The sequence below is a fragment of the Protomyctophum parallelum genome (genome assembly GCF_964188405.1).
Source record: "Protomyctophum parallelum genome assembly, chromosome: 15".
Taxonomy (NCBI): domain Eukaryota; kingdom Metazoa; phylum Chordata; class Actinopteri; order Myctophiformes; family Myctophidae; genus Protomyctophum; species Protomyctophum parallelum.
Genome location: NC_139710.1, coordinates 25,007,786 through 25,079,874, shown reverse-complemented (window position 1 = coordinate 25,079,874; position 72,089 = coordinate 25,007,786). Strand labels below are relative to the sequence as shown.

At 40.5% G+C, this 72,089-nt stretch overlaps 2 protein-coding genes across 2 annotated transcripts in view; both read left to right on the top strand.

Moving 5' to 3' along the window:
- LOC310872635 (non-POU domain-containing octamer-binding protein-like) overlaps positions 1–1,302 on the top strand; it is a 6,352-nt gene extending 5,050 nt beyond the window's left edge. The window contains exon 3 of the mRNA XM_083784675.1: positions 339–1,302. Within this exon, the coding sequence (XP_083640801.1) occupies positions 339–911 (573 nt within the window). The 3' untranslated portion in view covers positions 912–1,302. The remainder of the gene's footprint in view (positions 1–338) is intronic.
- Positions 1,303–22,885: 21,583 nt separating this feature from the next.
- npc1l1 (NPC1-like 1) lies at positions 22,886–45,944 on the top strand (the record flags this gene model as incomplete). The annotated part of the gene is made up of 21 exons (XM_083783390.1): positions 22,886–22,894; positions 23,746–23,913; positions 25,252–26,160; positions 27,512–27,805; positions 27,882–28,105; positions 28,916–29,016; positions 29,542–29,714; positions 32,271–32,399; positions 33,750–33,932; positions 34,513–34,627; positions 35,113–35,378; positions 35,925–36,014; positions 37,994–38,184; positions 41,560–41,690; positions 42,262–42,391; positions 42,921–42,976; positions 43,264–43,414; positions 43,795–44,026; positions 44,788–44,901; positions 45,356–45,518; positions 45,760–45,944. The coding sequence occupies 21 exons, from the start codon at positions 22,886–22,888 to the stop codon at positions 45,942–45,944; spliced, it is 4,014 nt and encodes a 1,337-aa protein (XP_083639516.1).
- Positions 45,945–72,089: the final 26,145 nt, after the last annotated feature.

Below are 72,089 nucleotides of genomic sequence, written 5' to 3'. Positions count from 1 at the left end.
AGTATAGGGTGTTAATTTACCAAAAGTTAGAATATGGAGAGATGAGCAATTAATATAAATCCTGTGCTGATTTGTCATTTTGATTATATATACACCTAAATAGATATCATTTAAGTAATGTAATAGTACAAAATGTTGGATGGGATTGGGAACATGAAGGAGGGTGGTTGCACACTGTGCGCGTTTTTCGGAAAACTGATGGAGAAACGCCGCAAAAGAATCAGAAAAACGCGCTCTGTGTGCAGGGACCTTTAGGGTTATATATATATATATATATATACATACATACATACATACGTATATATCATAACAATGTACAATTCTAATTATTATTACAGTATGAGATGGTGGACAGGAACATGAAGGAGGCGGCCGAGAAGCTGGAGCAGGAGATGGAGGCGGGCAGACACGAGCACCAGGTGATGCTGATGCGGCAGGACCTCCTGCGCCGGCAGGAGGAGCTGCGGCGCATGGAGGAGCTCCACAGCGCCGAGGTGAACAAGAGGAAGCAGGCGGAGCTCCGGCAGGAGGAGCTGCGGCGCCTGCGCGAGGAGGAAATGATGAAGAGGCAGGAGGAGATGATGAAGAGGCAACAGGAGCAAGGGGGCTTCCGGGGGAACTTCTCAGAGAACCGGGGGGATCCGGACATGAGGATGCACATGGGCGGCGGCGGGATGGCCCCTAATATGAACAGGAACTCTCTGGGCGGCGGAGGTGGCGGCGGCGGCGGTGGCGGTGGTGGCGGCAACGCCGGCTCCACCGGCACCGCCAACATCGCTGCTGAGAATGCCCCTCTGATGCCCGGCGGGCCAGGGAACAACAACATGCCTGCTGTTGGGGGTGGCCAGGGGGGCTTCAACAGGGGCCTCGCGGGCCAAGGTGATTATCCCAATAAGCAACGCAGATTTTAAATGGCCCCAGCCTGGTTTTTGTTTCGTTTTGTTTGTTTGTTTTTCTTATTTCCCCCCCCCCCCCCCCATTTCGGTTCATACTGTTCTGTTTTTAAAGTCCAAATGTTGAGTGTTACTTTTGAACTTGGATAAATGATGATGCATGAGAGGGTTTTTTTTGTTTTATTTTATTTTTTACTTAAGTTCGTTTTGTACTTCTCTGGAAGAGACTTAAGTAGCATAACGGTGTCAGTTTTGGCAATAGCGGTGATTCATTTCTCCTACTGATGTCCTTTTTCATTGAGATGTTTTTAGTAAAGCAAATGTTTTTCTCTTCTGTCATAAATTACATTATACTGTCACTTGTTCTTCAATAAATTCCTTATTCCCCAAGGAGACTTTTTTAAATATATTATTTGGTATCTATCAATCATTTGGTATCAATGTGTCTGGGTCGCTGTCTGTAGAGCTCTTGCCTTTGGACCACAAGTTCCTGGGTTCCGTCCCGACTCCCGGGCACCGGAAACTCGGCATATGAGTACTAGTAGCACAGCTTGTGCGGTAAGTACTGGGAGCTGATGGTAGGTTCCACCTGCTCAGCGTCCATCTCCTAGGTGTAGGTGTGGGAACTCCCACGTGTTGCCAGCTGATACCTGACAATAAGCCACTCCTGAGTCCCGACCTACTTTTGATGGTGTAAAATAAAAATAAGGAAAGTAAATTGCACTCCCCATTAGTTGAGTGGGTGGAATTTGTGTGTGTATGTATGTGTGTGTGTGTGTGTGTATGTATATATATATATATATATATATATATATATATATATATATATATATACACACAGGTGCTTCTCAAAAAAAGTTATATTGTGGAAAAGTTCATTTTATTCCATAATATAATTCAAAAAGTGAAACGTTCATATATTCCAGATTAATTGTGCGTAAACCATTTTTTTGTTACTTATTCTAGGCGGCAATCCCTTTTTGTAACCCTTCCCTTCTGGACGGGGTTCTGTACAGTACAGTATTGAAAGAAATTACCAAAATGCTATATAAATGTGAAGTTTTTCAGAAAACCTAGGTCAGGATTTAGAAGGGTTTTTTAGAATCGGCCTCAGTCCAAAATGGGTTAATCTAGATTCTGGAACCCCATGTTTGCTTTGATAGCAGCTTTAAACTCATTTGTATTGTTGAATCTAGTTTCTCACACCTTCCTCTTGACAATTAAAACATCCCCGTAATACCATGGTCAGCACCAATTACTAGTATTTTTGGCACTGCTGGAAAAGGAAATCAGTATATCCATAAAGCTTGTCAACATACAGAAGCACAGTGCTGTAAAATATCCTAATAGATGGTTGTGTTGACTGCAATTGATAAAAGACTGATGATTTGGGGCCATGTTATCTGTATGGTGTTGGTCCACTGACAGTGAAAACGCTGGAGTCAACACAGCCGTCTACCAGGATATATGTTAGTGCACTTTGTGATTCAGTAGGCCTGTTGTTCAGTGGTTCGTGTTCTTTATAACCTGACTCCGTCAGATGGGGGCGGTATTGATTTGATTCACAAGTTCACAATAAGCCTCAGTTGTCTTCCATCTGGTCCTTGAGCTTCACACACATTTTAACCACTTGATCCATTTATGTGTTGGCTATAAAAAAAATAGATCTACAAGCTTGTACAACTGCTATTTTTGCCTACTGCAGAATTGTTTTTGGCAGCAAATTTTGATTTTAGTTTTAGTCTTTTGAATAGTTCATTTAATTTCAGTCACATTTAGTCACCTGGAATGTTTTAGTGTTGGTCTAGTTTTAGTCGACTAAATATGAGATTTTAGTCGACTAAATCTACAGTGGATTTAGTCGACTAAAATACATTTTGGCGGGCCTTGATGCCATCGTAATGGCTGATTTTACATATGCTGAAAATAGCCGATCTACAATCTCAACGTGTGAAGCTGCGACGCGTTGTGAGCTTGTAGATCTGCTATTTTCAGCATGCAACCAAGTGTAAAATGACTTATACTGGATCGAATGTCCACTAATCCCGTATTACCATTTTAGTCTAGTTTTTATTTGTTGACGAAATTGTCTATATTTAGTCTTAGTTTTCATTCAGTTTAGTTTTCATTTAGTTTCCATGTAGTTTTCATCAGTGGAAAAAGGTAGTAGACGAAAATTTTTCATCTTAGTTTTTGTCAACAAAAACAACACTACTGCAGGGACGTTTTGGATATGTTTTTATTGTTTTATGAGACAGCGCTTCGCCAACAAACATTTTAGCTCTGAGCCACCTTGCGCAGCTGCGCTGTAATCAAGCTGATCAAGCAGGTGGACTGGCAGGTATTTTCCCTCAATGACGCGGCCTAAGCGTGGGCGTATTTTTTGAGTGGTGCAAACCACTCCTACAACCAGCTTGCAATGTCCTTGTACTTGTTTGTGTGTCTGTGTGTCTGTGTGTGTGTGTGAGCATGAGTATGTGACTTAATAATAGCAGTAGGGGGCGCCAGAAACAGTGAGAGGGGTAGTGACTCTAATGAGAGAGAGTGAGAGAGAGAGAGAGAGAGAGAGAGAGAGAGAGAGAGAGAGAGGGGGGGAATTGCACCACTCAGTTCACACGTGTGTGATTTTTATACTATAAACACAATATCCATTCCAAACTTTAAAGAGAAAGAAAAGTACAGCCGACAGTGTCTCAGTTTCACTGATATATTTTTGAAAACGTAAAACTTGTTTTGCTTTGATGTTATAATAAAGAAACATATACAAAATAGCATAGGCCTACACGTGTTCAATTATTTGTCAGTGCAAACTGCAAAGTAGCTCTGGTCCATAGCTCTAATGCGTTTCATTTAGAGCTATGTTACTCTCAACTTCCGCCGCTCGCATGAATGCAGACTAGCCTCTCCTCTTTAGCGTAAATAAGAAGGTTTTTGCTACTCACCAAAACAAAGGCGGTTGTGTCATTAGAAAGCCTATTTTCCTTAGGGCCGATTCATACTCCTATTTTAGAGCCGAATAAAAGTCGGTTTGGCACTGTAGAGCCTACAATTTGACGTCATTTGAGGTTCGGGGGGGCGGGTACCGTCCTAAAGTCGGCTCTTCGGTGCTACTGAAAATTTCTGACGAGCCGAAATCATTTCGGCACTACAGCGCCGAAACAGCGGTAAAATAGGAGTATGAATCGGCCCTTAGTGGAAGCACTCTGAGCACACGTATAAACGGTACTTTTTGGCCAGAAAGGGATTTTCTTTCACCGGAGGAAAAATATTCTTTATGAGGCAATTATCTGGGAAATATCGGTAGAAGGCGCAGTGGAGTAAGAAAGTATTTATTTGTGGCCCTTTTGGCCAAAAAGTACCGTTTATACGTGGGGTTGGGGGCTCAGAGTGCTTCCACTAAGGAAAGTAGGCTTTATAATGACACAACCCACCTTTGTTTTGGTGAGTAGCAAAAACTTTCTTTTTATTTAAGCTAAAGAGGAGAGGCTGGTCTGCATTCATGCGAGCGGCGGAAGTTGAGAGTAACATACTGTAGCTCTAAATGAAACGCATTAGAGCTATGGACCAGATCTAAGTGCAAAGTAATACTTTTAAAGACAAAAACCTTTGGCAATACAATGGTCTTAAACTTGAGAACTTAATTTTTGTGAGTTTTCAAATCCTCTAAAATGACCCCACATAATTGACATAAATCAGGATTGCATACACTCTGTCTCTGCTGCTCCACTGGCTCTCGTTGGGGTAGCGCTGAAATGGCCTATTATCTAGCGACATCCCACAGTATGTGGACTCCATGTCTGATATTATCACACATTTAGAGCAGTGCATACCGCTCCAATGTGTCCCTTCGTGTGTCCCTAATTGTGTCTCTGTGTCTATATATGTCTGTTTGTTTGGGGTATGAACACTACCATTGGGTGACCTCAAGTTGCACTGTTGAGCAGCCTACAGGCCCATTCACACTGACCACTATAATATATAATAAAACTGTACCGTACAGTAGATGAGTAGAGTACAGTACAGTACAGTAACTATCACAATAATTGTAGCACCGCTCAGTTCACACGGGTGTGATTTCAATGTCAAGGACCACCAGAGAGTGTACACATTACGGGTCCATTTGGTTTCCATTTGTACATTTGTACATTTCCACACTACATAACATTTCGAGAAGGGAAACCCCTTGTACCAAAACTTACAGAAATACATTATGAATGAAGCCCTATTCAGAAATTGTGGAAAAGCTAATATACAAGTAGGCTATATGTTTACTCCAGTACATCAACAACTCAAGCATCATTTTGACAGCAACTTTCACTTAATTGTTGAGTAATATTTGAGTATCTGTACTTTGGCTCAAAAACAAAACAAAAATGACATTGCTGATCTGATGTGGGGGGAAAGTAGGCTAGTCACCTCATAGTGAGGTTGCATAATTTGAGCCAGATCTTGAACAATATTTGTTCAGACGTAAGGGCCGATTCATACTCCTATTTTACCGCTGTTTCGGCGCTGTAGTGCCGAAATGATTTCGGCTCGTCAGAAATTTTCAGTAGCACCGAAGCACCGATCACATTGTAGGCTCTACAGAGCCGAACCGACTTTTATTCGGCTCTAAAATAGGAGTATGAATCGGCCCTTAGCCTGTTGGTGTGTTGGGCTTCACCAGATCAGGACAACACCGAAAATGACCAATTGGACGTGGAAAACACTGCGATTGTGTAAACCACCTGATTTGATGGCGGTATATGTGTCAACAGTCTGCTCTCCAGGAGGCCCTGGACACGAACAAAATAAAATAGAATGAAAGGTAACATTTGCCGTTTCTATTTGAGCCCAGATGTAATCATCAATATGCACGATGACGGGTCAGTTCCATGAAGGGATTCCTCACGTGACCTGCCAGGATAACCAGACAGACAACAAACACTGCGTGGGTAGCCGAGGCTAAACAGATACCTCTGTAAACAGACTGCGAGTGCTTCTGTAGAGTGTAGAGACTATAGTGTTGCTTTCGTCGACTGACAAAATAAAAACTAGACTAAATTGTTAGGGAGGGACTAGTAGTGGAGAAGACATCCAGTAGAACTAAGAGAATTGATTTTAAGCGTGGTTGTGTTTTTTTTATTTGATTATATTTATTTTTAAACCTTCAGGTAAAACAGTCAAATAAGATAATAATAAAAAAAAACCAATATATATATATATATATAACCACAATGCATGTATATTTATGTTTTGAATGAAATAAGAAAATTATAATGACAACAATGTGATCATTGGTCTTGCACCTGAAGTTCAAAAAGGAGTAGGAAGAAGTAAAAACTTATTTACTCCTACCCCCATCTTAAACATTCACCAATAAGTAATTGCAATAAACATATAATCCAAGTGTTACTGCATCCATACATACATACACACACATATACACACGTACATGTGTACATGTGTATGTAAGAACAATAATTAAGTAATCAAGTATAGCCCGAGACAATCAATGTGCCACATCCTCCACTCTGTAATAGTTAAGTAAGTAATTTTTATACATCCTCTTAAATTGTACAATGTTGGTGCTTTGTTTGAGTTCTACAGCCAGACCATTCCACAAATTGACCCCACAGATTGTTATACATTGACTTTTCATGGTAGTGTGGACAGGAAGTTTCTTCAAATTTAGCTCCCCTACAGTGTACAGGTGTCACTCGCCGAAAACAGCCAATTTAATGGTGTGTCTGTCGCACTGTGACAAGTGAGCTTGTAGATCGGCTATTTTCGGCACAGCCTGGAGACAGGGTTGGTATAAAACAGCCATTTATTTCAACACCATCACGGCCCACCAAAATACATTTTAGTCGACTAAATCGACTGTAGATTACAGGTTGTAGATTGACTATTTTCAATCCATATTCTAGTGTGTTTGATGGGAAATAAAATGTTTATTTCACTTTAGCTGTTTTGTGTGTTTACATACTTTAAATAAAGGTCAGCAGTCCAGTGGGTGCTTTAATTAAGCCCACGTAGATCACCCAATAACAATTAGGAATAAATGTATTGATTAAAACAAGGGAATCAACTGTAAATCTGATTCATAAAAGGTAACAATAAAACTAAAATAAGGTGTAACATTTCTTAGATGTCGTCGCTCCCGGGTGTAAACCTTGCATGTCCAAAACCGTTACATGAAACGGAAAAAAATATCCTGTAGTTATTTAGTCACAAGCTCTTACTTTTCAATGATCAAACATTTATACAACCCAAATATACAACCCACAGACAGTCTTAACCGCCTTCAACCTGGTGGCCCTATAAAAAAACCCACACCCATGAAGTGAGGGGCGCTAATAAATTAAAGTGATGTAATGGAGATGTAAAAACAAACGGTGCCAACACAAACATTAAACGCCATTAACAATAAAGAGACAATATGACGTAATGAGTTACATTATGGCGTAAATCTTCCCTTCATTGTCAATGGCGTTTACAAAACAAACATTGAACTAAAGACAAACATTAAACCTGTGTATAGGAGGGGCTAGCGCCCCTCAAAAATAAATAAATTAAAAATAGTGAAGATCTACAAGGCTCACAGTCCATCAGCATAGGATGTGTTGTGAGCCTATATATTGGCCATTTTTGCTACTTTTGTCACGTGATAAAGTATAAAATAGGGGAACAAAAACACGAAAATATGGAGATACAAGGATTCCGTCTGACAGCAACGATGTGCGTTCATTCACCTCTTGAATGTGTTGATTCAAGAGGCGAAACTGATTTATTTTGAGACCGCAGGTCGCATTCACTATGGAATCTAGCATTCTCCGTCGGTGTGTTGGTTGGTCACCACAGTCACGTGACATCAGCCCCCATATATGGCGAGCCCCCAGGTCATCGTGACATCATCTTGACATCACGTGACATCACCAGGGTATGGATATCGCTGATGTCATAGTAAGTAAATGCGACCTGCTGTCACAGTTAAGCCCATATATGGAGATCCCTGATGTCATCAATATTGGCCAGCAACTCTACATCTGACCTCAAACCCTTAGATCTCCATATATGGATATATGTCAGAACCTGTTCTGGTGTTCCATATGTTGACCCTTCCCCATCCTCCTTTCTTCTTCGATGTCTCTCTTTTGACTTATACCTGTCCATTCAAACTCTAGACAGGCCTGCTCCAAAGTTATTAGTGCAACCACACCCGGCAGCCGGTGAAAACTAGAGTTCTCAACAGGCCCGAAAATGAAGGCCTGGCCCTACCTGGGCCCTCATCAAACCCTGTACACCCTGTATTCTTCGGTGATGTGCTAGGAAACATTTCAGTGCCATAGGCCCTGTGCTGTAATGCAGTGGTTCCCAAAGTCTGGTCCGGGGACCCCCAGGGGTACCTGAGGGAGTTCCAGGGGGTCCCCAGCTAAATGATAGTTGGGAACCAAACAGACCATTATGGGTCTGTAACTCAGAGTTAAATTAACATTGATTTTACAATATAAATTGGGGGTCCCAGTCTCCAGAGATAGAAATGCCATTAAATGGGGGGTCCGTAGACTAATGCATGTCAAACTGCATGGGGTTGAAAATCACTGCTAGAGCCGTAAAAATCTTCTCTTATGGGGGGTCCCTGGCATATATTTTCAAATGGGGGTCCGTGGGCTCATTAGTGTCAATTTGGGGGTCCTTGACATGAAAAAGTTTGGGATCCACTGCTGTAATGGTTAGAAACATTGTGAATGGTGAACCTTGGTGTGTGGGAGATAGGCCGCTTGTAAAGTGTGAATGCCAGCTAAAGTACCGTGACCTGGTCAAGGTCAATATTATGTTCATGATCAGATAATATAATGTGACGTTGACAAGGCAGTACATCGCCTTAGAGACAATATTTAGCCATTGTATTGCCGGGAGGAGAACCCGGGACCTACTCTACTGTATGTATCCGATAGCGAGCGGCAACGCAGCACCTTAGCCCAGCGGTTCCCAAACCTTTTTGGCCATGCACCCCCCGTTACCTCCTCCTGACCTAGCTGACGCACTGCCTCACACCCGTTCACTGCTGCATGTCTCTCCCCTTCTCTCTCTCTCCCTCTTTCCTGTCCATCTTCACTTGACACTATCAATAAAGGCAGAAAAGACATAAACAAAAAATAGTGTTGTGAACGCCATACATAACAATATTTGCACATTTTGTCCTCTGCATTTACCAATCCTATAATCACTAGGAGCAGTGGGCACTGAGCAGCCATTCTACGATGCTCAGGTTGCAGTTAGGAGTTAAGGGTCTTGCTCATGCTAGGACACACAATCGACACATTGCTTGACAACCAGGGACTCTATAGGCCCCCCAGACGGGCTCACTAGCCACTAGCTATGGTCCATATAGCCTTCTACGATTCTGCCCTGCAGTATAAGGCTATATGGGACTTTCGGTTTTAAATCTCAAATCAAAATCAGACCAGCCTCTCCTCTTTAGTGGAAATCTCACGAACGTTTGACCTACTGTACTCACCAATACAAAGACGGGTTGTGTCATTAGAAAGCCTACTTTCCTTAGTGGACGCACTCTGAACCCGCCACCACACGTATAAACGGTACTTTTTGGCCAAAAAGGGATTTTGTTTCCAGTTGCGCCCTCTACCGATATTGCCCAGAGAACTGCCTCATAGAGAATATGTTTCCCTTTGTGGCCAAAAAGTACCGTGTATACGTGTGGTGGCAGGCTCAGAGTGCGTACACTAAGGTAAGTAGGCTTTCTATTGACACAACCCGTCTTTGTATTGGTGAGTAGGTCAAACGTTCGTGAGATTTCCACTAAAGGAGAGGCTGGTCTGATTTCGATTTGAGATTTAAAACCGAAAGTCCCATAGCCTTATACTGCAGGGCAGAATCGTAGAAGCAGTAGCAGGCTATGGACCAGAGCTAACTTACCACTATGGCCGACCCACAACATACTATATTAGAAGTAGACTGTGCAGCAGGCTTCAACCGGCGATGTTGCAAAATGATCATCGCTTTATGCGACGTTGTAAACTATCCCTCATATATCTGAGCATAACTGCAGGGCTGGTTCCATCTGATCAACTCTTCGTCTTGTCTCTCTGGCCATCAGTTTATCACTTTTTAAAATGCTTAATCACCGTGGTCCTGATAGCTCGGATATCCCTCTGACATTGACAAACAGCCTTGGTTTGTCGACTTTATCTGACACACGACCTTGGCGTGCAATAAAAGTCAGTGCCAAGTCAGTGTCCATTAATGCAGCTAATCTTGGTTTCTAGCATACTGCTCTTCCAGCTGCTATGACATAAGCCACTGCTTACATATAAAGCCACTTTATATATCAGTGGTGTCCAGCCTTTTTACCTTGGAGTCCACCTTCTTACCTCTGACAAAAACAGAGACCCAACCCCATGAACCACCCACATGTGTGCGCACAAGCACTCACAGCAGCAGAGTAAAATGTTGGCTTTCCACACGGGAGACCATAGGGTTCGATTCCCGGCTGTTACGCACGCACACACACACAAACCAAGCAGTTTGTAAAGCACTCGCCTTTGGAGCTTCCGAGTTTTGGAAGTAGCGGGAGTTGCGCTTCACTTCAGGAATCCATCTCCCAGAGGTCTAGTGCAGCCCCTCCCCGCCCCCCCTCCCTCCCCACCACCAATATAAATTGGCCGCTATACAATAACCTTAATAATAGAGAAAATACGTATAAATGCTCTTTGGCCACTCAGAATAGCCAAATGACATTGATCACGCCTCCAGGTCTTTAGTTTACTCAAGTTAGGGAATAAGACCTGGTACTTAAGACACGCAAAATACAGCCCTATGTGTACTATGCAAACTCTTCATTTCCATTTTCCAGCCCTGAGGGGTCACGTCGACCCATAGGTTGAGAACCCCTGGTCTAGTGCAGGGGGGTCCCCGTAACTCTTAGGACCCCTGGTCTAGTGCAGGGGGGTCCCCGTAACTCTTAGGACCCCTGGTTTAGTGCATTGAAAGGGGGATAGACATTCTACACAGATACCGACAATAAGCCGGGGGGCATGCGTTAGTCCGACATGGGTGGCTTCCGTGTGCGGTTAGGGGTTAGTAATGTTGCAGACCTCTGACTAACGTCACACACTCCTATAAGCCACCCTGACCCACTTCCTTACTAGCATTAATCTAATCTACATTCTACATTATCCGAGTCATCAATCATAATGGTTTTGTTACATGTAGGTGGTACATTCACAGTTAATAAATTGTGTCATCAGCAGTTCCGAAGAGCTGTTGCTGATTCATGGAATGGTCATCTCTATAATCCCTCTCCGCTCTCTATGCATGCAGAGATAGGCGCTCCTTAACCCATTCTGGGCGGGGTTCCCTATTTGTACCTTACCCCCTCAGGCCGGGAATCCATATTTGGGTTCTGTACAGTATGTACAGTATTCAAAAATGTAAAAAATTTGATTCTGCTATATCAATATTTGAATTTTTCAGAAACCTTAGGTCAGGATTTAGAGGCGTTTTTAGAATCGGCCTTAGGCCTGAATGGGTTAACCTATCACTGAGGGCACAGAGGGCTGGCTGTGAAGATCATGTCTGAATTCAACCACTATATAGCAACAGCACAGGTGTGTACTGTGTAGCCATTAGTGATTAGCATGGCCAGCTAGTGTTTTCTTTCTGTTATTGTTTTTTGCTGTGGTAGATTCGTCTGGTTTCGAGGTTAGATACTGCCCACACAAGTTGTGCTGAAACCGAAAGAACATCAATACTCCACTACAGCCAGCTATTAAAGTAGGCTACATAAGGTTAACTTGCACAGAACTATGACAGGATGCCAATTGAAACCCATGCCATCGATCCAATTGTATTTACATTCAGTTAAACAAACACCTGTCTGTCATCAGTCATAAACGGCAGCCAAACTCTCATATCCAACTGAGGTTAACCATTTGCCTCTCCCAACTCGTCTTTATCTATCTACGTGATATGTGTTCTAACATTTGTATGGACATTGGCTCTTATTTTGTTTATGCCTTTTACACTTTGCACTACTAATCCCAGTGAAATGCAAAGTATGCTATATGCACAAACGTTTCGACTTCAACAATGCATGTTGGAGGAAGATAAGACATCAGGGCGAAACCTGGGGTGTGATCGATGATTCTCCTTGATTCGTTGCAGCCTTAACGACCGTCTGTGTTGTCCGTCCGACAACATTGATTGCGCGTTAATGATCAGTCAAGAGAAATTGTTCCAGAGGAGACGTGATTGGGACTCGTAACATCAGGCCAGATAATATCACGGTGACATCACAGGAGCGTCATGAGGTCCGGGTCCACCTCGAGGTTGGATCTTCACAGTGGAGACAGACACTCAGGGAGACGTCGATGTACACAGTGGGAGAGACGGAGACACAGAGGCACACTGTGGAGTTTAGAGGAGGACAGTTACATTACAGGACAGGACAGGGTGCTAGTGGACTAACACACACTCCAGCTTTGTATGTATTTGAAAACTACGAGTCTTCCTCCGTTGGGACACACTGTAGAATTGAATCATGGCTTATGCCGCTATGCTGACCTCTCTGCTGTTTGGCCTGGTGAGTTATGGTGCAATGTGCATGATTCTGTTGTGTTGGGTTTACTCTGAAATAAAACAGTAGTGCCTACTGTGTCTGGAAGGTAAAAATACCTCCATCAGCTGACTCGTGTTGATAGCAGGTATACAAAGCAAACACAAAGGTACACCACTAGTGGGGAGATGCTGACCATGGGAGACAAACTTGAAAATAGAGAGGTCGCACAGCTCGTAGTCACGATGCAAAAAAAAACTTTTTATTGGGTTACCAACGTTTCGGCAAACAAATTGCCTTCTTCATGGTATGATGATAACAGATATACAACCTGTCACTGGTCAGGGTGTGTTTTCCGAGTAGTTTCTTTTGTCAATGAACGTTTCCAGGATGGTAAGAAAATAAACAAACATAGATTTGACATTGTAACAAAACCAATAAAATAAATACTTTAAATAACAATACTTTATACTGTATATCATTGCAGAGTCAGGCAGAAACCTCTCTCCATATTCAAACTTTTTCAGTTTTTTCATAAATTACACACTTGATCATACTAACAGCGTCACGCAAAAGTATCGAAAGTGGCACATCCATAAGCTTGAAGTGGGGTACAAAGCGATGCGTTTTGAGCTTGAAGATCTGCTACTTTTGCTACTTTTGAATTTGAATCCTGAACAGTGTTGGACATAATGAGGTTTCCACCCGACAGAGACGACATAATAAATAACACAAAAAGGTGAGGTGGTGTGTATACTTTGGCTTGTGAAGTCATCAATGATGGAGTTGGTTTTATAATAAAGTACGTACTTTAAGAATTAATTTATACAGACTGTGGTAGAATGGACAGAATGGGCTGGCTCAGGAGGCAGGACTAGAGCGGTAGCTTGGCAGTCGGAAAAGGTTCCCGGCTATCCCGGGCTTCCCCTGTGTTACCGTCGAACAAGTGTCCTTGAGCAAGACAACCCCTATAAGTGCTCCTGATGAGCAGGTTGTTGGTGCCTTTGGTGCTCGCATGGTTTCCTCTGCCACCGGTGTGTGAATGTAACGTGCTTGCCTTTGGGTAAAGGCGCTATTCACAGTAAATGCACCATTTACAATTGTATAAAATGCACCAGCAGCATTAGCCTACTGTATTTCTGTCCTTTTGGTATCCATATAATAAGCTGGGATGGAAAGTCAAAAGATGTGTCTGTGGAGGAGATGTACAGTACAGTATATACTGCATTCTGGGATGTGATGGCATGTACAGTACTGCTGCACTGACTGTATACTGATGGGAAACAGTGGATGAGAAAATATGGTGAAACCGTGAGAGATGGAGTAACATTCAGCTGTCTATTGAGTGTACAGTATATTCTCTACAACAAATTAGGTATAGGCTACTGTCACGGGTTGCTCCCATGGCTCGCTACTTAACAACAATATAGGAGCTACCCTGACCTAAAAGACGTGGATGGACGTGTGCGACTGCATGTGCGTGTGTGCGTGCATATGTCAAACTAAATCAAAAGCGGCACCGGCCCCCGTATCAACAACAACCCCCGGTCCACTCACCTGCTGGCTACGGCCAGCTCTGTCGTTGGCCCAAAGCCGAAGAGCGGTGCTGGATCGGTAGTCGTTCAGGTGCGTGGATAACAACCCGCGTAGGCAGAGCCGAAGAGTTTGATCAATCCTCAAGGGGGCCCCCCCCCCCCCCCCCCGCAGCCCCGCCTCCCCGCACCCCCCCCCCCCCCCCCCCCCGCCGCCGCAGCGCGGAAAAAAATGAGTTGTTTTCGCTGGTACTTTTAAAGCAGCTTCTATATTGGGGGTGGAAGTAGCGGATATGATTGTAGGCATACTTTTGTATGCAGATGATATAGTTTTACTTGCCAATTGTGAAAAGGAGCTGCAAAATATGCTCAATATTGTTGCGGATTGGTGTTTGAGGTGGAGGCTGGTGGTAAACATTGACAAAACACAAATTGTTCACTTTAGGAAACCATCTGTAGAAAGGAGTCAATTTACATTTATGTGTGGGAGAACTGTATTAACATACACAAAGACATATAAATATCTTGGCCTCACTTTAGATGAGCATATGAACTTCAAGGAAGGCACTCAGGTTCTTTCTGATTCAGCTGGTAGAGCCCTGGGGTCAGTACTGAATAAGGTGAAAGCCTGTAAGGATTTAGGATATTATACATATACACAATTATATCAGTCTTGTGTATGCCCTGTTTCGGATTATGCCTCCGGTGTATGGGGTTTTCCGAACAATGAAAGTTGTAACACAATTCAAAATAGAGCCATACGGTCATTTCTTGGAGTTCATAAGCTCACGCCTATCTTGGCTATTAGCGGCGATATGGGATGGATGCCTGTAAATATCAGACACAAAGGTGAGATGTTGAGACTTTGGAATAGACTTGTTAATATGTCCGACGACAGACTGACCAAAAAGATTTTTAACTGGGACATTTCTAAGGGTTACCCCTGGGCTAATGAAGTAAAGTCTTTATTCTTTAAGAATAATTCATCATTTATTTATTTAAATAGACTACGCTGTAATATTCATGAAATACAGAACTATATGTTCCTTGGGTATAAGGAGAGTTGGGCTGTTGATTTATGGTACAAACCTAAACTAAGAACATATCGTCTTATTAAAAATAATTATGGCCCTGATCCTTATGTTACACAAAATATATCCAAAGGTCAGAGATCTTTTTGTGCACAGCTGCATTCTGGGACCTTACCATTAGCTTTAGAAACGGGTAGATTCATTGGTACTCCTGAGGAGGACAGAGTGTGTCTAGTGTGTGATTTGAAAGAAATTGAAAATGAAGTTCATTTTTTGTTTTACTGCCCTTTATATGAAGAGTTGAGACATGTATTGTTTTGTAAGATGACAACCATCTGTGCTGGCTTTTTCTGGTTGGAGGACTATGAGAAGCTGGAGTTTTGTTTTGGGAGGGGTATTTTTGCTTTGGCAGACTTTTTATGCAAATCGTGGGAAATGAGGCAGAATGTTTTGTTTGTGTAAAAATGTTTATTTTACACAATGCAATATTGAAGCAATGTTGTGGTGTGTCCTGTAAGTCCATGTGGGCTGGGCGCCTTTGGTGCATGACACAGAAATAAAGAATCTATCTATCTATCTATCTATAGGCCAATGTCCAAGCCAAGGTGAGGACTTTCAGGACTATATTATTATTATTATGAGAGAGAGAGAGAGAGAGAGAGAGAGAGAGAGAGAGAGAGAGAGAGAGAGAGATCATAGGCGGCGGGTGCGTTTTACCTTTGGGTAGGCTACAGAATTGCGTTGGGGGGGACTGTCGCGGCCGAGCGAAGCGAGGCCGCCGCGGCGGATTTATTTATTTATTTATTTCCCAAATGGTCTAAAAATGAGTTATTTAGCATACTTTTACCAATGAATTAGCCTATACACAGACAGCGACTGATCAGCCTATTTTGGACGATATGGGTCTTTTCTCGAGTCAGTGTGTAGTCTCACTAGTCTGTGGTTAGGTCTCTTTGGTGAATTCTTGATCAGTGTTATTATGTCACGCCTCAAGAACAACTACAAAAGAAACCCGATTAGCACTTTTTAACACCTCTTGGACGGCCGGTGTCTCTCAAGACAGACTGTTGCCTGAGGAACAACAGGGGAGGCGCTGTTTTCCCGAATATTTGACGATGGGATTCTCAGATTGCCGGCGGAGAGGTCCAAAATGTTAGGAATTCCCAGAAAATATGTAATGTAAATGTAAAATGTTGGGGGCCGAAAGGGGCCCTAGGATTCTTCATGGGGGCCATGGCCCCGTGGCCCCCACAGACTCTACGTCGCTGCGCGTAGGTATTCTTTTTATAGCTTTAGTTTGTTTTCTTCTTTTTTTGGTTCCCCGTAGGGTATTTTCTCTTTTTATGTATTAGTCTTTGCACAGCGCCGACACAGGATGGCAACAGGTGACCGTCAGTAAACTTTCCCACTACGCGAAGCTCCACTATCCTCTCAACCCACTTTAAACTATAAGCCTACGGGCCTACGGGCAGCGTCTAGTGAGCAGATCTAATGAACAGATTTAAGGCTTCCGGTGGAAGATCTCTTCAAAATAAGAGTACCCTCTAGACTATTGAAAAAAAGTTTAATTTGCACATTAAAACTACAAATTAAGCATTTAAATGATGCTATATGATGCTATAAGACACACATTATGTTTCTGTGTAAAAATAGGTAATTAAATCATTATAATAATAATAATAAAGTTATCTAAATGGATAAATACTATTCACTGGAGTGCATGGACTTTATAAAGTGGACACTGGACAAAAGACGGCTCCGCGAGGCAACTATCTGGACATACCCACGCGTTCGGGGAGATGTCCGGTACTTTTTTGAGCATTGACCCCAGTAGAAGGTCTGCTGCTGTGAATTTTACACCTCTCCCGCTTAGCGGAGAGTGGGGTGTGGTAGAGGACATCTCCCCGAACGCGTGGGTATGTCCAGATAGTTGCCTCGCGGAGCCGTCTTTTGTCCAGTGTCCATTCTGGGTCCGGAAACGGTACTTTTTTGAGAATTGACCCCAGTAGAAGGTCTGCTGCAGTGAATTTTACACCTCTCCCGCTTAGCGGAAAGTGGGGTGTGGTAGAGGACATCTCCCCGAACGCGTGGGTATGTCCAGATAGTTGCCTCGCGGAGCCGTCTTTTGTCCAGTGTCCATTCTGGGTCCGGAAACGGTACTTTTTTGAGCATTGACCCCAGTAGAAGGTCTGCTGCTGTGAATTTTACACCTCTCCCGCTTAGCGGAGAGTGGGGTGTGGTAGAGGACATCTCCCCGAACGCGTGGGTATGTCCAGATAGTTGCCTCGCGGAGCCGTCTTTTGTCCAGTGTCCATTCTGGGTCCGGAAACGGTACTTTTTTGAGCATTGACCCCAGTAGAAGGTCTGCTGCTGTGAATTTTACACCTCTCCCGCTTAGCGGAGAGTAGGGTGTGATAGAGGACATCTCCCTGAACGCGTGGGTATGTCCAGATAGTTGCCTCGCGGAGGCCTCTTTTGTCCAGTGTCCAGTGTCCACTTTATAAAGTCCCTGCACTCCAGTGAATAGCATTTATCCATTTAGTTTTTTTAGTATTTAATTACTTATTAGTTATTTAATTACTTATTTTTACACAGAAACATAATGTGTGTCTTTACAATAACTGTAATGTAATAATAATACTAATTGTTATAATAGGTGTATTAGTGCTTGCTGAAGTAGGAACCTTTATTGCTTAGATAGGAACCTTGCTTATACAGGTGCGTGACGCACGGTACTGTACCTGTTGTTGGTTGCACTAGACTGAGCTGACAGGTTGTTTATTACTACTCTGAGCACGGGACTTTATAATAAACTATTGCCCGGCTGGGCTAAACTACAATCCTTGTTGGGTGATTCTTAACGAAAATAACACACTTTTACACTAATAATGTAATGTAATAGTTATTTAATTAACGAATTAAAAAACCTTATTTTATTCTGAAGGCAACCGGATGTCTTAAATCTGCTAGCTCTCAGACAGGAAGTTCTAAATTTGCTCATAAGACGGAGCCAAGCCTACGTAGGACAGCGCTATCCATCCGTTGTGCTTATCTTCTAGTCCAGTGCGGCTGGTCGGTGGCCTTCGTATGTGCGGGTCGGTAACACTGAGTCGCGTCCTCCTAACAATTGCCTCACTCCCTAACCACCATGCTGTCCAAACATTTCCTCCGTCTCCCGTCACGTTGTGATGATGATGACTGATGTATGTATATGTGAGACCCTCTGCTGCCCCAGAGCACAATATCCTAACATCTCCCCCCATAAAAAAAAAGAAAATTCTACTTTTCTTTATCCTGCACGTCTACTCTTCATCTTCCTATTCTCTTCAACTCCCCTATCACCGTTTCAGCCCGCTGCCCTAGAAAGGGTGTCAGCAATGACATTATCCTTCCCTGCTACATGCTGTATGCGCAGATTGTATTGCTGCAGAACCAGACCCCATCTGAAGAGCCTCTGGTTCTTGGTCTTAAACTTCTCAATGAAAACCAGAGGGTTGTGGTCAGTATACACCACAACCTCCCCACACCCATTGGTCACATAGATCTCAAAATGCTGCAACCCCAACACCAAGGCCAACCCTTCCTTTTCTATAGTTGAATAGAACTTTTGGTGTCGATTCAGTTTTTTCGAATAGTAAGCCACCGGTCTATCCATACCATCACAGTCCTCCTGCATGAGCACCCCTCCGATTCCCACATCACATGCATCTACCGCCAGTTTAAATGGTTTCCCAAAATCAGGTGCTGCTAACACAGGCTGACAAGTTAAGATGGCCTTTACCTGCTCGAATGCTATCTGACACTTCTCATTCCAACTAAATTTCACCGTTTTCTTCAAGAGATTCGTGAGGGGTTCTGTAATTGCCGCAAAATTACGAACAAACTTTCTATAGAATCCGCACATTCCCAATACTCTCATGAGCTGCTTCTTTGTCTGAGGTACAGGCAGATCCATAATGGCATGTACCTTAGCGGTACGTGGGCGGACCTGACCACGACCTACCACGTGCCCCAAATACGTCACTTGAGCCTTGCCAATCTCACTTTTTGCCAAGTTAATGACTAGGTTGGCTTCTGTCAACCGGGCAAAGAACTCTCTTATCTGCGCTACATGTTCGTCCCACGTATCATGGTACAAAACCACATCATCGATATAGGTTACACAGTTCAGCAGCCCTCTGGTGACCTGGCTCATCAGCCGCTGAAAGCAGGCCGGAGCATTTCTTAAACCAAACGGCAGGACCCGAAATTGATATAGTCCATCGGGCGTCACAAATGCTGAGATCTCTCTGGCCCGTTCTGTCAAAGGCACCTGCCAATATCCTTTCAACAAGTCAAACTTAGATACGTATGTAGCTGAGCCAATCCTATCAATGCAGTCCTCAATTCGGGGAAGAGGAAATGAGTCTGCCTTAGACACTGCATTTACCTTGCAAAAATCCACACACATCCTAATACTCCCATCCGGTTTTGGCACGAGTACCACAGGAGAGCTCCAATCACTACTGCTAGGTTCAATAATATCATGCTCTAGCATGTACTTTATTTCTTCCCTAACTGCAGCCATCTTCATAGGATTTAACCTATAGGGATGCTGCTTGACAGGCAATGCATCCCCTATTTCTATATCATGTTTAACCCCCGAGGTCAAACCAGGAGTGTCGCTAAACACCTCAGGAAACTGCTGGATCAGAGCATACACCTCCTCCCCCTGACTTGGTTGTAGATGCTCCACCAACTGACCCCAATTATCCATCACCTCACTGTTTAGCAACCGGACTCCCACTGGCTCCAACCTCTCTGCACCACCTTCCTCCTCTGGGTCACTTTTTCCTATGTTAATAGCCGCCACTGGCTTCCCCTCCCGACCATGATACAACTTCACCATATTTATGTGACACAACCTTTTCTTCTTACGTCTATCCGGAGTGTTAATGACATAATTCACCTCACTGATCTTCTCACCAATGACATAGGGTCCACTAAACCGCGCCTGCAGGGGATCTCCCCTAATAGGCAGCAGTACCAACACCCTGTCCCCCACCTTAAAACTGCGCCTCTGAGCTGTCTGGTCATATGTAGCCTTCATTTTTTCTTGGGCACCCCTCAAATGCTCTCCCGCAATCCCACAGGCTGCCCTCAGTCTGGACTTAAACTCTGAAACATAATCCAAGATGTTCACCTCAGCCTCCTGACCAAGAAATTTATCTTTTACCAACTTCAACGGTCCCCTTACCTCATGTCCAAACACCATTTCAAACGGACTAAAGCCTGTTGACTCGTTTACCGCATCCCTTGCTGCAAATAGCAAAAAATGGATACCTCTGTCCCAGTCACCTGGGTCTTCCACACAATAGGTCCTAATCATAGTTTTCAATGTCTGATGGTGCCTCTCCAGGGCTCCCTGAGACTCCGGGTGGTAGATCGATGACTTCATTTGTTTTATACCCAACTGGTACATTACCTCCTGAAACACTCCTGACATGAAGTTCGAACCCTGATCCGATTGGACCTCCCGTGCAATGCCATACTGGGTAAAGAATTTTAATAGTGCATCCAACACTGTTCTTGCCTTAATATCTCTCAGGGGGATTCCCTCAGGATATCTCGTTGCCACATCCATTATTGTGAGCAGATACTGATGCCCCCTTTTCGTTTTTGGCAGGGGCCCTACACAGTCTATCAACACTCTAGTAAAAGGCTCCTCAAAGGCAGGAATCGGAATAAGTGGTGCCTTGGGAATAACCTGATTTGGTTTCCCTCCCATCTGACACGCGTGACACGTTTTACAGAAACAGACTATGTCCTTATGCATCTTTGGCCAATAGAAATGTTGTTGCACCTTGGCTTGGGTTTTCCTAATTCCTAAATGTCCCGCTGTCGGAACCTCGTGAGCCAATTTAAGGATGTCTTCTCGATAACACGGTGGGAGCACCACCTGATACACTACCTTCCAGTCCTGGTCAGCTGGACACTCCCTCGCCCTCCATTTTCTCATGAGTACCTCATTGTTCACATAAAATCCCCCCGCTTCATTCTCCATTTCCTCCTGCGACATCGCACCCTCAGACAGTTTCTTAGTGTCTGGGTCCTCCTGCTGGGCCTTCACTAAATCCCTATGTGTAAATGTCTTAATGGAGCCTTCCACATTTGCAAAAAACACCTTTGCCACACTACGCTGAGCCTCTCCTGCTTCATCTTCTCCCCCACTTTCTGTCGTCTGTCTCGCCTGTGCTCGTGTCACAACTATAGACTGTAAAAAATATGGACAAAGCGTTCCCCGGGTCTAACATGAACGTAAAATGAAGCCTGTAATAATATGCTAATTCCTGATGTAAGTCGCCATCTTTGGTACCAGCTGGCCATTGGCTGGCTCCGTTTTGTATACCAGCTGGTCATTGGCTGCCCAGACAACGAGGCGGGACTTCCCCCCTTCTTCTCCGTTGGTTTTTATTTTGACTCGAGTGGGAGAGGAATCCCGATCATAGACTGTAATGGTAGCCACGCCCCTCAGAACATACGCGATGTTTTTTTTTCTTTATGGTCATTTTTTTAATTAATGGGACCATAATTTTCCAAAAAGAATATTATGACATTAGAAATGGGACTTTAAACTAGTGACTGGAAGAAGAAAGTATTCATGACCATGTTTATTTAGGTAATACAGTCTAGGTGAAGTTGGGCCAAAATACATGGGCCTCTATGGAGCTATGGGGCTTTTTGGGTCCGGTCCAGCGCCACAACAGGCCATTATATGAACTACCGATTTAAAATGAGGCTTCACGAAATATCTGGCTGACTGCCCCCCTGGTCACAACACAAGCGGGAAATATTCCTGGGAATCTATCCTGTAACTCCTCAGTCTCCCTCGACACCGCTGGTGTTGTAGTGATTGTAGGGCTCGCAAAAACCTTGTCCCCAGCCAGGTCGTTACCCAATATAAAATCTACCCCCGGCACTGGCAAACTGGCAACCATTCCCACAGCCACAAGCCCACTCACCACTTTTGATTTTAACATCACTTGGTGGATAGGTACAGATGTATATTCCCCTCCCACCCCTTTAATCAGAGCATATGTCTTGAGAACCGTTCCGTCATTCTCTCCAACATTTCCTATTAACAACGACTGACTGGCTCCTGTGTCTCGCAACACTACTATGGAGCTCTCCTTTCCATCAACTATGACTGACCCTTCTGAAATGAACTCCTTGTACATTTCCATAGTCCTCTCCAACTCAGGATTCCTCAAAACCACACCCACTGGTCTCGCTCCACCTTCTCTTGCCACATCATTTTGCAACTTGTAACATTCAGCCTTTATATGTCCTCTTTTCCTACAATAATGACATGTTGGTCCAGCCGGCATACCCAAAGGTGCTCCTTGCCTGTCTCCCGTCACGTTGTGATGACGTCTATTTTATGACGTCGTGCTTGCAGTGGCCGGCCTCCAATGTTGTGACGTAGAGGCGGTGCCAACACAATAAAACCATGTAACAACCAATAAACAAACCATGTGTGCATGAGGTGGAATGATATGACTGATGTATGTATATGTGAGACCCTCTGCTGCCCCAGAGCACAATATCCTAACACTACATATATACTACAGATGTTGCTTTAACATTTCATTATTGATATAGATTATCATATTTACTCATGTGTGTATTAATATAATAAGAAATAGAGTCTGCAACACTGGTGAGGAATAACTCAGCACCGCTGGTTTATTAATTCAGCGTTTCGATCATTGGGATCTTCTTCAAGAATCATTGCACTTGTACTGCCATTTGTCCAGCACCTGGGCGTGCTGTGGATGTGGATGTGCATGCTCTATTACCTTTGTATTAATAGTAATTATGTTAAGCATGAAGTCAGTAAAGTACACCACAGTGATCAATAAGCATCTAGTATAAGGCGGCCACGGTGGCACAGTCGGTAGTGCTGTCGCCTCGCAGCTAGAAGGTCCTGGGTTCGACTCCCGCTCGGGACGCCGTGGGCGCTCGCGGCGTGTCCTCTCCTCCGCGTCATCAGGGCCTTTCTGTGTGGAGTTTGCATGTTCTCCCCGTGTCCCCTAGGGTAGGTACCCTCACAAAAACATGCAGTAATCCTGGTCTCTAAACTGCCAGCCCCTGGGGTGCCTGATGGGGGGGAAAAAGGAACTGGTTGGAATAACGTGTTCCTTTGACACGCTACGTCCAACCGGGGAAACTCCCCCCTGTCAGGTGTAAAGGAGTGACTTGGACACTCATGCATGAAGGAAGCAGGAGTTCAAGTCCGTTGCTCTCCCCAGGTTGACGGAGGGTGTGTAGAGGTGTGTAAATAAGCATCTTGTATGTATGTATGTATGTATGTATACATGTATCTGGCTTTGAAACTTAGCAGGTGTATTTACAGATTTTCACTGTCACGCCTTAGCTACTAAAGTCTTACTACCTACCTGGGACAGAACATTATAAACATCTTATGGCACAAAATTGAACAGCAGGTGTAATTAAGCCTTAAGCATACAGTGATTCTCCTCTTTATTGCCTCTGGAACTAAATTGAGAGCAGGTTGACCTCACAGGACACAGTGGTGGAAGAAGAGTGCAAGAGTATTTGTCCACTCGGATAAGAGTTGTGTGCACATGAATACTACCCTTTTTTCTTTCTTTTTTTTTTTACAGATAGCAAAAACGATGATTGCTATCGATCTATTTATCAATGTTGTACTGTCTCGTCCTCAGGTGGTGTTTAAGGTACAAGCTGAAGAGGGCCAGTGTGCTTTTTATGACGAATGTGGGAGGAATCCCACACTAGAGCCGGGCGGGAGCCTCATTCCTCCTATCGTCCCCTGTTTGGACTACAGTGCTGCCCGGCCCGTCACAGGACAACACTACCAGAATCTCATAGAGGTCAGTGTTGTTTTTGGCAGCACATTTTGATTTTAGTTTTAGTCATGGTCTCTTGAATAGTTTTAATTTAATTTTAGTCACATTTTAGTCACCTGGATTTTAGTCGACTAAATCTACAGTTGATTTAGTCGACTAAAATGTATTTTGGCGGGCCTTGATGCCGTCGTAAGTGTTTTTACACTTGATGAAAATAGCCGATCTACAAATTCTCATTCACAAACAATCTCTTTCATTTTTTCCCCCCTTTTTGCTTTGTACCCCTTTTTTCTGTGTAGTTGTTATGCCAATTAATTCCTCCCCTCACACACACATTTCTGTGTTATTATTGCTGCTGACTCACCTACCAGTGACGTAGAACCTATATCCTCCTTTCTAGCACTCCCTGCTGACCCCAGGTGCCGCCCCCCAGCTCGTAGGATTACATGCAGTGATATTATCACCATCGAACCCGGGCCAATTGTGTTTGTTTAGACTGAACTCACAATCTCCATGGTGGTAGGCCGGCATTTCACCACTGCGCCACCCAAGCGCACTCTTTGAAATTATGTTAATTTCCAATGGAACATATCTCTGCGATAAAACCAAGAAATTAAGAAAAACATAATTATAAAACAATGCAATACTGCCTCATCAAAGTTGGTGCGGTAACTTTATATAATATTGTCAATTACTTGCATGAGAGGGGGAGAGGTGGTGGAGTTAGCTGCTTTAGCAGACAGTTTGAGGGTCCAATGGAGTTAAGAGGTTTTGTCCAGGCCCGGGTGGTTAGCTCAACCGTCTGGGCACCTGGGCTGCCAAACCAGCCGGATGGCGTGCCGCAGGTTCGGCTCGCGTGCCCGACGGCCTTTGCCGCGTGTCACTCCCCATCTCTCTCCCCCTTTCCTGTCTAATTACTGTACCCTATCAATAAAAGGCAAAAAACGGCAAAAGAAATATCTTTAAAAAAAAAGAAGCGCTTCTACACAAACATTTAATGCCATTGACAATGAATGGCCAGTTTTGAGTGTTTGTGCAATCACAAACATTGTGCAAACACAAACATTGAAGACAAAAGTGAGACCGCAAATTGTCATTGGCCGGAATGAGATGATGTATAAGAGTGTCCCTCACTGAACACCAATATAGACGTAAAGGGTGTTCAATACAATATAGCACTGATTTATATAAATAAATAAAAGAGATTTCCTCCCAACCACGACAATATCATATTCCCTGAACTCCACCTCAAAACACTTTCAGATGGGGGAAGTCCTTGGGCTAAATACATCAATTTAATTTGACATGGAAAGGTCTGAGAACCCCTTGTGCATGTAACAGCTGTTGTCCTCCCTCACACAGGTGTGTCCTATGTTGGACCGGGGAGAGAACAACACGTTTGCCTGCTGCAACATCAAACAGATCAACTCTCTGCAGATCAGTCTGGGTCTGTCCAGGACGCTGCTGAACCGCTGCCCGCCGTGCGCAGACAACTTCGCCCACCTGCACTGCATCACCACCTGCAGCCCCCACCAGACCCAGGTGGTGCACGTGACAAAGACGGCCAACGTCACCCTAGCCGGCTTCCCGCCGGTGGAGAAGGTGGCGGTGGTGGGCTACCAGGCCTTCCTCACCGAGGCGTTCGCGGACGGTGCCTTCAACTCCTGCAAGAACGTGCGCATCCCCGCCACCGGCGGCTTCGCCGTCTCCACCATGTGCGGCCGCTACGGCCACAAGCTGTGCACCGCGCAGCGCTGGTACGACTTCCAGGGGGACTCCAGCAATGGCCTGGCCCCGTTGGACATCGACTTCAGGCTGCTGTCGGAGGACGCCGCCGAGGGCTTGCCCGAGGGCATAGTGCCGTACAACGGACGTCCCCTGAGGTGCAACGAGACCACGCCGACCGGAGGGCAGATGTGCTCTTGTCAGGATTGCCAGGAGTCCTGTCCCCCCATGCCCGCGCCTCCGCTGCCCCAAGGGCCCTTCAGGCTCATGGGGACCGACGGATTCCTGGTCCTGTCCATCATCTTGCTGTGTCTGCTGCTGGTCACCTTCCTGATCTACCTGTCCGTGTCCTGCTGGCTCAGCTGGCAGGACGAGCAGGACCAGGAGGAGGGCAAGGGAAAGGACCAGAACGGGAACGACGTGACCCACCCACTCGTGGACCCCTCTGAGGTCACCTGCACCGACAGGAACAGCCTGGCCGCCCAGGAGTTCCTGGCCTCTCTGTTCAGACCCTGGGGAACGCTCATGGCCTCCCACCCTTTCAAGGTTTGTAACCTTTTCTTTCGCCACTGGCTTTCATACAGTAGCCATAGGAGGCCTTTTCTATGTTTCACCTCACCAGTTTCAATTGAAACGGGCCTCCACCCTCAGGGGGGCCTCCGAGCTCCGACTGACCGCCAGGCGTCAGTCAACCCCCCCGCCACCCTTGGCCCTCTCTCTCGCTCGCTCACTCGCTGCCTTGCTCTCTCCCACAATGTTAAGTTACACCTATTTCCTGTTAATAACCGGGGTAAAATGTGCAGCATTGGGAGGTAAAGGGGAGACACTTTATTGTGAAGGGACAACAGGATGAGGAGAGGTGTTGTTGCTGCGTAATTCACCCTTTGTCAGCCTTCTGATTGGTCCCTGACTGACTAACCAGCAGGCTCTTTTCTGCCTTGTTCCGCCCTGGTTCCGCCTTGTTTATGTTGAATTGCTAAAACATCTTTTTTGGAAAAAACTAAAAACAGTCACCATGATGCACCTGTGATGTTCCTTTGTACTGACACCAAGTTTAAAATAAGAATTGAGTGCACAGAATATCAATACGAAGCAACTGAAAAACACCTTATTTCAACGGTAGTGGATGGAAAGAGAGGATCTTTGTCCAACCACAAAACGGCAACCAATGAGTATGAAGAGGGGCACAACCACGGGCGGGACTTGACAAAGGGTGAATTGTCAAATGTAATGGCTGCACGCGATATTGCACAGTCAAAACTATTTGTATCAATACTCCTGTATCAACAGAATAATTATCTCATAAATGGGTTGGGGGCCTCATATTTGAGACCGCTAAGATCCGGTCTAGAGGCCACCTACTGACATTCCAGATTGCAGAGTCGCGGTTCCAGCTCGTAAACGGAAACTTTGATGACCTGATGATTGTCTGAAAAGTGAAATGATCTGATCCTATATCTACTTGGTTTTCACCTTGTTAGAATTGACAAATAATTAATTAGGAATAGAGTAGGCTATACACATAATGAGTTATTCGTACAGAGTGCTAACTACAACTAATTATAGTAAGATAATCCTTGGATGATAGATTTTGTATAGGCAAAGGGCCCTATATTTCCGCCAGTGCCTTACCGCTTATCCCTAACTTTGCCTTTTTTATTATTTTAAAAGTCATTTTAAAATTGCTCAACTAGCTGATCTACATCGACATGTTGTGAGCTTATAGATCGGCTATTTGAATATTTGATATCAAATTAGTTTAGGGATAAGGGGGATCCCTTATCCGAAAATATCCGCCCCTTAATGGCGAAAATAGGGCCTTAGTATGTATTTCACGTATGTGCAGGCATTCACACATTATTCGTTTAAAATCTTTTTGATTCATCTCTCATCCAAGGTGCTGCTCGCCACGGCCGTAGTTGTAGCTGCCTTCGCCACTGGCCTCATGCACATCGAGCTCACCACCGACCCGGTGCAGCTGTGGTCCGCTCCCAACAGCCGCGCGCGCATGGAGAAAGACTTCCACGACAAGTACTTCGACCCGTTCTTCAGGACCAACCAGGTCATCCTGACGGCGCCCGGCAGAGAGGGTCACGTATACGACTCGCTGCTGTTCGGACAGCAGAACTTCAGCGGCATCATCAGCAAAGACCTCATTCTGGAACTCCTGGAGTTGCAGACGCGGATACAGGTAACCATAGATAACACATTAATAGTGGTACTGTATAGTACCATGATCCTAGCATGATCCTACATGTGTTTTCTAGAACATTTCCTTCTGGTCGGAGGATCTGAACCGGACGGCCGGTCTGAAGGATGTGTGTTTCGCTCCTCTGAACCCGTCCAACCCATCTCTAACGGACTGCGCCACCAACAGCCTGCCTCAGTACTTCCAGAACAGCGCGTCTGAGATCAACCGCAAGGTCAACATGACGGAGCTGGGGGTCACCAAGGAGGTGGACTGGAGGGATCACTTCATCTACTGTGTTAAGTAAGACAGACATCTTCATGTTGTGCAGTGTTTCATTTCGTCGACTGAAACCATATGACGGAAAGATGTTCGTCGTCTACCTTTTTTATCACTGACGAAAACTAAATAAAAACTATACGCCGTGATGACTAAAATTAAGACAAAATATATTGACAATTCCGTCCACAAATATAAACTAGACTAGAGGGACTATAGTGGAGAAGAGATCCAGTAGAATTTAAAGCTACGTCAAATTTTGTTTTGGTTGCGCTCGGGTGTTGCATGTGCTCTGAAAATAGCTGATCTACAAGCTCACAACACGACACGGGCTGATCGGCTATTTTCAGCATGCTGTGTTAATATCAGAATTGGCCCTAGGCAAAGCCCCCCCCCCCCCCCTGCGCAAAGCGTGGTTGTTAACGTGTTACCCAGGTTTACTGATGTTTTGTTTATTGATTTTTCTTTACCACATAGAATTTTCAAGGCAATTATTCACATATATTTTTCCCCCACACCCACATGGCAGCACAGAAACATCAGGATATGTCATAAATACAAAGCAAAAAAACACACATTACATACAGTTAAACAAACAAATGCACAATGTCCCCATCACAGTTCCTTGCCCCCACCCTACAGCTGACTACTCCAATTAACCACTATACATCCAAAGCCTCTTCAGTGGTTCTGACAACACTACAAGCAGACCTTGCGGAGAGCGAACAAGGCAGTGACTGTCGAGTGTAACATCTCCAGACTCCAGGCTTTATTCCAAAAATGCAAGAATGATCTAATATTCCTTTTTTTTGCCTTTATCTTGTTTCCCTCCAGTTCTCCGCTGTCTTTCAAAGACATCACTGACTTGGGCATGAGCTGCATGGCTGATTACGGGGGTCCCGTGTTCCCCTTCCTTGCAGTGGGGGGCTACAGCAGTGAGTGTCTTACAGTAATACAGATCACCGAATGCACCTGTTTACACAATGATTGTTTCATTGATTGATTGATTGATTGATTGAATACTTTATTAGTCAGAAGCACGGGGTACAGCAATAGCCTGGCTAATAAGCCAGACCGAATCAGCCGTTGGCAAAAAAAAAAAGCCTGCCGGCGACCGTGTTGTGTGATATTAGTCTGGCTTATTAGCCAGGCTAGTACAGCAAGACATTAAAGCTAAAATTGAGATCATACCGTAGGCCTATGTATTCAATTCATCAACAATGAAAATGAACACAATAATACATCAACCAAATGTATATGGCACATCAAAACACAACACAATACATGGCATATCAGCTTGCATTTTCATTTATTGTTTGTCTTATTATGAGCTTTTTACAAGGCAAATACCATACCAGGTCACCAAGAAATTGCAACAGTGAGAGCAGTGATGACGTGGACGTGTTAAAGTGTGTACATTAAAGATGGAGCATTATTAATTTGTGTCAACTCCCCGCCAGATGACGAGTTCACCAACGCTGAAGCCCTCATCATGACCTTCTCCCTCAACAACTATGCACGCGACAGCGCCAAGTTCAAAGTGGCTCTGCAGTGGGAGACGGAGTTCCTGAAGATTGTCCAGGAGTACCAGAAGAACCCCAACACCAACTTCACCTTCGCATACATGGCAGAGGTGCGCGTCGCTAATGATTATGCTGTATGAACACCTGGCACTGAATGCAGGGGTCATCACCACGGTAGCTTGCCCAAACGAGTAGACAACACATTTCAAAATGATAAAAGCAAAACTAAAAGAGCCCATAAGGACCATCACAGGTCCGTACAACTCTGAATGTGTACAAATGATTCATTTCCCGGATCCATTTGTATACACTGAAAATAAAACATTTGAGAACCACTGCACCGGTGGAAATCTAAAATGTGCCACGGACAAGGTTGATGACCCCATGGCCCTGACAGAATGTCATACATGGCAGAGGTACGATAATGTTACATCGGCCATGCACCATAAGGCACAGAATATTGTGATGTTGTCCATGAAATCTGTATCGGGAACTCAGTCAGTAAAGAGAAGGAGACAATCAATTGAGGCAAAGAAGCGTTTTAAAGGCCCAGGCCGTAGCGTAACGGTCTGGGCACCGGACTGGTGATCCAGTCGCGGTGTGCCGCGGGTTCGACTCCCGAACCCGACACGGCCTTTACCGCATGTCATCCCCCCATCTCTCTCCCGTTTCCTGTCAGCCTACTATCTGTCCCTTAAAAAATCAATAAAAGGCGTAAGCCGCAAAAAAATATCTTAAAAAAAAAAAAAAAAAAAAGCGTTTTAAAGATTGAGTAATTATTATTGAGGTACCATCAAGGAAACACACAACTTACATTCAATGTATACCACAGTTGACATGTAATGGAAACCCACAGTCGTGTGTCACACCAAATATGTGAGAAGACAGTCTAGATATACTCAAGAGAAGGTCCAACCCCTAACCCATTCATGGGAACGTCTTAAGGCAATAAGGATTTACAACAGATAAGAGAGCTATAACGAGAGGGAAGAACACAGTAAACCACAGCTGTGTTTTCCAAACCACAGCTGTGTTTTCCAACTGCCTTAAGGTTGCCTTGAGGTGTTTCTTAAATGTTTAACCCCAAAATCCTTGACAATGTGAGTAGAATGGCCACACCACTTCAGAATAAACAGAAGTACTCTCAAGGTACATATTGGCCCAGCAATATCATGATGATGATAAACAGCCAGAAATAAATGTCCTTTTCACATAGCTTTATTTACCTCACCCAGACATAGCAATAGATAAAATAGCCTTGCCTTGCCTTAGACAAACTAATGGTTTTATCGATTAACGAGAGAAAGAGTGACTCACTCAACTCAAAGAGCATATGTTGATGATTTGACAGTGGAGCAACAGTCGCTGCAGAAACTGACAGCACTGTTGATAAGGACCTATTGCCGCTGTCACATTTCTATACGTGTGACGGCTTAGGAAACTATATGACTGCCCTATCTGTCTTGAGAAATGTCCTATCACACACAGGTACATTTTCTTTTAAAACAATGCATTCTATGTAGACAGCACTAGAATAGCATTTTATGTAGACACAGCACTTTAAAGTATGTATGCATAGTTTCATTATATAGATATTCCACTGTAACGTTCTTAGCTTACGCATGTTTCATTATGTGTGCGATGTATTGCCATGCTTTTTGTTCTTGCTTAATGTAAATCGCTCTGGATTAAGAGCGTCTGCTAAATGCCTAAATTGTAAATTGTAAATTGTAATTACTGTATTGACATTTAGACATTTTCCCTGTTGGCCTTGAATTGTTTCATAGATGCCTTCTGTTTTCCATTTTCCCCGCATGCACAGCTAGAATGGTAGAAAGATATAGTTGTCTTCATTCTAATGCGGGTAATTTTAGTAGCTCCAAACCTTTTTTTCCACAAATGGTCTATTTATAGTGTCCTGGTACTCATGCATTGCACCGTTTGTCACCCTCGAGCTGTCATTCATACAGAACCCAAGGCCGGGCCTTAATGTTCAGGCCCGTTGAGAACTTCACTGGGTTCTGTATGACAGTGGTTCCAAAAGTGGGGTCCGGGAACGCCCAGGGGTCCTTGAGGGAGTTCCAGGGGGTCCCTAGCTAAATGATAGTTCGGGTCTGTTAAATTAACATTGTTATACTGTAAATTGGGGGTCCCAGAGATATAAATGCCATTAAATGGGGTTCCGTAGCCTAATGCATGTCAAACTGGGGGTCCTTGACATGAAATAAATTGGGAACCACTGCTGTATGAACCTGCAGCTCGAGGGTGACACTATTAATATACGATTCGTGAAAAAACAAACAATCTACTAAAATACTCGCATTAGAATGAAGACAACTAACTTTCTATACCATTCTAGCTGAATTTTACTGTGGGAGGCGTGGGGATAAATGGAGAAAAACTACAGTATTAAACAATTCAAGGCCAACGTGAATGTTTATAGGCCAACCTTACAGGATTATAGGCTGATTCAGGGTACCAGTGTTTTAGTCTGGATTTCTCCTTTACATCATAATGTACTTCTGTATGTTTTGCTCTCTGAACTGTAGTGGAGTAAAAGTTAAAACTTTCCAAAAACAAGTAATAAAACGATATGACTGCATTGCATACAGCATTACCGCATTGTCCTTTCCCGATCTAACATGTCCTTTTCTGTCTGTCCACAGAGGTCTCTGGAGGATGAGATCAACAGGACGACAGCAGAGGACATTCCCATCTTTATGATCAGCTATGCTGTCATCTTTGTTTACATTGCCGTGGCACTGGGAGAGTACACATCATTCAAACGCATACTGGTAAGACCCTATATTCTCTCCAAACACACAACTATTCCACAATCTGAATGCTACAGACAGTACAAGTCTGTAACTACGCCACCTGTAAGCCGTGAATGGAGATGGTTTAATATATTTTCACTAGTAAAGACCACACCTTCAAACAATGAATCAGTTTGGGGTTGTATTCTATATTAAAATGTGGCTAATGGGCAGGCCGGCCGATGGCGGAGGAGGAGTGGAGGAGGAGAAAAGGGTGGAGGAGGGATGAACTGATGTTCTGACAACATAAGTACATATTGATTACGTTAGATCGCACTCGTGTGCAACATGACTTGCTAGGTGATTGGTAAAACCAGAAATGAATGTGTGGTGTGTTATCTCGGATTATTTTCCCAGATTCCTTTTTTAATCAAAACATAGCTTTATTCAGCTAACATAACTATAAAGCGTCACTGTTCGCTGTTACAAATAGCTGTTTTTCACTGCCAGTTCACTGTTCGTGAATTATTTGCATTCAAAACAGAAGCTTAGAATGAAAAGATTTTGGCAAAAACATAGGTATATTAATATCTGGCAGGGAATGTGTTCTCACAAAATTTCTGTTGTGAGACTACAGTCTGTCTTGGCTCTCGGGTAGAGTAGTCTCTAGTAAGACCCTAATGCAACGTGTTTCGGGTGTTATCACCTCTAGATATTACATAGTACATGTGAAGATAACACTCTGCCCAGAAAGTGAAATGGCTGCAGATAGTACTTATGTCACGTGTATGATAACGGAAATCTAACCTCGCCTCACCAGGCTTTCCACCTCGGAGGAAAGCCTGGTCTCTGTTCCAAAAGTGTGAACCGGTCTGGAACGGTCTGGAACATGTTGTAGTATTGTTTTGTAGTCATCAGGCAGGAACAATCAAATGGAACTTCCTTTTCCCTCAAACCGGAAGAATAACAATAAAAGCTCTCGTAGCCTGTAGCTTTTATTGAGAAAAATTGGTTTGAGGGAAAAGGAAGTTCCGGAAGATTGATTACTACAAAACAATTCTACAATTCTCCCTTAACACTCTCAGAGTTACACACCCGTATAAGAGAGTATTTAAGGAACCTCCTCAAGGAACCATGAGGGTCCCTGGACCACACTTTGAGACCCACTGGTCAGGTGTAGCAGAGTGTTTCCAGTGAGCCAACAGCACAATATCAGCACCCTGACTCAGTTTGACCAGAATGGAACAGAGCCTTCATTAGTAGGCCTATCATTTTGTAATACCTGTGAAGGAAGTAAGGAAGAGGCCCAATTTCATTCCAATAATGGCTGCTGTGAGCCTATTTCACCCGCTGTTTCCGGAAACCTGAAGTTCCTCTCCTGTCCTACAGGTGGACTCTAAGTTCCTGGTGGGCCTCGGGGGCATCCTGGTGGTTGGCTGCTCTGTGCTGGCCTCCATGGGCTTCTATGCCTGGGTGGGAATCCCCTCCTCTCTGATCATCCTACAGGTCGTTCCCTTCCTGGTGCTGGCTGTGGGAGCTGACAACATCTTCATCTTTGTGCTGGAGTACCAGGTGTGTGTGTGTGTGTGTGTGTGTGTGTGTGTGTGTGTGTGTGTGTGTGTGTGTGTGTGTGTGTGTGTGTGTGTGTGTGTGTGTGTGTGTGTGTGTTGTGTATGCGCACGTGTGTGCATGTGTGCGTGTGGGTGCATGCGCGGTACCAGGTGTGTGTGCACGTTGATTCCACATTAGTTTCCCCATTGTTAAGATCAGTGGTTCTCAACCTCTTCTGTAGCCTCGATACCCAGGCTTTCATTACCTCTTCTGTGACCCTGTGAATAAACATATTTGAACTAGTAAGCACTGATAAGCACTGATATGCAAATGTATCAGTTGAGGCATTGGATTAAGTTCCGACTCGGTTCACAGATAAATATTGTGGAAATGTGAGCTTGTAGATTGCATGTTCATGTTCACAGTGTTTGCCTTTTCTTCCCTTTTTTACAATAATAAAATATTACAATATGATGACAATTTGGCCAAAGGCCAATGTTTGGTCAGTTTTTATAGTATAGTTTGTTATTACTTTTTGATGTAGAACCAGTGGTATAGAAAGTAGACCTAAACATTTATATGATGTGTCGTCTCATCACAGAGGGACATGAGGCGTCCGGGGGAGACGAGAGAGGAGCAGATTGGTCGTATCCTTGGCAACGTGGCTCCCAGCATGCTCCTGTGCAGTCTCTCTGAATCCATCTGTTTCTTCCTGGGTGAGAACTTATCTGTCCTTGATGTGATTAACAGTATCTAGGCTATATAGTGAAGTGAACACAACCAATGGTGCATTTAGTTCAATCATAAATCATGCTCTCTGCTCTAACACTAGCAACATAGTGTACCTGACTTGTGCTTAATTTGTACGCCGGTCTACAAGTTCACTTCTCACAAACGTGTCGTGCTGTTATTTCTGTATACATTTATCACTTGCTTTAAATCAACTCTCTTGAGACATTACAGAGTAGATTGGGTTCCAGAACAAACAGAACAAACAAACAGAATGACACTAAACATGGTTTCAATGTGGGTTCGTGGCCTCGTGAATAATGTGACTGCGGATCCGTGAAATTGAAAAGGTTGAGAATCACTTCTCCACGCCTTGTGGCGTCATTCCAATCCGTGCGGGATGCATTCTAAGTTCCAATGCCTTCTTCACGCTCGCTGACACGGTTTTTCCACCTGTGTCTCTCCATCGCAGGAGGTTTGTCCACGATGCCTGCGGTCAAGTCCTTTGCGCTGTACGCGGCCCTGGCCGTCCTCATGGACTTCGCCCTGCAGATGACCGCCTTCGTGGCCCTGCTGTCACTGGACGCCCGGCGGCAGGACAGCAACCGCTGTGAGCTGCTGTGCTGCGTGTCGGTGTCCGCCAAGCGCTCCAACAAACCCAACCTGGGCCTCCTGCTGCCCCTCATGAAGAAGTACTACGCGCCGGTCCTGCTACACCCCGTCTCCAGGATCACCGTGGTAAAGCTACTACACCTTCCACAAGACCTCTGTTTTAGTCTACACCTTCCACAAGACCTCTGTTTTAGTCTACACCTTCCACAAGACCTCTGTTTTAGTCTACACCTTCCACAAGACCTCTGTTTTAGTCTAGTCTACACCTTCCTCGACACCAACAGTAGGGGTTAGCAGTGATGGGGATTATAGTAGGGTATCATTGCTGTCGGGCAGAAACCTCTTATCGCCAAATCCTAAATTTTTATGTTTTTCATGAATGAGTGTCCTACTTGATCATACCAACGCATCACGCAACATTTTCAAAAGTAGCAAGCTCAAAACGTTTTGAGCTCGTGGAGCTGCTACTATTCTTTTATTTGAATCCTGAAAAGTAATAGTTTTAAACATAATTATTATAATAATACTAATTATGAGGTTTCCACCTGACAGAGACGACATGGGGGAACTGTCAATCCATTTCTCATCCATTTTACATTCATTAGAAATATTGTAATTCATTCACGGGTTCTGACTGCATGTACTGTAATATGCGTTGTGCTCTTCTTGCAGATGGTGGTGTTCATCTTCATGTTCTGTGGTTCCGTGTTCCTCATGTTCCATGTGACAGTGGGTCTGGACCAGGAGCTGGCTATGCCTCAAGTAAGTCTGACTTCACCTGACTGCCTAAAGCCATTCTGACCTGAGATCAGATTCATATGAGGTTTCCACTGGACACACACTGGTCTGATTAACCCATTCTGACCTGAGATCAGATTCTAAAAAATGTCAGTCGTTCTTCGATTTTTCAAAAATAGCAGACCTACAAGCTCGTAGCGCGATAGATCTGCTATTTTTATAGTTTATAATAGCTAAAGCATAACATGATGCTAACACCGAAATGGGTTCCCGTTCAGAATGGGCTAAAGCCATATATCCCATATGGGCCAATTAATTCCTCCTCCTTGTCAGTCACTGCTGTAAGTGCTGTTGTATCCTACTGGCTCACCCCCACTGGAGCCCAGTGTGGGAATGTGGGTGCACAATTTCACGGAAATCACGCGATGTGTTCATGATTTGCAGCATTTTGTTTGAAACTGAGCACTCCTGTGAACTTTGGAAGCCAATCTTAACCAATCAGGATGGAGTCTGATAAATCTGAAAGACCCGTTTCGTTGAATGGCTCTAGAGAGACTGTGTACCAATTTGCGTGATGTTTGGACAAAATCTGTAGGTGTACTGTACAAAAACTTGTTTTGCACAAAGCGGCCTCCTGGTGGCGCTATAACAGGCCGTTCTGGAAAGTTTGGGGCAGAGGTTCATGGTTGGCATCCAGGGAGTGTGTGTGCAAAATATGGCATCGAAAAACTTGTTTTGCACAAAGCGGCCTCCTGGTGGCGCTATAACAGGCCGTTCTGGAAAGTTTGGGGCAGAGGTTCATGGTTGGCATCCAGGGAGTGTGTGTGCAAAATATGGCATCGACCGGGTTAACGGTGGCCGAGATTAGCTGTTCACGGACACACGGACGGACGGACGGACACACGGACGGACGGACACGCGGACGGACGGAGTGCAAAACATACTCTCCCCACATGCCTTCGGCCTGGTGGAGACAACAAATAGAGTCCGCAACACTGGTATGAAAACTCAGCTCCACTGGTTTATTTGACTCAACGTTTCGATTTTCTTCTTCAGGGATACTAATAATATTATAATATTCCTGAAGAAGATCCTAGTGATCGAAACGTTGAATCAAATAAACCAGTGGAGCTGAGTTTTCATACCCAGTGTTGCGGACTCTATTTCTTTCCACAACATGGTACTATGCACACATGAATACATTTGTAAACGGCAAAGCAGTTGGCGGATACAAATTAACCGTCCATGGAAACCTACTGCGGATCTAGACAAAAGTACAGTTAATAGTGGAAATTATGTTTACTAATGACTTAATATCTATTTCTTCTGGGTGCCGCTTTATGGCAACGCCACACCTGACAATTGATTAGCCTACTTAACCATTCCACTTTTCACAGTCAGTCAGTCAGTTTGCCCTCTTCACACACAGGCAGATACAGAGATCTCCATGTGGGACACACACACACAGACAGACAGTTCAAACGGGTGCTGTGACCTTAGAGTATATATTTCTAGAGAAGGCACCCAGAGGAAACCCTGAGGCGAAATGGACATAGTGGCCGGATTTGGTAGTGCAGCTCGAGCCAGCGCTGCTCCGTTGACTATCATTGCGCACGTTCATGTGATTGGGGCCATGACACGTGAACGAATGTTTCATACGTGAACGCGCACAAACGGCACAATGATAGTCAACGGCAGCGCGTTCATGTGTTTGGGGCCAATCCGTCCCAGAATGCACTCTGTTCCTACCAGGAAGGAGGAGTGAATCCGCCTCATGCGCTTTTGAGCAACTTAATGCAAGTGGATGGGAGGAGAACTCGGGTGTCTTCTCTATAGATATATAACTCTATGGCTGTGACAAGTTGACGAACGGGTATTATTATTAGGTTCCCAAGTTGCATCGTTCTCAAGTAGGGCGGTGGCAGACGGCCGGGCACGTACAGGCCTAGTTAAGATAAATTCTGGATTACACCTTTAACACTATTGCGTTCCTTCCTCTGCAGGGCTCCTACATGCTGGATTTCTTTGCATACCTCTACAAGTACTTTGAGGTGGGAGTCCCCACCTACTTTGTGACGACCAAAGGCTTCAACTTCACTACGGCAGGGGGGATGAACGCAGTGTGCTCCAGTGTGGGCTGTGATCAGTTCTCCCTCACTCAGAAGATCCAGTACGCCACCGACTTCCCTGAGCTGTGAGTGACTCTGTTCTCTGCATCGGCATGTGAACAAAACATCGTTCTCTTCATCAGCAACATAAAGGGCCTCTGTAAGAGTGGCACAATAATATGTGACATGGTGGTGGCCACAGCAAAATGCATTTCTGTCCGAATGGTTCCCGACCCGAGGTGTGCACTGGTGGTGCCTCCTTGGGTGCAAGACTGAATGTTCACATGGGGGTTTGAGACAACCACACATTATTAAAGCAGAAATGCCAAGGGCCACTTACGGCGGTTCCAAGGCTACTCCCATTTGGGGAAGATGGAAAGAAAAAGGTATAGGAAAAGAAAATGACATGACAATTTGAGGCACATTTTAACGATTTTTCAAAAATAGCAGATCCACAAGCTCGTAGCTCGCCACTCGAGCTTGTAGATCTGCTATTTTTCAATAGGTAAATTATAACATAACGTTTAAAACACCAAAAGGGGTTACCGCCCAAAATGGGTTTTAAGCCCCTGCCCTTTCACCCATCTGTAAAACAACTGCCCTTTCCATGACCACAAATGCAGCATTCGCTGTGGTGAAAGAAATGCAAATGCCACTCCTTTCCACGCCATATTGGAAGGCAGGATTCAGGAGCATTGCTTCCCCCCCCCCGAAGTCTCCTGAACTTTAACACAGTGTTTTGCGTTGATCAAATTTGTTTATCAAAGTTGTCTCGACGCGGCGAGAGCTTGTAGATCTGCTATTTTCGCTATTTTTGTCCAAAGGTGCCCCTCTTTATATGGGGTTTCAGCCCCTGCCCCTCCCAACACTCTCTGCACGTCCCATGGCTGCGGCCAGTCGGTTGTCCCTACGCAGCAGTGCGTGAACCTGAGTCATATCTGGCCTCCATATCATTGCCTTTCCCCTTGACACCAAGCCTTGAACCTGCTGATAATCTATAAACTCACACATGCCTGCCAATCCCAGCGGTTAATGATCGCCTCGGTTATATGAGCAGCACTCAGCACTCTCATTCAAATTCAGAGGCTACGCCAACTGCTCTATAGTGTTATATTGTAGGACCTTTGGATACGATGTTTTTTTTCTTTTTTCTAACGACGCCCAGTGTGATATGCATTAGGCTACGTAACCCCATTTGAGACCATTTGTTTACTTTTGGGAGCCCAGCGTATGATTGTTGGTATGATTGTTACTTAATTATGAATTGAGTGGGCAAAACCATACCTATATTAAATTGTTATCACCATGAAACTTCCCCAGTTGATTACTTACACGAAGACAATGATTCATTGTATTACAAATTTTAACATTTTAAATATGCAAATTAAGCATTATATAGAAAGATTGAAAAAAAAATTAAAATATGAAAAAGCTACTTGTTACGAAGGAACGTAGTGCCTCTCTGACATCACAACCAGGACGTCAGGAGTGACATCACTCTCGACATCCCAAAACCATAAATACTGATGCCTACGCAGGGATTCACAGGAAGAAAGGAATAGAGCGAGAAGTAGTAGACCTTAGATACCATATCAAGACCTCACTACTGACCCTGCGCTCAAAGAGATAGATTATCCAGTTCTATCTCTTCGGCATTCTCCCCGATAACTAGACCATACCTCGGTCTCGGTTACATACTACTGTAGAAGTGTTATCATATAGGCCTATTAATTTACTTATTAAATATATTGATCCTATAAGCAATATATGTATGGTTTTGCTCACTCAATTCATAATTGAAGTTCACATTTTGGAGGTCTGCCTCATGGACTAAGAACAGAACAAAAATAACTGAACTGGTTCCCAACCGGTGGAAAAGAGGCCTACAGACAGTGGGGAAACCCCTTTTACTGAACAAACACTCTACAGCAGAATATGGAGCTTAAACCTAATAATAAGACTTTTTTTTAACCAAATAATATACATTACATAATTACATTACATTTAATCTCCTGGGCTCATAACTTATTTTTCCACTCTTTGTAATCATGATCTCTAGCATCTGTCAGGGACAGCTGAGCCATCGCCGCCGGCATGTGCATTTGCACATGCCTTCATTGTGCAGAAGATAAGAGGGATCAGGGAACACTGGCTCATTATTACAGAGGTTTAACGCATAACGTGGTCAGCACTATCAACTGCTGAAAGGCAAAGGGCAGAGAGGGCTAAGGCGCAATTCATACTCCTATTTTAGAGCAGAATAAAAGTCGGTTCGGCGCTGTAGAGAGCTTACAATGTGACGTCATATGAGGTTCGGGGGGGTGCTACTACTTCTGTGCTACTGAAAACAAACATTAAATTCTCTTTATTGTTAATGGCATTTAATGTTTGTGTTAGGGACAAGATGACGTATACATTTTCCCTTCATTGTCAACAATGACATTTTTAAAACAAACATTGAACTAAAGACAAACATTAAACCTCCTTCATTGTCAATGGTGTTTTTAAAACAAACATTGAACTAAAGACAAACATTAAACCTGTGTATAGGAGGGGCTGGGCGCCCCTCAAAAATATTCCTAAAAAAGAATAATAATAATGGAGCTGGGAACTTCTCCTTTGTGGGAACGATCCATTCCTGGGACATGTGAGAATGGTCCAGTGGAAAAAACAGGGATGTGGTGGGCAGGGAAACCAAGGGGCCAGCTAGGCACTCCAACGTTGAAGCGCTGGGCCCTAGTGGTAAGAGGAAGGACTGCAGGCAGACCCATGGATTCATGACGAGGAAACCCCGTGCAGCTGGGCTTTAACATTGAGCGCTCGGTTGCACTTCCGCATTTGACCTCCAAATTTTGGAGGTCAAATGCGGAAGTGCGCCCAAAAAGTCGGAAATAGACGGTCCCTCCGGCGGCTTCAAAACGCCACTGAGCAACTTCCACTGACATGAATAGCGGAGGGGGCGGAGCTTCGCGCCAGTTCAGTCTCTATCCTTTTAATACTCTATGAGGGAAACACACCTATCTTCTATGATGTCACTTCCTGAAGGTGGCGGTGCCCAAGAACCCACCCACCTCAGACATCATCAACATTATGAAAATCACATAAATATAATTGTCTGGGTGAAAATCACGTGATTTTTGTTGTCGTTGTTGTTAAAATAAGTGTTAAATACCGGTAGGTATATATATTCCCATAGTAACTGTGTTTCTTCAGTAACAGGATACTGGATGAACACGTGAAATTAGATATGTTGACCTAACCCCAGAACACTGTAAAACGTAAGCTGGGTATACTCTCTCATGATTGGATGAAATTGGCGACCCACCGTCCCAACAGAAAATATATTTTGTGTTTATTAAAGAGCTGGAGATGATTACTATCATCAGAATACAAATCCCCCAAAACACATCTGATTAAGACATGTGTTGTGATGTCAGTTGCGATTGTATTTATCTCTGTAGGTCCTATTTGGCTATTCCTGCTAACTCCTGGGTGGATGACTTCATCGACTGGCTCAACCCTGGATCCAAATGCTGCCGTTTGTACTCATGGCCCGGGCCTAATCAAGGAAACTTCTGCCCCGCAAACATATGTGAGCTCCACATTGTAAAACTGTCAAGATCCAATATAGTTAGTTTTACACCTGTTTCTTTGTCCCATATGGAACCTATACTGGGCTGACCGTATTCTGTGCACAGCTGTGCTACACTAAATATCTTCGCAGAAAATTGCAGATCTACAAGCTCACAACACGACACAGCACGACAAAATGTGAACTTGTAGATTGGCAATTTCTGACAAAGCCATGGTTTCTGAACTGTCTACAGCCCTCCTCTGAGACACAGAGGCCCCTTTTCACCAAAATAACTCCTAGAACTGGTTCCATTCTAGATTCTTGGAACCCAATTGGTGCTTTCACTGAACTTCTCTTTGGTTCCACACATGCCTGCCATAAAACCAACTTTTATGGTTCTGAACCAATTCATTTTCAGTGGAAACACTTTGAACTGGTTCAATATTAGGCGGTTCAACCCTGGTGTAAAAATGGGCATTAATAGCAGTAGGACCTAAAGTGGTCCTAAAAGTAGTAGACGTCTTCACATGATAACATACACGATGTATTCTGAGTCATATTAACAACAACTCTCTACTGTCTTCTCCAGCTGGTTTTTTTTGTGGAGATAAGTGTATAGAAGGAACCGCCACTGGCGTCCTCAGGCCGACTGTGGAGGAGTTCAACCGCTTCCTGCCTGACTTCCTGGGGAACCGGCCTGACCTGCAGTGCTCCAAAGGGTCAGTGATGCTTACGAAATCACACATTTTGTGTCCTGAGCCAAAAAATAACAAATCTATAAGTTCACAACGTCTTGCGTCAACAGCGCTTTCTGAGCTTGTAGATTAGCTGTTGGGGCCACTGGTTCTCAAAGTGGGGTCAGAGAGGGTCTTTGAGGTGGTTCCTCCGCAACGTGATATGCAGTGTGCTGCATTGTGAGCTTGTAGAGCTACGAAAAACAAGAAATTGGTATTGGGGTCCCTCCCTGAGACAAAATCTTTTCAAATGGGAGTCTGCAGCCAAATGTTTGAGAATCAGCGTAGGTTTGAAACAGCTCTTGACAACAAGCTTTAGAAAGGAAGGGAAGCAACATGGAATGAGTGTCCGCCGCTGCTCGCATTGTTAGTCACTAACACTGTGTTTCAATGAAACCTTCAGACTGCTCATCGTATCTTCAGGCCTTGTGACTATCACAAAGATGTCATAGAGCTTTTGTTTGTGATACACGTCCTCATGTATAATCACACCTCCTGCTGTGTTTTCCAACAGCGGTCTGGGTGCCTACGACAAGGCTGTGGTGAAAGATGACAGCGGAGAAATCATAGGTGAGGCGCCGCGTCATCTCATATCCTGATACAGACAATGACTACATTGTGTTGTGTGTTGTGCGTGTGCGTGCACACATTTTACATGCCGTGAAAAGGGCCAGGTGTGTTGTTGCATTGCATTGTGGGACATTCAGAGCAGTGTAAAGAGTAAAGCTGTAATATTTACAGAATGTATTATGCATTTCACATACTGTTAAGTAGCTCGAATATGCAAAAAAGTGTCACAGACCAATTTGTAGCAACTGAACTTGAGACATTACCGCTGCCTCTCTCTCTCTGTCCAGCCTCCAGGTTCATGGCATACCACACGCCACTGACAACCTCTGAAGAGTTCACTGCAGCGCTGCAGAAGGCCAGAGAACTGGCCTTGAACATCACCAAGGGCATGAGGGCAATACCAGGCACCTCCCCAGACTTTGAGGTCTTCCCCTACACGTATGTCAGCCTCACTTTGCTGTATAGCACGGTGCAAAAAAATAAATACCGTTTTTGAATACACAGAAAGATGGCAGGGGACAATAAAATATAATACTTTGTTTGGACACTACTGTATGGGAGAAGACACATTTTGAGTGACCAAACTTTGCCCAGGATATATTTATATTTACGGAAATTATATTTCAGACTCCCCAAATATCCAATTGTTCAATTTAGGCATATTTCTACTGTGTCTTTTCCATCATGTACGAATGTTCATTTCTACCAGATTGTCTCAATCATACATACCAAAGGGTTCATAAAGGGTCGTCTCAAAGTGGTCAAACTTGCGGAGCTCCTCTGGGATAATGTCACCCATGTGCCGTTCTCCTGTGCAGGGTGACCTATGTGTTCTACGAGCAGTACCTGACCATCGTGCAGGAGGGCCTTTTCAACATCTCGATGTGTCTGGTGCCCACGTTTGTGGTGTGCTGCCTCCTGCTGGGCATGGACCTGCGCTCCGGCCTGCTCAACCTCCTCACCATCATCATGATCACGGTGGACACCGTTGGCGTCATGACGCTCTGGGGCATCGACTACAACGCTGTGGCTCTCATTAACCTGGTCACGGTAAGCAGTGGCGTGCACAGATAGACACTAGGGGGTGCTAGAGCCCTTTTGGCAATGTGCTCTTAAAAAAAATAATAATAATAACATTTTTTTTCTTAATTTGTAGTGTTCAGGACCATGGTGACATTGATCAAATCTTGATAAAAAAAAACGCTTCTACTATATTATTTAGGCCCCCACAATCTAAAGCTATGTTTCTATGTCAGTGGTTCTTCGATTAAAGAAAAATAGCAGACCTACAAGCTCGCTATGAGCTTGTAGATCTGCTATTTTTCAATAGCTAAAGCACCAAAATGGGTTCCCGCCCCAAAATGCGCTGCACAAGGTGCCCTTTTTTTCACTTGAGCACCTGCCCCTCTAAATGTCTGTGCACGCCACTGCACGGTAAGGGAACACAGTAGTGTACCTTGTCATTATGTTGCGGACACTTTCAAGATTTTTCAGATCTGTTGAAAAATAGCAGATGTACTTTGTGCTTTGTAGTTCTGCAATTTTTGGATGACCAACGCCAAAATCTATAATGACACCAGATGCTTTCCCCGGTTCTAATGGGTTAAGATTTGCGTTGTTAAAAAGTCTTTCCAAGATTATTATTATTATTATTATAGCAGATTCTACACGTTGGCAGCGTGTGGGCTATTTACGAATAACCAAAGGATACAATCAAACAATTGCGGTTAAACTTGTTATTTGTTTAACCTTTGTTCAAAGGTGCAAGAAGCAAATGAAAGTAAGTTCTCCTGTCTCTGTTTCGTCTCCAGTGTGTGGGCATCTCCGTTGAGTTCGTGTCTCACATGACCAGATCCTTCGCCCTCAGCATCCAACCCACACAGGTGGAGCGGGCAAAGGAGGCTACAGCCAACATGGGCAGTGCGGTACGTCTGTCCACTCTACACTGCCACACGTAGTGGTCGTCTGGTATTTAGAAGATCACACCGGTTTGGATTCGTTCTGAAGATCATGTTTTGTATTTTTAAGATATTTTGGGGGCTTTTCTGCTCACCCGGGACACGCTGTCAGGCATCAAAGCGAGTGGAACACACCTTAACCACTTGACCCTAAACAAAGCACAGATTCTTTGTATATTTACAATAGGAATCACCCGAGTAGCCATCGGCTGGGTGAAGCTGAAACAGAATCCCCCCCCCCCCCCCCCCCCCCCCCCCCCAGGGAATTAATAAGTTCTACCTGTTTTAAGGTTTACCTGCTGAACACATTATACACACACATATATATATATATATATATATATATATATATATATATATGCTGAGGCTCAAAGTATCCACTCAATAAGTACTGAATGTATTGTGTGTTTGTGTCTCACAGGTGTTTGCAGGTGTTGCCATGACCAACCTGCCTGGTATCGTAGTTCTGGCGTTTGCCAAAGCTCAGCTCATCCAGATCTTCTTCTTCCGGTTAAACCTGGTTATCACACTGCTAGGGATGGCTCATGGACTCATCTTCCTACCTGTACTGCTCAGCTACTTTGGTGAGAGGGAGAGAATAAAATGCACATTGCTGATGCATACATTTCACATTTATCATCATCATACTATAATTAAGCCAATGTCTGTCTGAATTAATATATCTATCAATCGGGTAAGGGCTAGTGTTTCATAATATACCAAAAAACATCCATACATTTTTACTGAATGGAGAGACAGAGAGGAGAGCAGAGTAATTGTAGTAACAGAAAGATGTATTTAAGAAATATGTTCTTGCGTTTGCAGGTCCTAGTGTAAACAAGGCAGTGTTGCTGCAGATGCAGCAGGCTGCAGCCAGCAAGGAGATAAAACTCAGCCCCCACGCTAAGGAGATGTACGAAAACCTGAGCTACGAAGACAACGAGAAAAAGACCCCCATAGACACAGCTGAGGGTCAGTCGGAGAGAGAGGAGAGAGTCGACCATTTCTGAGCTCCATCATCAGCAAACAAAGTACTATTCTGTTTTCAAAACAAAAAGAAACGATGAACGTGACAACCTGGCGCTCAAGTGAGTCTTTGGACAATAACATGTGGTGCTATCTTGTGACAATGGAATGAAGATATGAAATATTTATCCAAACAAGAGAACACGACTAACGCGAAAGAACATATTTAAGCCTTACATCAGGGCATAATAGATAGAAACATATATATACCTCTGTAACGAAAGGATGAAGAAGGAAAAAAAGATGGACAATGAAAGGAGGGAGATGGCAAACCCAGGTCACATTTCAGAGATATGACCTGTTGTGGGTAGGGAATGGGAGAGCTTTGTTAGTCCGGTGGGGGAAATTCAGTTTCAGCTTCACTCAGTTGCTTATGACGAGCCCCCGGGTGGAGGGTCTTGCTCAGGGACACATGGACAGAAACCGGGTCCAGGAGTTGAACCGGTGACCCTCTGATTAGTAGAGGGCCTCTCTGGTCCATTCAGCCACGGCCTCCCCAAAGGATGCGACCAGGGGTCACATATCATATCCACTGTGGATATGATAGCTTGTGTACCACGGTCAACAATGGAATGGACCTAAATTCAACAGTGCAATATTTCTAACAAAGGACTACAGGACTAAGACTCTAGACCAAGACTCTTTCATGTCACGGACCTCCAAATTCTCTTTAATGAAGCCTTGCATGGACCCCAGTTCAAATGATTCTGTCCTACGAACCCTGGTATGAAATATGATTTTGTCTCAAATGTAATTTGCGAGAATACATTTTGTTTGTATTATAGTTATTTCAAGTGAATTTAATTATAGTGACATTAAACTAGCCCTCCTTTGTCTGAGGACCTCCTAGAACTCCCTCAAGGACCCCTGGGCGTCCCCAAACTCCACTTTTAAGTGATTCTGACTTGAAAGTTCTGAGAATGACCTTTGACCTTATTCACCTCACATGACATGATGTGCAGCTATGGGCAGGATACATTATTCTATGTATTTTTCTTTTTTAATTGCAAATTAAAATAAAACGCAAAGATGTGGGGCATTTATAGGTATGATAGACACATAGTTTGAATTAGTCATTTTGTACTTTAAGAATGGTTGTATATTGTGTTTATTTAATGTAATTAGGCCTATTTTATATTTTATTTGACATATTTCACATGAACACTGTATTGATGGTGATGTAAAGCAACAGAAGCACTCCAACAGTATTATGTTGCATTAACCATTACGTGTCTGAGAGTACTGCACAATTAATGCAAAAAAAAAAAATATATATATATATACCGTATATATTTTAAATGTGTTTATTATATGACTGGATTCAGTTCTAAGCTTCCTTTGACTGTTGGTTATGGAATAAACGCTAAACTCTCCAAAATGTTTAAAAGATGTTCAAGATTTTGTGAGAACAGATCTACAAGCTTGCAAGAAGTTACATCGCAACCCAGCTAACATGTCCATCTGTGCCCCACTTGGGTTTTGACATGGGCTATGGGCATGGGTTCCAAGTGGGCCGTGCACCCAGTTTTCACAAAGGGCCCACCCGTGTTAGCCCATATGGGCTTACGTGGGTTTATAACTGGGTCTTAGGTGGTATCCAAATGGGCCATTTTATTTCAGAACCATGTGTGCGCCACCTGTGTTTGCCTATATGGGTTTGAACTGGGATCTGATTTGGCCTAAAGTGGGTACCAGCTGGGCGAATTATATGTGACCCATGTAGGCCACACTTGTGGAGAGACAGCGAAATCCATTCACGGCGGACGACCTAGGTTGTGACTGAATCATTTTGCGTCGTGGCTTATTGATTAATACGTCGGGGCTTAAATAATAATTCGCCCCGCGGTTTAATTTCGTCGGGGCCGTCCCGACGTATTATAAAATACGTATTCAAATGATCAAACCGCCACGACAGATTTTATAATACCTGACGTATTTTATAATACGTCGACGTATAATTCGCCCCGCGGTTTAATTTCGTCGGGGCCGTCCCGACGTATTATAAAATACGTATTCAAATGATCAAACCGCCACGACGGATTTTATAATACCCGACGTATTTTATAATACGTCGACGTATAGGACTCGTCGCGCTATTGAAAGGGTGCCTTTTCCCCGTGGAGTGGTTCTCTGGGGTTCCAGCAGGCCTTTTTCCGCGCGCATCGTGCCCGGGGATCGGCCCACGCGCCCGGGCCTGGCACCACCGCGTGCACCTTGCCGGTCCGGTTCCGTGGAGCCCTTCGCCGTCCCCAGGCGAACCTGCGTTCCAGAGCTGTCACCTCTTTTGCCCACCGAAAATAGCAGATCTACCAGCTCCCCGGGCGGCCTTCCTACATACGGGATGGCCCGACCCGCGTCTGTGGACCCTTGGGGATCACGGTAGTCCACGGGGGTCCGTCTGTGTGTGTGTGTGTGTGTGTGTGTGTGTGTGTGTGTGTGTGTGTGTGTGTAGCCATGTGTGCAACTATATTCTCGCACCTCTAGCGCATTGACAGGTCTGTCTGTCTGTCTGTCTGTCTGTCTCTCTGTCTGTCTGTCTGTCTGTGTCTCAATGACTCGCCTTAGGCGGATAATATAGATTATAGACTACAAGTACTTTATTAAAGTAATCGCACTCAGACAGAGTATAGGCCTAAAAGAGTGAGTTCTCTCATTGCGTTCTGTGCGTCAGATAGGGGGGGGGGGCAGTTTGACAACAGCGGCTGACACATGTTCATTGATGATGATTAATAGGCCTATATGCTACTGTGCTGTTGGATCGTCGATAAAGGGACTATGTGCTCTTTGCATGTGCACGGCAGATGGGGGGAGAGAGAGAGAGAGAGAGAGAGAGAGAGAGAGAGATAAATGCGCTCCTTACATTGGCTCTATAGGCAAGGGCAGAAGGTTCCTATAACGACAGTGGGTGCCCACCTTAGAGTAGCCTATATATTTTAAGGCACCCGCCCCGCAACTTATTATTATTGGCTTATTATTTTGCCAGTGGGTGCTTCGGCTCTTGCGCACACCGCGGAGTTGTTGTCTATAGGCCTGTGCCAGGATGATTTTAAATAAATATGTCTCTGCCTCTGCGTCTCTAGCTATAACATATATAGCACACATCATGTGTGACACATGTGTGCGCGCGCAGCGCACACACACACACACACACACACACACACACACACACACACACACACACACACACACACACACACACACACACACACACACGAGATTCTGACAGAATGCGGCGCATGCTTAAAATAAACAGATATACAAGCTTATAGTGTACCATAGCGTATATATATGCTCAAAAATGATGAAAAACGGCGTGCTATAGTATACCGTACGGTAGGGGCTATAGCCCATGTTCAAAAATGATGAAAAACGAGGATAACAAAAAATATTGAAAATTCAAAAAACTATGGGCTATAACCCATGTTTTTTGAATTTTTGAATTTTTTTCAAATCCTCAAAAATGATGAAAAACGGCGTGCTATAGTATGCCGTACGGTAGGGGCTATAGCAGCCCATGTTCAAAAATGATGAAAAACGAGGTTACATTTTTTTTCAAAAATTCAAAAAATGATGGGCTATAATCCATGTATTTTGAATTTTGAATTTTTTTCAAATCCTCAAAAATGATGGAAAACGGCGTGCTATAGTATGCCGTACGGTAGGGGCTATAGCCCATGTTAAAAAATTCAAAAAACGAGGTTAAATTATTTTTTCAAAAATTCAACGATGGGCTATAACCCATGTTTTTGAATTTTTGAATTTTTTTCAAATCCTCAAAAATGATGAAAAACGGCGTGCTATAGTATACCGTACGGTATGGGCTATAGCCCATGTTCAAAAATGATGAAAAACCAGGATAACAAAAACTATTTAAAAATAAAAAAAAACTATGGGCTATAACCCATGTTTTTTGAATTTTTTTCAAATCCTCAAAAATGATGAAAAACGGCGTGCTATAGTATGCCGTACGGTAGGGGCTATAGCAGCCCATGTTCAAAAATGATGAAAAACGAGGTTACATTTTTTTTCAAAAATTCAAAAGAAATTAAAAAAATTCAAATCCTCAAAAATGATGAAAAACGGCATGCTATAGTATGCCGTACGGTAGGGGCTATAGCCCATGTTAAAAAATTCAAAAAACGAGGTTAATTTTTTTTTTTTTATTCAAAAAACGATGGGCTATAACCCATGTTTTTGAATTTTTTATTTTTTTTCAAATCCTCAAAATGATGAATAACGGCGTGCTATAGTATACCGTACGGTAGGGGCTATAGCCCATGTTCAGAAATGATGAAAAACGAGGGTAACAAAAAAGATTGAAAAATTCAAAAAACTATGGGCTATAACCCATGTGTTTTGAATTTTTGATTTTTTTTCAAATCCTCAAAAATGATGAAAAACGGCGTGCTATAGTATGCCATAACGGTATGGGCTATAGCCCATGGTCAAAAATGATGAAAAACGAGGTTAAAAAAAAAGAATCAAAATTAAAAAAACTATGTTTTTTTTATTTTTTATTTTTTTTCAAATCCTCAAAAATTATGAAAAACGGTGTGCTATCGTATGCCGTACGGTAGGGGCTATAGCAGCCCATGGTCAAAAATGATGAAAAACGAGGTTAAAAAAAAGAATCAAAAATTCAAAAAACGATGTTTATTTAATTTTTTTTTTTTTTTCAAATCCTCAAAAATGATGAAAAACGGCGTGCTATAGTATGCCGTACGGTATGGGCTATAGCCCATGGTCAAAAATGATGAAAAACGAGGTTAATTCTTTTTCAAAAATTCAAAAAACGATGTGCTATAACCCATGTTTTTGAATTTTTGAATTTTTTTCAAATCCTCAAAAATGATGAAAAACGGCGTGCTATAGTATACCGTACGGTAGGGGCTATAGCCCATGTTCAAAAATTGTGAAAAACGAGGATAACAAAAAATATTGAAAAATTCAAAAAACTATGGGCTATAACCCATGTTTTTCTTTTTTTTTTTTTTTTTTCAAATCCTCAAAAATGATGAAAAGCAGCGTGCTATAGTATGCCGTACGGTAGGGGCTATAGCAGCCCATGTTCAAAAATGATGAAAAACGAGGTTACATTTTTTTTTTAAATTCAAAAAACGATGGGCTATAATCCATGTATTTTTAATTTTTGAATTATTTTCAAATCCTCAAAAATGATGAAAAACGGCGTGCTATAGTATGCCGTACGGTAGGGGCTATAGCCCATGTTAAAAAATTCAAAAAACGAGGTTAAATTATTTTTTCAAAAATTCAACGATGGGCTATAACCCATGTTTTTGAATTTTTTATTTTTTTTCAAATCCTCAAAAATGATGAAAAACGGCGTGCTATAGTATACCGTACGGTAGGGGCTATAGCCCATGTTCAAAAATGATGAAAAACGAGGATAACAAAAAATATTGAAAAATTCAAAAAACTATGGGCTATAACCCATGTTTTTTTTTTTTTGATTTTTTTTCAAATCCTCAAAAATGATGAAAAGCAGCGTGCTATAGTATGCCGTACGGTAGGGGCTATAGCAGCCCATGTTCAAAAATGATGAAAAACGAGGTTACATTTTTTTTCAAAAATTCAAAAAACGATGGGCTATAATCCATGTATTTTTAATTTTTGAATTATTTTCAAATCCTCAAAAATGATGAAAAACGGCGTGCTATAGTATGCCGTACGGTAGGGGCTATAGCCCATGTTAAAAAATTCAAAAAACGAGGTTAAATTATTTTTTCAAAAATTCAACGATGGGCTATAACCCATGTTTTTGAATTTTTTATTTTTTTTCAAATCCTCAAAAATGATGAAAAACGGCGTGCTATAGTATACCGTACGGTAGGGGCTATAGCCCATGTTCAAAAATGATGAAAAACGAGGATAACAAAAAATATTGAAAAATTCAAAAAACTATGGGCTATAACCCATGTTTTTTTTTTTTTGATTTTTTTTCAAATCCTCAAAAATGATGAAAAGCAGCGTGCTATAGTATGCCGTACGGTAGGGGCTATAGCAGCCCATGTTCAAAAATGATGAAAAACGAGGTTACATTTTTTTTCAAAAATTCAAAAAACGATGGGCTATAATCCATGTATTTTTAATTTTTGAATTATTTTCAAATCCTCAAAAATGATGAAAAACGGCGTGCTATAGTATGCCGTACGGTAGGGGCTATAGCCCATGTTAAAAAATTCAAAAAACGAGGTTAAATTATTTTTTCAAAAATTCAACGATGGGCTATAACCCATGTTTTTGAATTTTTTATTTTTTTTCAAATCCTCAAAAATGATGAAAAACGGCGTGCTATAGTATGCCGTACGGTATGGGCTATAGCCCATGGTCAAAAATGCTGAAAAACGAGGTTAATTCTTTTTTCAAAAATTCAAAAAACGATGTGCTATAACCTATGTTTTTTGAATTTTTGAATTTTTTTCAAATCCTCAAAAATGATGAAAAACGGCGTGCTATAGTATACCGTACGGTAGGGGCTATAGCCCATGTTCAAAAATTGTGAAAAACGAGGATAACAAAAAATATTGAAAAATTCAAAAAACTATGGGCTATAACCCATGTTTTTCTTTTTTTTTTTTTTTTTTCAAATCCTCAAAAATGATGAAAAGCAGCGTGCTATAGTATGCCGTACGGTAGGGGCTATAGCAGCCCATGTTCAAAAATGATGAAAAACGAGGTTACATTTTTTTTTTTAAATTCAAAAAACGATGGGCTATAATCCATGTATTTTTAATTTTTGAATTCTTTTCAAATCCTCAAAAATGATGAAAAACGGCGTGCTATAGTATGCCGTACGGTAGGGGCTATAGCCCATGTTAAAAAATTCAAAAAACGAGGTTAAATTATTTTTTCAAAAATTCAACGATGGGCTATAACCCATGTTTTTGAATTTTTTATTTTTTTTCAAATCCTCAAAAATGATGAAAAACGGCGTGCTATAGTATACCGTACGGTAGGGGCTATAGCCCATGTTCAAAAATGATGAAAAACGAGGATAACAAAAAATATTGAAAAATTCAAAAAACTATGGGCTATAACCCATGTTTTTTTTTTTTTTTTTTTTTTCAAATCCTCAAAAATGATGAAAAGCAGCGTGCTATAGTATGCCGTACGGTAGGGGCTATAGCAGCCCATGTTCAAAAATGATGAAAAACGAGGTTACATTTTTTTTCAAAAATTCAAAAAACGATGGGCTATAATCCATGTATTTTTAATTTTTGAATTATTTTCAAATCCTCAAAAATGATGAAAAACGGCGTGCTATAGTATGCCGTACGGTAGGGGCTATAGCCCATGTTAAAAAATTCTAAAAACGAGGTTAAATTATTTTTTCAAAAATTCAACGATGGGCTATAACCCATGTTTTTGAATTTTTTATTTTTTTTCAAATCCTCAAAAATGATGAAAAACGGCGTGCTATAGTATACCGTACGGTAGGGGCTATAGCCCATGTTCAAAAATGATGAAAAACGAGGATAACAAAAAATATTGAAAAATTCAAAAAACTATGGGCTATAACCCATGTTTTTTTTTTTTTTTTTTTCAAATCCTCAAAAATGATGAAAAGCAGCGTGCTATAGTATGCCGTACGGTAGGGGCTATAGCAGCCCATGTTCAAAAATGATGAAAAACGAGGTTACATTTTTTTTCAAAAATTCAAAAAACGATGGGCTATAATCCATGTATTTTTAATTTTTGAATTCTTTTCAAATCCTCAAAAATGATGAAAAACGGCGTGCTATAGTATGCCGTACGGTAGGGGCTATAGCCCATGTTAAAAAATTCAAAAAACTAGGTTAAATTATTTTTTCAAAAATTCAACGATGGGCTATAACCCATGTTTTTGAATTTTTTATTTTTTTTCAAATCCTCAAAAATGATGAAAAACGGCGTGCTATAGTATACCGTACGGTAGGGGCTATAGCCCATGTTCAAAAATGATGAAAAACGAGGATAACAAAAAATATTGAAAAATTCAAAAAACTATGGGCTATAACCCATGTTTTTTTTTTTTTGATTTTTTTTCAAATCCTCAAAAATGATGAAAAGCAGCGTGCTATAGTATGCCGTACGGTAGGGGCTATAGCAGCCCATGTTCAAAAATGATGAAAAACGAGGTTACATTTTTTTTCAAAAATTCAAAAAACGATGGGCTATAATCCATGTATTTTTAATTTTTGAATTATTTTCAAATCCTCAAAAATGATGAAAAACGGCGTGCTATAGTATGCCGTACGGTAGGGGCTATAGCCCATGTTAAAAAATTCAAAAAACGAGGTTAAATTATTTTTTCAAAAATTCAACGATGGGCTATAACCCATGTTTTTGAATTTTTGATTTTTTTTCAAATCCTCAAAAATGATGAAAAACGGCGTGCTATAGTATACCGTACGGTAGGGGCTATAGCCCATGTTCAAAAATGATGAAAAACGAGGATAACAAAAAATATTGAAAATTTCAAAAAACTATGGGCTATAACCCATGTTTTTTGAATTTTTTATTTTTTTTTCAAATCCTCAAAAATGTAGAAAAACGGCGTGTATGCCGTACGGTATGGGCTATAGCCCATGGTCAAAAATGATGAAAAACGAGGTTAAAAAAAAAGAATCAAAAATTCAAAAAACGATGTTTATTTAATTTTTGATTTTTTTTCAAATCCTCAAAAATGATGAAAAAAATTGATACTTTGTTAATGATTCAAGGTCAAGTTGACCACCTCTCAAACACGCGCACACACGAACGCACATGCACGCACATGCACACATGTGCACGCACACACACACACATTGAAAGTCAATGGAGAAAATCGGGGAAACACGTAACTCTGTCATTTCTCGACCGTTTCAGAAGCAGGGCGGCTCGCCGGAACCGGGCCGCCCCCCTGAACGAAACCAAATGGACCCTTACAGCTCAGACATCTTAGCATTAGCATGTTAGCATGATAGCATTAGCATGTTAGCATGTTAGCATGTTAGCATGATAGCATTAGCATGTTAACATTAGCATGTTAGCATGATAGCATTAGCATGTTAGCATTAGCATGTTAGCATGTTAGCATGTTAGCATGATAGCATTAGCATGTTAGCATTAGCATGTTAGCATTAGCATGTTAGCATGTTAGCATTAGAATGTTAGCATGATAGCATTAGCATGTTAGCATGATAGCATTAGCATGTTAGCATTAGCATGATAGCATTAGCATGTTAGCATGTTAGCATTAGAATGTTAGCATGATAGCATGAGCATGTTAGCATGATAGCATTAGCATGTTAGCATTAGTATGTTTACATGATAGCATTAGCATGTTAGCATGATAGCATTAGCATGTTAACATTAGCATGATAGCATTAGCATGTTAGCATGTTAGCATTAGAATGTTAGCATGATAGCATGAGCATATTAGCATGTTAGCATTAGCATGTTAGCATTAGCATGTTAGCATGATAACATTAGCATGTTAACATTAGCATGTTAGCATGATAGCATTAGCATGTTAGCATTAGCATGTTAGCATGATAGCATTAGCATGTTAGCATTAGCATGTTAGCATGTTAGCATTAGCATGTTAACATTAATATGTTAGTATATTAGCATGATAGCATTAGCATGCTAGCATTAGCATGTTAGCATGTTAGCATTAGCATGTTAGCATGTTAGCATGATAACATTAGCATGATAGCATTAGCATGTTAGCATGTTAGCATTAGAATGTTAGCATGATAGCATGAGCATGTTAGCATGATAGCATTAGCATGTTAGCATTAGTATGTTTGCATGATAGCATTAGCATGTTAGCATTAGCATGTTAGCATGATAGCATTAGCATGTTAGCATTAGCATGTTAGCATTTTAGCATGATATCATGTTAGCATTAGCATGTTAGCATTACAATGTTAGCATGCTAGCATGTTAGCATGTTAGTATTAGCATGTTAGCATGTTAGCATTAGAATGTTGGTGGCAACGTAATGCGCAATGAACTAAGACAAAATACCTCATTGAAAGTCAATGGGGAGACCTGGCTCACATGTAACCAAATGGACCCTTCTGAGAGGCTAAATGTCATCAAATGGTGGTCCGTGGCTCAAAATGCTGCACAGACTTGGCGAGCTTCAGGCACCCAGTAAAATTTCTTGAATTTTTTTTCCTAATTTTTTCAAATCCTCAAAAATGATGAAAAACGGCGTGCTACAGTATGCCGTACGATATGGGCTATTAGACGAGCGTCTAAAAATGGGATAAAAAACGTCTAAAAATAGACATCTAAAACACGTGTTTAAGATATCTATTTTTAGACGTTTTTTTATCCCATTTTTAGACGCACGTCTAATAGCCGGCTATTGCTCAGTGGGATGGTCAAAAATGATGAAAAACGAGGATAATTATTTTTTCAAAAATTTAAAAAACGATGTGCTATAACCCATGTTTTTTGAAATTTAGATTTTTTTTCAAATCCTCAAAAATGATGAAAAACGTCGTAAAAATAGACGAATAAAAATAGACGTGTTTAAGATGTCTATTTTTAGACTTTTTTTAGGCATTTATTTTTAGACGTTTTTTTATCCCATTTTTAGACGCACGTCTAATAGCCGGCTATTGCTAAGTGGGATGGTCAAAAAAAAAATCAAAAATTCAAAAAACGATGGGCTAAACCCATGTTTTTTGAATTTTTGATTTTTTTTCAAATCCTCAAAAATGATGAAAAACGGCGTGCTATAGTATGCCGTACGGTAGGGGCTATAGCAGCCCATGTTCAAAAATGATGAAAAACGAGGTTACATTCTTTTTTCAAAAATTCAAAAAACGATGCGCTATAACCCATGTGTTTTCTTTTTTTTCAAATCCTCAAAAATGATGAAAAACGGCGTGCTAGTATGCCGTACGGTATGGGCTATAGCCCATGGTCAAAAATGATGAAAAACGAGGATAATTCTTTTTTCAAAAATTCAAAAAACGATGGGCTATAACCCATGTTTTTTGAATTTTTGATTTTTTTTTAAAATCCTCAAAAATGATGAAAAACGGCGTGCTATAGTATGCCGTACGGTAGGGGCTATAGCAGCCCATGTTCAAAAATGATGAAAAACGAGGTTACATTCTTTTTTCAAAAATTCAAAAAACGATGCGCTATAACCCATGTGTTTTCTTTTTTTTCAAATCCTCAAAAATGATGAAAAACGGCGTGCTATAGTATGCCGTACGATATGGGCTATAGCCCATGGTCAAAAATGATGAAAAACGAGGATAATTCTTTTTTCAAAAATTCAAAAAACGATGGGCTATAACCCATGTTTTTTGAATTTTTTAATTTTTTTCAAATCCTCAAAAATGATGAAAAACGGCGTGCTATAGTATACCATACGGTAGGGGCTATAGCCCATGTTCAAAAATGATGAAAAACGAGGTTAAGTTATTTTTTTCAAAAATTCAAAAAACGATGGGCTATAACCCATGTTCTTTGAATTTTTGATTGGGATAAAAAACGAATAAAAATAGACGTGTTTAAGATGTCTATTTTTAGACTTTTTTTAGGCATTTATTTTTAGACGTTTTTTTATCCCATTTTTAGACGCACGTCTAATAGCCGGCTATTGCTCAGTGGGATGGTCAAAAAAAAATCAAAAATTCAAAAAACGATGGGCTAAACCCATGTTTTTTGAATTTTTTATTTTTTTTCAAATCCTCAAAAATTATGAAAAACGGCGTGCTATAGTATGCCGTACGGTAGGGGCTATAGCAGCCCATGTTCAAAAATGATGAAAAACGAGGTTACATTCTTTTTTCAAAAATTCAAAAAACGATGCGCTATAACCCATTTGTTTTCTTTTTTTTTAAATCCTCAAAAATGATGAAAAACGGCGTGCTAGTATGCCGTACGGTATGGGCTATAGCCCATGGTCAAAAATGATGAAAAACGAGGATAATTCTTTTTTCAAAAATTCAAAAAACGATGGGCTATAACCCATGTTTTTTGAATTTTTGATTTTTTTTAAAAATCCTCAAAAATGATGAAAAACGGCGTGCTATAGTATGCCGTACGGTAGGGGCTATAGCAGCCCATGTTCAAAAATGATGAAAAACGAGGTTACATTCTTTTTTCAAAAATTCAAAAAACGATGCGCTATAACCCATGTGTTTTCTTTTTTTTCAAATCCTCAAAAATGATGAAAAACGGCGTGCTATAGTATGCCGTACGATATGGGCTATAGCCCATGGTCAAAAATGATGAAAAACGAGGATAATTCTTTTTTCAAAAATTCAAAAAACGATGGGCTATAACCCATGTTTTTTGAATTTTTGAATTTTTTTCAAATCCTCAAAAATGATGAAAAAACGGCGTGCTATAGTATACCGTACGGTAAGGGCTATAGCCCATGTTCAAAAATGATGAAAAACGAGGATAATTCTTTTTTCAAAAATTCAAAAAACGATGGGCTATAACCCATGTTTTTTTAATTTTTGATTTTTTTTCAAATCCTCAAAAATGATGAAAAATGGCGTGCTATAGTATGCCGTACGGTAGAGGCTATAGCCCATGTTAAAAAATTCAGAAAACGAGGTTAAAAAATATATAAAAAATTCAAAAAACGATGGGCTATAACCCATGTTTTTTTAATTTTTGATTTTTTTTTCGAATCCTCAAAAATGATGAAAAACGGCGTGCTATAGTATGCCGTACGGTATGGGCTATAGCCCATGGTCAAAAATGATGAAAAACGAGGATAATTCTTTTTTCAAAAATTCAAAATACGATGGGCTATAACCCATGTTTTTTGAATTTTTGAATTTTTTTTTAAATCCTCAAAAATGATGAAAAACGGCATGCTATAGTATGCCGTACGGTAGGGGCTATAGCCCATGTTAAAAAAATCAAAAAACGTGGTTAAAAAAATAAATCAAAAATTCAAAAAACGATGCGCTATAACCCATGTGTTTTCTTTTTTTTAAATCCTCAAAAATGATGAAAAACGTCGTGCTATAGTATGCCGTACGATATGGGCTATAGCCCATGGTCAAAAATGATGAAAAACGAGGATAATTCTTTTTTCAAAAATTCAAAAAACGATGGGCTATAACCCATGTTTTTTGAATTTTTGAATTTTTTTCAAATCCTCAAAAATGATGAAAAACGGCGTGCTATAGTATACCATACGGTAGGGGCTATAGCCCATGTTAAAAAATGATGAAAAACTGCGTGCTATAGTATGCCGTACGGTAGGGGCTATAGCCCATGTTAAAAAATTCAAAAAACGAGGTAATTTTTTTTCAAATCCTCAAAAATGATGAAAAACGGCGTGCTATAGTATACCGTACGGTAGGGGCTATAGCCCATGTTCAAAAATGATGAAAAACGAGGATAATTCTTTTTTCAAAAATTCAAAAAACGATGGGCTATAACCCATGTTTTTTGAATTTTTGATTTTTTTTCAAATCCTCAAAAATTATGAAAAATGGCGTGCTATAGTATGTCGTACGGTAGAGGCTATAGCCCATGTTAAAAAAATCAGAAAACGAGGTTAAAAAATATATAAAAAATTCAAAAAACGATGGGCTATAACCCATGTTTTTTTAATTTTTGATTTTTTTTTCGAATCCTCAAAAATGATGAAAAACGTCGTGCTATAGTATGCCGTACGGTAGAGGCTATAGCCCATGTTAAAAAATTCAAAAAACGAGGTTAAAAAAAATTCAAAAATTCAAAAAACGATGGGCTAAACCCATGTTTTTGATTTTTTTTTTTTTTTCAAATCCTCAAAAATGATGTAAAACGGCGTGCTATAGTATGCCGTACGGTAAGGGCTATAGCCCATGTTCAAAAATGATGAAAAACGAGGTTAAGTTATTTTTTTCAAAAATTCAAAAAACGATGGGCTATAACCCATGTTCTTTGAATTTTTGATTGGGATAAAAAACGAATAAAAATAGACGTGTTTAAGATGTCTATTTTTAGACTTTTTTAGGCATTTATTTTTAGACGTTTTTTTATCCCATTTTTAGACGCACGTCTAATAGCCGGCTATTGCTCAGTGGGATGGTAAAAAAAAATAATCAAAAATTCAAAAAACGATGGGCTAAACCCATGTTTTTTGAATTTTAGATTTTTTTTCAAATCCTCAAAAATGATGAAAAACGGCATGCTATAGTATGCCGTACGGTAGGGGCTATAGCAGCCCATGTTCAAAAATGATGAAAAACGAGGTTACATTCTTTTTTCAAAAATTCAAAAAACGATGCGCTATAACCCATGTGTTTTCTTTTTTTTCAAATCCTCAAAAATGATGAAAAACGGCGTGCTAGTATGCCGTACGGTATGGGCTATAGCCCATGGTCAAAAATGATGAAAAACGAGGATAATTCTTTTTTCAAAAATTCAAAAAACGATGGGCTATAACCCATGTTTTTTGAATTTTTGATTTTTTTTAAAAATCCTCAAAAATGATGAAAAACGGCGTGCTATAGTATGCCGTACGGTAGGGGCTATAGCAGCCCATGTTCAAAAATGATGAAAAACGAGGTTACATTCTTTTTTCAAAAATTCAAAAAACGATGCGCTATAACCCATGTGTTTTCTTTTTTTTCAAATCCTCAAAAATGATGAAAAACGGCGTGCTATAGTATGCCGTACGATATGGGCTATAGCCCATGGTCAAAAATGATGAAAAACGAGGATAATTCTTTTTTCAAAAATTCAAAAAACGATGGGCTATAACCCATGTTTTTTGAATTTTTGAATTTTTTTCAAATCCTCAAAAATGATGAAAAACGGCGTGCTATAGTATACCATACGGTAGGGGCTATAGCCCATGTTAAAAAATGATGAAAAACTGCGTGCTATAGTATGCCGTACGGTAGGAGCTATAGCCCATGTTAAAAATTTCAAAAAACGAGGTAAATTTTTTTCAAATCCTCAAAAATGATGAAAAAACGGCGTGCTATAGTATACCGTACGGTAAGGGCTATAGCCCATGTTCAAAAATGATGAAAAACGAGGATAATTCTTTTTTCAAAAATTCAAAAAACGATGGGCTATAACCCATGTTTTTTGAATTTTTGATTTTTTTTTTCAAATCCTCAAAAATGATGAAAAACGGCATGCTATAGTATGCCGTACGGTAGGGGCTATAGCCCATGTTAAAAAAATCAAAAAACGAGGTTAATTTTTTTCAAATCCTCAAAAATGATGAAAAAACGGCGTGCTATAGTATACCGTACGGTAAGGGCTATAGCCCATGTTCAAAAATGATGAAAAACGAGGATAATTCTTTTTTCAAAAATTCAAAAAACGATGGGCTATAACCCATGTTTTTTTAATTTTTGATTTTTTTTCAAATCCTCAAAAATGATGAAAAATGGCGTGCTATAGTATGCCGTACGGTAGAGGCTATAGTCCATGTTAAAAAATTCAGAAAACGAGGTTAAAAAATATATAAAAAATTCAAAAAACGATGGGCTATAACCCATGTTTTTTTAATTTTTGATTTTCTTTTCGAATCCTCAAAAATGATGAAAAACGGCGTGCTATAGTATGCCGTACGGTATGGGCTATAGCCCATGGTCAAAAATGATGAAAAACGAGGATAATTCTTTTTTCAAAAATTCAAAATACGATGGGCTATAACCCATGTTTTTTGAATTTTTGAATTTTTTTTCAAATCCTCAAAAATGATGAAAAACGGCATGCTATAGTATGCCGTACGGTAGGGGCTATAGCCCATGTTAAAAAAATCAAAAAACGTGGTTAAAAAAATAAATCAAAAATTCAAAAAACGATGTGCTATAACCCATGTTTTTTGAAATTTAGATTTTTTTTCAAATCCTCAAAAATGATGAAAAACGTCGTAAAAATAGACGAATAAAAATAGACGTGTTTAAGATGTCTATTTTTAGACTTTTTTTAGGCATTTATTTTTAGACGTTTTTTTATCCCATTTTTAGACGCACGTCTAATAGCCGGCTATTGCTAAGTGGGATGGTCAAAAAAAAAATCAAAAATTCAAAAAACGATGGGCTAAACCCATGTTTTTTGAATTTTTGATTTTTTTTCAAATCCTCAAAAATGATGAAAAACGGCGTGCTATAGTATGCCGTACGGTAGGGGCTATAGCAGCCCATGTTCAAAAATGATGAAAAACGAGGTTACATTCTTTTTTCAAAAATTCAAAAAACGATGCGCTATAACCCATGTGTTTTCTTTTTTTTCAAATCCTCAAAAATGATGAAAAACGGCGTGCTAGTATGCCGTACGGTATGGGCTATAGCCCATGGTCAAAAATGATGAAAAACGAGGATAATTCTTTTTTCAAAAATTCAAAAAACGATGGGCTATAACCCATGTTTTTTGAATTTTTGATTTTTTTTTTAAAATCCTCAAAAATGATGAAAAACGGCGTGCTATAGTATGCCGTACGGTAGGGGCTATAGCAGCCCATGTTCAAAAATGATGAAAAACGAGGTTACATTCTTTTTTCAAAAATTCAAAAAACGATGCGCTATAACCCATGTGTTTTCTTTTTTTTCAAATCCTCAAAAATGATGAAAAACGGCGTGCTATAGTATGCCGTACGATATGGGCTATAGCCCATGGTCAAAAATGATGAAAAACGAGGATAATTCTTTTTTCAAAAATTCAAAAAACGATGGGCTATAACCCATGTTTTTTGAATTTTTGAATTTTTTTCAAATCCTCAAAAATGATGAAAAAACGGCGTGCTATAGTATACCGTACGGTAAGGGCTATAGCCCATGTTCAAAAATGATGAAAAACGAGGATAATTCTTTTTTCAAAAATTCAAAAAACGATGGGCTATAACCCATGTTTTTTTAATTTTTGATTTTTTTTCAAATCCTCAAAAATGATGAAAAATGGCGTGCTATAGTATGCCGTACGGTAGAGGCTATAGCCCATGTTAAAAAATTCAGAAAACGAGGTTAAAAAATATATAAAAAATTCAAAAAACGATGGGCTATAACCCATGTTTTTTTAATTTTTGATTTTTTTTTCGAATCCTCAAAAATGATGAAAAACGGCGTGCTATAGTATGCCGTACGGTATGGGCTATAGCCCATGGTCAAAAATGATGAAAAACGAGGATAATTCTTTTTTCAAAAATTCAAAATACGATGGGCTATAACCCATGTTTTTTGAATTTTTGAATTTTTTTTTAAATCCTCAAAAATGATGAAAAACGGCATGCTATAGTATGCCGTACGGTAGGGGCTATAGCCCATGTTAAAAAAATCAAAAAACGTGGTTAAAAAAATAAATCAAAAATTCAAAAAACGATGCGCTATAACCCATGTGTTTTCTTTTTTTTAAATCCTCAAAAATGATGAAAAACGTCGTGCTATAGTATGCCGTACGATATGGGCTATAGCCCATGGTCAAAAATGATGAAAAACGAGGATAATTCTTTTTTCAAAAATTCAAAAAACGATGGGCTATAACCCATGTTTTTTGAATTTTTGAATTTTTTTCAAATCCTCAAAAATGATGAAAAACGGCGTGCTATAGTATACCATACGGTAGGGGCTATAGCCCATGTTAAAAAATGATGAAAAACTGCGTGCTATAGTATGCCGTACGGTAGGGGCTATAGCCCATGTTAAAAAATTCAAAAAACGAGGTAATTTTTTTTCAAATCCTCAAAAATGATGAAAAACGGCGTGCTATAGTATACCGTACGGTAGGGGCTATAGCCCATGTTCAAAAATGATGAAAAACGAGGATAATTCTTTTTTCAAAAATTCAAAAAACGATGGGCTATAACCCATGTTTTTTGAATTTTTGATTTTTTTTCAAATCCTCAAAAATTATGAAAAATGGCGTGCTATAGTATGTCGTACGGTAGAGGCTATAGCCCATGTTAAAAAAATCAGAAAACGAGGTTAAAAAATATATAAAAAATTCAAAAAACGATGGGCTATAACCCATGTTTTTTTAATTTTTGATTTTTTTTTCGAATCCTCAAAAATGATGAAAAACGTCGTGCTATAGTATGCCGTACGGTAGAGGCTATAGCCCATGTTAAAAAATTCAAAAAACGAGGTTAAAAAAAATTCAAAAATTCAAAAAACGATGGGCTAAACCCATGTTTTTGATTTTTTTTTTTTTTTCAAATCCTCAAAAATGATGTAAAACGGCGTGCTATAGTATGCCGTACGGTAAGGGCTATAGCCCATGTTCAAAAATGATGAAAAACGAGGTTAAGTTATTTTTTTCAAAAATTCAAAAAACGATGGGCTATAACCCATGTTCTTTGAATTTTTGATTGGGATAAAAAACGAATAAAAATAGACGTGTTTAAGATGTCTATTTTTAGACTTTTTTAGGCATTTATTTTTAGACGTTTTTTTATCCCATTTTTAGACGCACGTCTAATAGCCGGCTATTGCTCAGTGGGATGGTAAAAAAAAAAAATCAAAGATTCAAAAAACGATGGGCTAAACCCATGTTTTTTGAATTTTAGATTTTTTTTCAAATCCTCAAAAATGATGAAAAACGGCATGCTATAGTATGCCGTACGGTAGGGGCTATAGCAGCCCATGTTCAAAAATGATGAAAAACGAGGTTACATTCTTTTTTCAAAAATTCAAAAAACGATGCGCTATAACCCATGTGTTTTCTTTTTTTTCAAATCCTCAAAAATGATGAAAAACGGCGTGCTAGTATGCCGTACGGTATGGGCTATAGCCCATGGTCAAAAATGATGAAAAACGAGGATAATTCTTTTTTCAAAAATTCAAAAAACGATGGGCTATAACCCATGTTTTTTGAATTTTTGATTTTTTTTAAAAATCCTCAAAAATGATGAAAAACGGCGTGCTATAGTATGCCGTACGGTAGGGGCTATAGCAGCCCATGTTCAAAAATGATGAAAAACGAGGTTACATTCTTTTTTCAAAAATTCAAAAAACGATGCGCTATAACCCATGTGTTTTCTTTTTTTTCAAATCCTCAAAAATGATGAAAAACGGCGTGCTATAGTATGCCGTACGATATGGGCTATAGCCCATGGTCAAAAATGATGAAAAACGAGGATAATTCTTTTTTCAAAAATTCAAAAAACGATGGGCTATAACCCATGTTTTTTGAATTTTTGAATTTTTTTCAAATCCTCAAAAATGATGAAAAACGGCGTGCTATAGTATACCATACGGTAGGGGCTATAGCCCATGTTAAAAAATGATGAAAAACTGCGTGCTATAGTATGCCGTACGGTAGGAGCTATAGCCCATGTTAAAAATTTCAAAAAACGAGGTAAATTTTTTTCAAATCCTCAAAAATGATGAAAAAACGGCGTGCTATAGTATACCGTACGGTAAGGGCTATAGCCCATGTTCAAAAATGATGAAAAACGAGGATAATTCTTTTTTCAAAAATTCAAAAAACGATGGGCTATAACCCATGTTTTTTGAATTTTTGATTTTTTTTTTCAAATCCTCAAAAATGATGAAAAACGGCATGCTATAGTATGCCGTACGGTAGGGGCTATAGCCCATGTTAAAAAAATCAAAAAACGAGGTTAATTTTTTTCAAATCCTCAAAAATGATGAAAAAACGGCGTGCTATAGTATACCGTACGGTAAGGGCTATAGCCCATGTTCAAAAATGATGAAAAACGAGGATAATTCTTTTTTCAAAAATTCAAAAAACGATGGGCTATAACCCATGTTTTTTTAATTTTTGATTTTTTTTCAAATCCTCAAAAATGATGAAAAATGGCGTGCTATAGTATGCCGTACGGTAGAGGCTATAGTCCATGTTAAAAAATTCAGAAAACGAGGTTAAAAAATATATAAAAAATTCAAAAAACGATGGGCTATAACCCATGTTTTTTTAATTTTTGAATTTTTTTCAAATCCTCAAAAATGATGAAAAACGGCGTGCTATAGTATACCATACGGTAGGGGCTATAGCCCATGTTAAAAAATGATGAAAAACTGCGTGCTATAGTATGCCGTACGGTAGGGGCTATAGCCCATGTTAAAAAATTCAAAAAACGAGGTAATTTTTTTTCAAATCCTCAAAAATGATGAAAAACGGCGTGCTATAGTATACCGTACGGTAGGGGCTATAGCCCATGTTCAAAAATGATGAAAAACGAGGATAATTCTTTTTTCAAAAATTCAAAAAACGATGGGCTATAACCCATGTTTTTTGAATTTTTGATTTTTTTTCAAATCCTCAAAAATTATGAAAAATGGCGTGCTATAGTATGTCGTACGGTAGAGGCTATAGCCCATGTTAAAAAAATCAGAAAACGAGGTTAAAAAATATATAAAAAATTCAAAAAACGATGGGCTATAACCCATGTTTTTTTAATTTTTGATTTTTTTTTCGAATCCTCAAAAATGATGAAAAACGTCGTGCTATAGTATGCCGTACGGTAGAGGCTATAGCCCATGTTAAAAAATTCAAAAAACGAGGTTAAAAAAAATTCAAAAATTCAAAAAACGATGGGCTAAACCCATGTTTTTGATTTTTTTTTTTTTTTCAAATCCTCAAAAATGATGTAAAACGGCGTGCTATAGTATGCCGTACGGTAAGGGCTATAGCCCATGTTCAAAAATGATGAAAAACGAGGTTAAGTTATTTTTTTCAAAAATTCAAAAAACGATGGGCTATAACCCATGTTCTTTGAATTTTTGATTGGGATAAAAAACGAATAAAAATAGACGTGTTTAAGATGTCTATTTTTAGACTTTTTTAGGCATTTATTTTTAGACGTTTTTTTATCCCATTTTTAGACGCACGTCTAATAGCCGGCTATTGCTCAGTGGGATGGTAAAAAAAAAAAATCAAAGATTCAAAAAACGATGGGCTAAACCCATGTTTTTTGAATTTTAGATTTTTTTTCAAATCCTCAAAAATGATGAAAAACGGCATGCTATAGTATGCCGTACGGTAGGGGCTATAGCAGCCCATGTTCAAAAATGATGAAAAACGAGGTTACATTCTTTTTTCAAAAATTCAAAAAACGATGCGCTATAACCCATGTGTTTTCTTTTTTTTCAAATCCTCAAAAATGATGAAAAACGGCGTGCTAGTATGCCGTACGGTATGGGCTATAGCCCATGGTCAAAAATGATGAAAAACGAGGATAATTCTTTTTTCAAAAATTCAAAAAACGATGGGCTATAACCCATGTTTTTTGAATTTTTGATTTTTTTTAAAAATCCTCAAAAATGATGAAAAACGGCGTGCTATAGTATGCCGTACGGTAGGGGCTATAGCAGCCCATGTTCAAAAATGATGAAAAACGAGGTTACATTCTTTTTTCAAAAATTCAAAAAACGATGCGCTATAACCCATGTGTTTTCTTTTTTTTCAAATCCTCAAAAATGATGAAAAACGGCGTGCTATAGTATGCCGTACGATATGGGCTATAGCCCATGGTCAAAAATGATGAAAAACGAGGATAATTCTTTTTTCAAAAATTCAAAAAACGATGGGCTATAACCCATGTTTTTTGAATTTTTGAATTTTTTTCAAATCCTCAAAAATGATGAAAAACGGCGTGCTATAGTATACCATACGGTAGGGGCTATAGCCCATGTTAAAAAATGATGAAAAACTGCGTGCTATAGTATGCCGTACGGTAGGAGCTATAGCCCATGTTAAAAATTTCAAAAAACGAGGTAAATTTTTTTCAAATCCTCAAAAATGATGAAAAAACGGCGTGCTATAGTATACCGTACGGTAAGGGCTATAGCCCATGTTCAAAAATGATGAAAAACGAGGATAATTCTTTTTTCAAAAATTCAAAAAACGATGGGCTATAACCCATGTTTTTTGAATTTTTGATTTTTTTTTTCAAATCCTCAAAAATGATGAAAAACGGCATGCTATAGTATGCCGTACGGTAGGGGCTATAGCCCATGTTAAAAAAATCAAAAAACGAGGTTAATTTTTTTCAAATCCTCAAAAATGATGAAAAAACGGCGTGCTATAGTATACCGTACGGTAAGGGCTATAGCCCATGTTCAAAAATGATGAAAAACGAGGATAATTCTTTTTTCAAAAATTCAAAAAACGATGGGCTATAACCCATGTTTTTTTAATTTTTGATTTTTTTTCAAATCCTCAAAAATGATGAAAAATGGCGTGCTATAGTATGCCGTACGGTAGAGGCTATAGTCCATGTTAAAAAATTCAGAAAACGAGGTTAAAAAATATATAAAAAATTCAAAAAACGATGGGCTATAACCCATGTTTTTTTAATTTTTGATTTTCTTTTCGAATCCTCAAAAATGATGAAAAACGGCGTGCTATAGTATGCCGTACGGTATGGGCTATAGCCCATGGTCAAAAATGATGAAAAACGAGGATAATTCTTTTTTCAAAAATTCAAAATACGATGGGCTATAACCCATGTTTTTTGAATTTTTGAAATTTTTTTCAAATCCTCAAAAATGATGAAAAACGGCATGCTATAGTATGCCGTACGGTAGGGGCTATAGCCCATGTTAAAAAAATCAAAAAACGTGGTTAAAAAAATAAATCAAAAATTCAAAAAACGATGCGCTATAACCCATGTGTTTTCTTTTTTTTTAATCCTCAAAAATGATGAAAAACGTCGTGCTATAGTATGCCGTACGATATGGGCTATAGCCCATGGTCAAAAATGATGAAAAACGAGGATAATTCTTTTTTCTAAAATTCAAAAAACGATGGGCTATAACCCATGTTTTTTGAATTTTTGATTTTTTTTTCAAATCCTCAAAAATTATGAAAAACGGCATGCTATAGTATGCCGTACGGTAGGGGCTATAGCCCATGTTAAAAAAATCAAAAAACGAGGTTAATTTTTTTCAAATCCTCAAAAATGATGAAAAAACGGCGTGCTATAGTATACCGTACGGTAAGGGCTATAGCCCATGTTCAAAAATGATGAAAAACGAGGATAATTCTTTTTTCAAAAATTCAAAAAACGATGGGCTATAACCCATGTTTTTTTAATTTTTGATTTTTTTTCAAATCCTCAAAAATGATGAAAAATGGCGTGCTATAGTATGCCGTACGGTAGAGGCTATAGCCCATGTTAAAAAATTCAGAAAACGAGGTTAAAAAATATAGAAAAAATTCAAAAAACGATGGGCTATAACCCATGTTTTTTTAATTTTTGATTTTTTTTTCGAATCCTCAAAAATGATGAAAAACGGCGTGCTATAGTATGCCGTACGGTATGGGCTATAGCCCATGGTCAAAAATGATGAAAAACGAGGATAATTCTTTTTTCAAAAATTCAAAATACGATGGGCTATAACCCATGTTTTTTGAATTTTTGAATTTTTTTTCAAATCCTCAAAAATGATGAAAAACGGCATGCTATAGTATGCCGTACGGTAGGGGCTATAGCCCATGTTAAAAAAATCAAAAAACGTGGTTAAAAAAATAAATCAAAAATTCAAAAAACGATGCGCTATAACCCATGTGTTTTCTTTTTTTTAAATCCTCAAAAATGATGAAAAACGTCGTGCTATATTATGCCGTACGATATGGGCTATAGCCCATGGTCAAAAATGATGAAAAACGAGGATAATTCTTTTTTCAAAAATTCAAAAAACGATGGGCTATAACCCATGTTTTTTTAATTTTTGAATTTTTTTCAAATCCTCAAAAATGATGAAAAACGGCGTGCTATAGTATACCATACGGTAGGGGCTATAGCCCATGTTAAAAAATGATGAAAAACTGCGTGCTATAGTATGCCGTACGGTAGGGGCTATAGCCCATGTTAAAAAATTCAAAAAACGAGGTAATTTTTTTTCAAATCCTCAAAAATGATGAAAAACGGCGTGCTATAGTATACCGTACGGTAGGGGCTATAGCCCATGTTCAAAAATGATGAAAAACGAGGATAATTCTTTTTTCAAAAATTCAAAAAACGATGGGCTATAACCCATGTTTTTTGAATTTTTGATTTTTTTTCAAATCCTCAAAAATGATGAAAAATGGCGTGCTATAGTATGTCGTACGGTAGAGGCTATAGCCCATGTTAAAAAAATCAGAAAACGAGGTTAAAAAATATATAAAAAATTCAAAAAACGATGGGCTATAACCCATGTTTTTTTAATTTTTGATTTTTTTTTCGAATCCTCAAAAATGATGAAAAACGGCGTGCTATAGTATGCCGTACGGTATGGGCTATAGCCCATGGTCAAAAATGATGAAAAACGAGGATAATTCTTTTTTCAAAAATTCAAAATACGATGGGCTATAACCCATGTTTTTTTAATTTTTTAATTTTTTTTCAAATCCTCAAAAATGATGAAAAACGGCATGCTATAGTATGCCGTACGGTAGGGGCTATAGCCCATGTTAAAAAAATCAAAAAACGAGGTTAAAAAAATAAATCAAAAATTAAAAAAACGATGGGCTATAACCCATGGTTTTTGAATTTTTGAATTTTTTTCAAATCCTCAAAAATGATGAAAAACGGCGTGCTATAGTATACCGTACGGTAGGGGCTATAGCCCATGTTCAAAAATGATGAAAAACGAGGATAATTCTTTTTTCAAAAATTCAAAAAACGATGGGCTATAACCCATGTTTTTTGAATTTTTGAATTTTTTTAAAATCCTCAAAAATGATGAAAAATGGCGTGCTATAGTATGTCGTACGGTAGAGGCTATAGCCCATGTTAAAAAAATCAGAAAACGAGGTTAAAAAATATATAAAAAATTCAAAAAACGATGGGCTATAACCCATGTTTTTTTAATTTTTGATTTTTTTTTCGAATCCTCAAAAATGATGAAAAATGGCGTGCTATAGTATGTCGTACGGTAGAGGCTATAGCCCATGTTAAAAAAATCAGAAAACGAGGTTAAAAAATATATAAAAAATTCAAAAAACGATGGGCTATAACCCATGTTTTTTTAATTTTTGATTTTTTTTTCGAATCCTCAAAAATGATGAAAAACGGCGTGCTATAGTATGCCGTACGGTATGGGCTATAGCCCATGGTCAAAAATTATGAAAAACGAGGATAATTCTTTTTTCAAAAATTCAAAATACGATGGGCTATAACCCATGTTTTTTGAATTTTTGAATTTTTTTTCAAATCCTCAAAAATGATGAAAAACGGCATGCTATAGTATGCCGTACGGTAGGGGCTATAGCCCATGTTAAAAAAATCAAAAAACGTGGTTAAAAAAATAAATCAAAAATTCAAAAAACGATGCGCTATAACCCATGTGTTTTCTTTTTTTTAAATCCTCAAAAATGATGAAAAACGTCGTGCTATAGTATGCCGTACGATATGGGCTATAGCCCATGGTCAAAAATGATGAAAAACGAGGATAATTCTTTTTTCAAAAATTCAAAAAACGATGGGCTATAACCCATGTTTTTTGAATTTTTGAATTTTTTTCAAATCCTCAAAAATGATGAAAAACGGCGTGCTATAGTATACCATACGGTAGGGGCTATAGCCCATGTTAAAAAATGATGAAAAACTGCGTGCTATAGTATGCCGTACGGTAGGGGCTATAGCCCATGTTAAAAAATTCAAAAAACGAGGTAATTTTTTTTCAAATCCTCAAAAATGATGAAAAACGGCGTGCTATAGTATACCGTACGGTAGGGGCTATAGCCCATGTTCAAAAATGATGAAAAACGAGGATAATTCTTTTTTCAAAAATTCAAAAAACGATGGGCTATAACCCATGTTTTTTGAATTTTTGATTTTTTTTCAAATCCTCAAAAATTATGAAAAATGGCGTGCTATAGTATGTCGTACGGTAGAGGCTATAGCCCATGTTAAAAAAAATCAGAAAACGAGGTTAAAAAATATATAAAAAATTCAAAAAACGATGGGCTATAACCCATGTTTTTTTAATTTTTGATTTTTTTTTCGAATCCTCAAAAATGATGAAAAACGTCGTGCTATAGTATGCCGTACGGTAGAGGCTATAGCCCATGTTAAAAATTCAAAAAACGAGGTTAAAAAAAATTCAAAAATTCAAAAAACGATGGGCTAAACCCATGTTTTTGATTTTTTTTTTTTTTTCAAATCCTCAAAAATGATGTAAAACGGCGTGCTATAGTATGCCGTACGGTAAGGGCTATAGCCCATGTTCAAAAATGATGAAAAACGAGGTTAAGTT